We start from the raw sequence: 72,089 nt of genomic DNA, 5'->3' as shown, positions 1-72,089 counted from the left end.
CAGAGAAAACATGGTGGGACAGGTTGGGTTGTAGCCAGAGGAAACATAGTGGGACAGGTTAGGTTGTAGCCAGAGAAAACATAGTGGGACAGGTTAGGTTGTGAGGGACAGGTTAGGTTGTAGCCAGAGAACACATGGTGGGACAGGTTAGGTTGTGAGGGACATGTTAGGTTGTGAGGGACAGGTTAGGTTGTGAGGGACAGGTTAGGTTGTTGCCAGAGAAAACATGGTGGGACAGGTTAGGTTGTAGCCAGAGGAAACATGGTGGGACAGGTTAGGGTTGTGAGGGACAGGTTAGGTTGTGAGGGACAGGTTAGGTTGTTGCCAGAGAAAACATGGTGGGACAGGTTGGGTTGTAGCCAGAGAAAACATGGTGGGAAAGGTTAGGTTGTAGCCAATGGGAGATGGCAGGAGATTTAGTTCAATATCAACCATACTGGTGGGAATACCTTCTCATATAGTACTGTCATTATATTATTATATCATTATTATATATTATTATATTATTATTATATATTATATTATTATATTATTATTATATTATCTACCCTTTTATAGCCACAAGAAGAAAGGAACAAGAAAATAGGCAGGACATTTTTAGACTAGAATAGAAGAATGATTGTGGTTCTGATTAAGCCAAAACCACAGTTGAATAAAGTCCACTTATACAGAAACCAGAACTACTTACTATAAAAACTCACATTCAACACGTACGGACTCGGCCAACATTTGAACATCTTGGCCATGTTCTGTTATAATCTCCACCCGGCACAGCCAGAAGAGGACTGGCCACCCCACATAGCCTGGTTCCTCTCTAGGTTTCTTCCTAGGTTTTGGCCTTTCTAGGGAGTTTTTCCTAGTCACCGTGCTTCTACACCTGCATTGCTTGCTGTTTGGGGTTTTAGGCTGGGTTTCTGTACAGCACTTTGAGATATCAGCTGATGTACGAAGGGCTATATAAATACATTTGATTTGATTTAAAGATTTAAAAAAATAAAAAATAAAAATCAATACGCACACAGCAGATCTGCCAGAGCTGCTAGCTTCTAGATCCCAGTTCCCTAGCTGTCTTCCAAGGCCCGATCCACACTTCACGGCCAAACATAAATCGTACTGTGGCTGGCTCTGATATTTTATTTTCACATTGTCTTTCCAGTCTTGTTCCAGCCACTATGGTACAGTAGATGTGTAACCAGGCCGGCCCAGTACAGTTTGGCTTGGCTTGGCTTGGCTTGGCTCTATAATATGAATCAGACTCAATACTACACACTTATGTGGTTAGAGCAGAAGTAACAGAGTTGTTGTAAGGCTGCTGTTGACTGCAGTGGGGTTTATTCCAATACACTAGTCCTTGATTGGAATGTTCTAGAATCTGTCTGTGACACGTGTACAGTAATAGAAGACGTGTGTACGGCATCCATATTAGGAAGTCATTAGGAAGGCAAATCTGTCCACTCACCAATATGGATGATGGATGCCGTTTGTTGTCCTCAGTGCATTAAAAAAAAAAGCATTCAGACCCCATTCACTTTTTCCACATTTTGTTATGTTACAGCCTTATTCTAAAATGGATTAAATTGTTCAATCTACACACAGTACCCCATAATGACAAAGCAAAAACACGTTTTTAGATTTTCTTATATATATATATATATATATATATATATATATATATATATATATATATATATATATATATATATATATATACACTTACTGAAATATATATATTTTTTTACAGGGACAGTGCACAATAATATCACATTTACATAAGTATTCAGGCCCTTTACTCAGTACTTTGTTGAAGCACATTTGTCAGTGATTACAGCCTTGAGCCTCGTGGCGTGAGTATGACACTACAACATTGGTAAATCTGTATTTGGTGAGTTTCTTCCAAGCAGATCCTCTCAAGCTCTGTCAGGTTGGATGGGGAGCGTAGCTGCACAGGTGAACCTTCGCCCCAGTCTGAGGTCCTGAGCACTCTGGTGCAGGTTGTCATCAAGGATCTCTCTGTACTTTGCTCCATTCACCTTTCACCTCGGTCCTGACTAGTCTCCCAGTCCCTGCCGCTGGAAAAACGTCCCCACAGCATGATGCTGCCACCACCATGCTTCACCGTAGGGATGGTGCCAGGTTTCCTCCAGATGTGACGCTTGGTATTCAGGCCAAAGAGTTCAATCTTGGTTTCATCAGACCAGAGAATCTTGTTTCTTATGGCCCGAGAGTCCTTTAGGCTCCTTTTGGCAAACTCCAAGCAGGCTGTCATGTGTCTTTTACTGAGGAGTGGCTGTAGTCTGGCCACTAGTCTACCATCAAGGCCTGATTGGTGGAGTGCTGCAGAGATGCTTGTCCTTCTGGAAGGTTCTCCCATCTCCACAGAGGAACTCTGGAGCTCTGTCAGAGTGACCATCAGGTTCCTGGTCACCTCCCTGATCAAGGCCCTACTTCCCCGATTGCTCAGTTCGGCCGGGCGCCCAACTCTAGGAAGAGACTTGGCGGTTCCAAACTTCTTCCATTTAAGAATTATGGAGGCCACTGTGTTCTTACCACAGTGGACTCCAATCAAGTTGTAGAAACATCTTAAGGATGATCAATGGAGAAAGGATGCACCTGAGCTCAATTTCGAGTCTCATAGCGAAGAGTCTGTATACTTACATAAAACATGTTTTAATATATTTGCACAAAAAAAATCTAAAAACCTATTTTTGCTTTGGTCATTCATGACTCTCTTTCCCCATGTGCTGTAGGTGAACCACGTGCGTACCAGAGACTTTGATTGCTGCCTGGCTGTGCCTCTGATCACTGAGGCTGGGGACAAGCTGGAGCTGGTGATCAGCAGGAACCCTCTGGCCCAGCAACTGCACCATGAACCGGACTGTCTGGACCAGGACCAAGGACTTCTCATCTCTGCACTGCAGTCCAACAGTAGGGAACACCACCACTATACCACTACAACCCGAGCCATGGACCTGTAGTTACAGACAGACAGCACAGATACGCCAAGCCGCAGACTGTTACCATGGAGCAGTCTGTGAATCTACAGACACACACAGAACAATGGACCTTCTTTGGACATGTGAACTACAGACGCAGCCACAGTCCAGTACCATGGACACACCAAGTCACAGACTGAACTTCTGAATGAACTACAGACAGGAGCCTCAAACCAGTACTACAGACATGTGACTAAAGACACAGACCAGTACTATAGACCTGTGACTAAAGACACAGACCAGTACTATAGACCTGTGACTAAAGACACAGACCAGTACTATAGACTATAGACCTGTGACTAAAGACACAGACCAGTACTATAGACGATAGACATGTGACTAAAGACACAGACCAGTACTATAGACTACAGACCTGTGACTAAAGACACAGACCAGTACTATAGACTATAGACCTGTGACTAAAGACACAGACCAGTACTATAGACTATAGACCTGTGACTAAAGACACAGACCAGTACTATAGACTATAGACCTGTGACTAAAGACACAGACCAGTACTACAGACCTGTGACTAAAGACACAGACCAGTACTACAGACCTGTGACTAAAGACACAGACCAGTACTATAGACTATAGACCTGTGACTAAAGACACAGACCAGTACTACAGACCTGTGACTAAAGACACAGACCAGTACTATAGACTATAGACCTGTGACTAAAGACACAGACCAGTACTATAGACTATAGACCTGTGACTAAAGACACAGACCAGTACTACAGACCTGTGACTAAAGACACAGACCAGTACTACAGACCTGTGACTAAAGACACAGACCAGTACTACAGACCTGTGACTAAAGACACAGACCAGTACTATAGACTATAGACCTGTGACTAAAGACACAGACCAGTACTATAGACTATAGACTATAGACCTGTGACTAAAGACACAGACCAGTACTATAGACTATAGACCTGTGACTAAAGACACAGACCAGTACTATAGACTATAGACCTGTGACTAAAGACACAGACCAGTACTATAGACCTGTAACTAAAGACACAGACCAGTACTATAGACTATAGACTATAGACCTGTAACTAAAGACACAGACCAGTACTATAGACTATAGACCTGTGACTAAAGACCCAACCAGTACTATAGACTATAGACCTATGACTAAAGACACAGAACAGTACTATAGACTATAGACCTGTGACTAAAGACACAGACCAGTACTATAGACTATAGACCTGTGACTAAAGACACAGACCAGTACTATAGACCTGTAACTAAAGACACAGACCAGTACTATAGACTATAGACCTGTAACTAAAGACACAGACTGGTACTATAGACTATAGACCTGTGACTAAAGACACAAACCAGTACTATAGACCTGTGACTAAAGACACAGACCAGTACTATAGACTATAGACCTGTGACTAAAGACACAGACCAGTACTATAGACTATAGACCCATGACTAAAGACACAGACCAGTACTATAGACTATAGACCTGTGACTAAAGACACAGACCAGTACTATAGACTATAGACCTGTGACTAAAGACACAGACCAGTACTATAGACCTGTGACTAAAGACACAAACCAGTACTATAGACCTGTGACTAAAGACACAGACCAGTACTATAGACTATAGACCTGTGACTAAAGACACAGACCAGTACTATAGACTATAGACCTGTGACTAAAGACACAGACCAGTACTATAGACCTGTAACTAAAGACACAGACCAGTACTATAGACTATAGACCTGTGACGAAAGACACAGACCAGTACTATAGACTATAGACCCGTGACTAAAGACACAGACCAGTACTATAGACCTGTAACTAAAGACACAGACCAGTACTATAGACTATAGACCTGTGACTAAAGACACAGACCAGTACTATAGACTATAGACCTGTGACTATAGACACAGACCAGTACTACAGACCTGTGACTAAAGACACAGACCAGTACTATAGACTATAGACCTGTGACGAAAGACACAGACCAGTACTATAGACTATAGACCTGTGACTAAAGACACAGACCAGTACTATAGACCTGTAACTAAAGACACAGACCAGTACTATAGACTATAGACCTGTGACTAAAGACACAAACCAGTACTATAGACCTGTGACTAAAGACACAGACCAGTACTATAGACTATAGACCTGTGACTAAAGACACAGACCAGTACTATAGACTATAGACCTGTGACTAAAGACACAGACCAGTACTATAGACTATAGACCTGTGACTATAGACACAGACCAGTACTACAGACCTGTGACTAAAGACACAGACCAGTACTATAGACCTGTGACTAAAGACACAGACCAGTACTACAGACCTGTGACTAAAGACACAGACCAGTACTATAGACTATAGACCTGTGACTAAAGACACAGACCAGTACTATAGACTATAGACCTGTGACTAAAGACACAGACCAGTACTATAGACTATAGACCTGTGACTAAAGACACAGACCAGTACTATAGACTATAGACCTGTGACTTTACTATAAAAAATAAATTTAAAAGTTGACGTGTTCACTAGATCCCTTTACTAGAACCAACTGGCTCAGAGCAACAGGCTCAGAGCCAAAGACACAGAGAAACAGGCTCAGAGCAACAGGCTCAGAGCAACAGGCTCAGAGCAACAGGCTCAGAGCAACAGGCTCAGAGAAACAGGCTCAGCGCAACAGGCTCAGAGCAACAGGCTCAGAGCCAAAGACAGAGAGCAACAGGCTCAGAGCAACAGGCTCAGAGCAACAGGCTCAGAGCAACAGGCTCAGAGCCAAAGACACAGAGAAACAGGCTCAGAGCAACAGGCTCAGAGCAACAGGCTCAGAGCAACAGGCTCAGGGCAACAGGCTCAGAGCAACAGGCTCAGAGCAACAGGCTCAGAGAAACAGGCTCAGAGCAACAGGCTCAGAGCCAAAGACACAGAGAAACAGGCTTAGAGCCAAAGACACAGCGAAACAGGCTCAGAGAAACAGGCTCAGAGCCAAAGACACAGAGAAACAGGCTCAGAGAAACAGGCTCAGAGCTAAAGACACAGTGAAACAGGCTCAGAGAAACAGGCTCAGAGAAACAGGCTCAGAGCAACAGGCTCAGAGCCAAAGACACAGAGAAACAGGCTCAGAGAAACAGGCTCAGAGAAACAGGCTCAGAGCTAAAGACACTGTTCGTGGCCACTGGACTCAATAACAAAATCCTTAGAGACTCCCAGATCTCTCAAACACTGAGAAGTGTCTTCAGCTCCACCAACCCTGGTGCAAAAAGAAATGAAAACTTGTTTTACAGATGCATTTTCCCCACAAGTCTTGTGTTTCACGTGTTGCCATTCTGCCAACCTCTTACAAAAACATAGAAGAAGAAACAATGTACCTATGTCATACAGTGAGTGGACAAAAAATTAAGAACACCTTCCTAATATCGAGTTTCACTCCCCCCATTTTTGCCCTCAGAACAGCCTCAATTCGTCGGGGCATGGACTGTAACGAGGTGTCGAAAGCGTTCCGCAGGGATGCTGGCCCATATTGACTCCAATTGTTTATTTTATTTTATTTAACCTTTATTTAACTAGGCAAGTCATTTTAAGAACACATTTTTATTTACAATGACAGCCTACGCCGGCCGACGCTGGGCCACTTGCGCGCAGCCCTATGGGACTCCCAATCACGGCCGGATGTGATACAGCCTGGAATCGAACCAAGGACTGTAGTGACGCCTCTTGCACTCTGTGCGACTCGGGAGCTTACAACCTGTTGTGTCAGGTTTTCGCTGAATGTTCTTTGGGTGGTGGACCATTCTTGATACACACAATAAACTGTTGAGCGTGAAAAACCCAGCAGCATTGCAGTTCTTGACACAAACCGGTGTGCCTGGTGCCTACTACCATACCCCGTTCAAATGAACTTAAATCCTTTGTCTTGCCCCATTCACCCTCTGAATGGCACAAATACACAATCCATGTCTCAATTGTCTCAAGGGTTAAAAGTCCTTCTTTAACTTGTCTCCTCCCCTTCATCTACATGGATTGCAGTGGATTTAACAAGTGACATCACTAAGGGATCATAGCTTTCACCTGGATTCACCTGGTCAGCCGATGTCATGGAAAGACAAGGTGTTCCTAATGTTTTGTACACTCAGTGTAGCCTGAAAATGTTTTCATTTTGTTTGAGTTTTGTTTGTTTGAATCATCGAAAAAAGCCAGAAAAGCAGACACACACACACACACACACACACACACACACACACACACACACACACACACACACACACACACACACACACACACACACACACACACACACACACACACACACACACACACACACACACACACACACACAGCCTCACACAGACACACACACACACAAACACACAGACACACACACACACACAGCCTCACACAGACACACACACACACAAACACACAGACACACACAGACACACACAGCCACACACAGCCACACACACACACACACACACACACACACACACACACACACACACACACACACACACACACACACACACACACACACACACACACACACACACACACACACACACACACAAATACACAGACACACACAGACACACACACACACAGACACAAACACATAGACACACGCACACACACACACACAGACACACACACATACAAACACACAGACACACACACCCACCCACTCACACACACTCACAGACACACTTTGGACAAAGGGTGAAGGATGACAATGCACAAGAAGAAAGCCTGCTGCTATTGGTGATGGGGATTTTTTTTTAAACTAAAGTGTTTGGTCCTTCAGCAAATACTTTAATGTGGACATACTGTGATTTGTCTGTGGATGGATGAGTATGTGTATAGTGGTATTTGTTTTTATTTGTGTGTATAGATTGATGTTCCATTCAAATGGATTTACAGCTTCCCTCAAGCAACACTCAGAGACATAATATTAGAGTAATACCACTTCCAGGTTGTCTTTGTTTATCCTACTGATGTTTTCATAGGTTTGTCCTCCTTTCTGTCTACCACCCCCATACCTCTATTCCTCTATCCCTCCATGCTTCTATCCCTCCATACCTCTATTCCTCTATCCCTCCATACCTCTATCCCTCTATCCCTCCATCCTTCTATCCTTCCATCCGTCTATCCTTCCATCCCTCCATCCTTCTATCCCTCCACACCTCTACCCCTCCACCCCTATATCCCTTTATCCCTCTACCACTCCATCTACCCCTCCATCCCTCCACCCCTCTATCCCTCCATACCTCCATCCCTCTACCCTACTATCTACCCCTCCATCCCTCCACCCCTCTCTCTCCATCCCTCCACCCCTCTACCCTACTATCTACCCCTCCATCCCTCCACCCCTCTATCCCTCCATCCTTCCAACTGCCCCTCCATCCCTCTATCCCACTACCCTGCTACCCCTCCATCCCTCTACCCCTCCATCCCTCTACCCCTCCATCCCTCCAACCCTCTATCCCTCCATCCTTCCAACTGCCCCTCCATCCCTCTACCCCGCTACCCATCCATCCCTCTACCACTCCATCCATCTACCCCTCCATCCCTCTATTCCTCTATCCTCTGTCCTTCTGGATCTGAAGCCTAATTTAGACACACTTTCCCAGTTAAACAAAGATAACCCTGAAGGAGCTGCAAAGCTTCACAGCGGAGATTGGAGTATCTGTCCCTACGACCACTTTAAGCTGTACACTCCACAGAGCTGTTCTTTACGGAAGAGTGGCCAGAAAAAGACATTGCTTAAAGAATATAATAAGCAAACACGTTTGGTGTTCGCCAAAAGGCATGTGGGAGACTCCCCAAACATATGAAAGAAGGTACTTGGGTTAGATGAGACTAAAATTGAGCTTTTTGGCCATCAAGGAAAACGCTGTCTGGCGCAAACCCAACAACTCTCATCACCCCGAGAACAGCATCCCCACAGTGAAGCATGGTGGTAGCAGCATCATGCTGTGGGGATGTTTTTCATCGGCAGGGACTGGGAAACTGGTCAGAATTTAAGGAATGATGGATGGTGCTGAATACAGGGCACATCTTGAGGAAAACCTGTTTCAGTCTTCAAAAGATTTGAGACTGGGATGGAGGTTCCCCTTCCAGCAGCAACAATGACCCGAAGAATACTGCTATACACAGAGTTCCGTCTATACCCAGTGTTGGAAAGCACCAGTTGGGTCTATAAAGTACAGAGCACTCATTGTTCTTGGAGATTTAGGAGAATTCTCATAAGAACAATCAGCTTCTCTGTTCAAGCTTGTATTATTGCCCAGGGAACTGGCCAGGTCCTGCTGTTCACAGAACTCTTCACTTTCTCTCTCTCTCTCTCTCTCTCTCTCTCTCTCTCTCTCTCTCTCTCTCTCTCTCTCTCTCTCTCTCTCTCTCTCTCTCTCTCTCTCTCTCTCTCCACACACTCTCTATGTTCTGTGACTCTCTATGTTCTGTGTGTCTCTCTCTCTCTCTCTCTCTCTCTCTCTCTCTCTCTCTCTCTCTCTCACACACACACTCTCTATGTTCTGTGTGTGTCTCTCTCTCTCTCTCTCTATGTTCTGTGTGTCTCTCTCTCTCTCTATGTTATGTGTCTCTCTCTCTCTCTCTCTCTCTCTCTCTCTCTCTCTCTCTCTCTCTCTCTCTCTCTCTCTCTCTCTCTCTCTATCTGCCCCTGGTAATGGAAGGCCATTGTTAATAATGTGTTTTGCTTGAGGTGGTTGGATGAGCTCAGATGACCAGGTCCTTAACCCAGATATCCACAGAGCAGTTTCATAATTCTGCGTCTAATAAAACATCTCAGAGAAGTGTTGCTGATCCAGGATCAGTTTTTGGCTTTCATAATGGGTAAGATTATATGGACTGGGAATACTTTGGAAAACAGATCCTGTTTTTCTCAAAGGGGACACTAAACTTTTAAATTGGTCATTCACAAAGCACTTCGATAGAATATAGTGTTACATGTACTGTAAGTATCTTAATGTACAAATGATGAAACTTTGAGATGGAAGACAAGTGTTTTTCTTCGCAATATGAAGCGGCCCCCCCAAAAAAATGACCTCTTCTTAAGGTTTGAGTTTAACAAACTTTTTAGGCGTTTTACATGTGATCATCCCCAGTGCTTGACTTGGACTGAAATAGGGACTCATTTCGGGTTCCTGTACTGTTTATATTTAGGTGCAGCAGCTCCACAATACTTTTGAGCTAATATTCTATTAACAGGAACAGGAACTCAAGCAGTAGAACGTTCAGTTCCTGGACCAAGTCAAGCACTAACCGTCCCCTATGCATTTAAAAGGTGGAGTTGATGCATGCATTGATATGTTGTGTATTTTTTAAATGTGTTTATTGAAGTTCTATTTCTCTGTATAGTATTTTTCTACATGATGCTTTTCTCCCTCGATGGATCGAAGCACAAGAAAGGAAAGAAACGTATCGATTTAGGTCATTGAGATTGAGATCGGGCTGATGATGTAACCGTTTAACTTCATTTTTTTTTTATGAAGGAAAAAAAATGGGGGACAAAAAGATACAAAAATAAACATATTTTTTTCTGCAACGTGTTTTGTGTCATAAGTGAAAATGAAAGGTTGTTATTTAAATATGTTTATTGCAACCTAGAGTTACAGATTGAACTACTGTACATCATTTAAAGGTAATTTCCGATCAGTTAAAATCACGCTGAACTGGGTTCTTAATGTAGTGTAGAGGTAAACTGGGTTAATGTAGTGTAGAGGTAAACTGGGTTCTTAATGTAGTGTAGAGGTAAACTGGGTTCTTAATTTAGTGCAGAGGTAAACTGGGTTCTGAATGTAGAGGTAAATTGGGTTCTTAATGTAGTGTAGAGGTAAACTGGGTTCTTAATGTAGTGTAGAGGTAAACTGGGTTCTTAATGTAGTGTAGAGGTAAACTGGGTTCTTAATTTAGTGTAGATGTAAACTGGGTTCTTAATGTAGTGTAGAGGTAAACTGGGTTCTTAATTTAGTGCAGAGGTAAACTGGGTTCTTAATGTAGTGTAGAGGTAAACTGGGTTCTTAATTTAGTGCAGAGGTAAACTGGGTTCTTAATGTAGTGTAGAGGTAAACTGGGTTCTTAATGTAGTGTAGAGGTAAACTGGGTTCTTAATGTAGTGTAGAGGTAAACTGGGTTCTTAATGTGGAGGTAATCTGGGTTCTTAATGCAGTGCAGAGGTAATCTGGGATCTTACTGTAGAGGTAAACTGTGTTCTTAACGTAGTGTAGAGGTAATCTGGGTTCTTACTGTAGAGGTAAACTGTGTTCTTACTGGAGAGGTAATCTGGGTTCTTAATGTAGTGTAGAGGTAATCTGGGTTCTTAATGTAGAGGTAATTTGGGTTCTTAATGTAGAGGTAAACTGTGTTCTTAATGTAGTGTAGAGGTAATCTGGGTTCTTAATGTAGTGTAGAGGTAATCTGGGTTCTTAATGTAGAGGTAATCTGGGTTCTTAATGTAGAGGTAATCTGGGTTCTTACTGTAGAGGTAAACTGTGTTCTTACTGGAGAGGTAATCTGGGTTCTTAATGTGGAGGTAATCTGGGTTCTTACTGTAGAGGTAAACTGGGTTCTTAATGTAGTGTAGAGGTAAACTGGGTTCTTACTGTAGAGGTAATCTGGGTTCTTAATTTAGTATAGAGGTAAACTGGGTTCTTAATGTAGTGTAGAGGTAAACTGGGTTCTTAATTTAGTGCAGAGGTAAACTGGGTTCTTAATGTAGTGTAGAGGTAAACTGAGTTCTTAATGTGGAGGTAATCTGGGTTCTTACTGTAAAGGTAAACTGGGTTCTTAATGTAGAGGTAATCTGGGTTCTTACTGTAGAGGTAAACTGTGTTCTTAATGCAGTGTAGAGGTAATCTGGGTTCTTACTGTAGAGGTAAACTGTGTTCTTAACGTAGTGTAGAGGTAATCTGGGTTCTTACTGTAGAGGTAAACTGTGTTCTTACTGGAGAGGTAATCTGGGTTCTTAATGTAGAGGTAAACTGTGTTCTTAATGTAGTGTAGAGATAATCTGGGTTCTTAATGTAGTTTAGAGGTAATCTGGGTTCTTAATGTAGAGATAATCTGGGTTCTTAATTTAGAGGTAAACTGTGTTCTTAATGTAGTGTAGAGGTAATCTGGGTTCTTAATGTAGAGGTAATCTGGGTTCTTACTGTAGAGGTAAACTGTGTTCTTACTGGAGAGGTAATCTGGGTTCTTACTGTAGAGGTAATCTGAGTTCTTACTGTAGAGGTAAACTGGGTTCTTACTGGAGAGGTAATCTGGGTTCTTAATGTAGAGGTAATCTGGGTTCTTACTGTAGAGGTAAACTGGGTTCTTTATGTGGAGGTAATCTGGGTTTTTTATGTGGAGGTAATCTGGGTTCTTAATGTAGAGGTAAACTGGGTTCTTACTGTAGAGGTAATCTGGGTTCTTAATGTAGAGGTAAACTGGGTTCTTACTGTAGAGGTAAACTGGGTTCTTAATGTGGAGGTAATCTGGGTTCTTAATGTTGAGGTAAACTGTGTTCTTACTGGAGAGGTAATCTGGGTTCTTACTTTAGAGGTAAACTGGGTTCTTAATGTAGAGGTAATCTGGGTTCTTAATGTAGTGTAGAGGTAAACTGGATTCTTACTGTAGAGGTAAACTGGGTTAATGTAGTGTAGAGGTAAACTGAGTTAATGTAGTGCAGAGGTAAACTGGGTTAATGTAGTATAGAGGTAAACTGGGTTAATGTAGTGTAGAGGTAAACTGGGTTAATGTAGTGTAGAGGTAAACTGGGTTAATGTAGTGTAGAGGTAAACTGGGTTCTTAATGTAGTGCCGGAGGTAAACTGGGTTCTGAATGTAGAGGTAAACTGGGTTCTGAATGTAGTGTAGAGGTAAACTGGGTTCTTAATGTAGTGTAGAGGTAAACTGGGTTCTTAATGTAGTGTAGAGGTAAACTGGGTTCTTAATGTAGTGTAGAGGTAAACTGGGTTCTTAATGTAGTGTAGAGGTAAACTGGGTTCTTAATGTAGTGTAGAGGTAAACTGGGTTCTTAATGTAGTGTAGAGGTAAACTGGGTTCTTAATGTAGTGCCGGAGGTAAACTGGGTTCTGAATGTGCAGAGGTAAACTGGGTTCTTAATGTAGTGCCGGAGGTAAACTGGGTTCTGAATGTAGTGCCGGAGGTAAACTGGGTTCTTAATGTAGTGTAGAGGTAAACTGGGTTCTGAATGTAGTGCCGGAGGTAAACTGGGTTCTTAATGTAGTGCCGGAGGTAAGTGCCGGAGGTAAACTGGGTTCTTAATGTAGTGCGGAGGTAAACTGGGTTCTTAATGTAGTGTAGAGGTAAACTGGGTTCTTAATGTAATGCAGAGGTAAACTGGGTTCTGAATGTAGTGCCGGAGGTAAACTGGGTTCTTAATGTAGTGTAGAGGTAAACTGGGTTCTTAATGTAGTGTAGAGGTAAACTGGGTTCTGAATGTAGTGCCGGAGGTAAGTGCCGGAGGTAAACTGGGTTCTGAATGTAGTGCCGGAGGTAATCTGGGTTCTTAATGTAGTGTAGAGGTAAGTGCCGGAGGTAAACTGGGTTCTGAATGTAGTGCCGGAGGTAAACTGGGTTCTGAATGTAGTGCCGGAGGTAAGTGCCGGAGGTAAACTGGATTCTTAATGATGTATGCCTTTTGGGCCTTTCTTTATGTAATGCTGAGAGTACATACAGTATGTATACAAACACACACTCTGTTTTGTTGTGTGGCTTAGCCGACAGAGTGTGAGTTTTATTTTTCCAGCACCTTCTGAGAATAACTAAATCTATTTCTAAGGTTAGAGGCTTGGGTAACATTACAGTATTTTTCTAAGATTAGAGGCTAGGGTAACATTACAGTATTTTTCTCTCGCTGCTTGTTCTCGATCTGTCATTGTCACTGCAGGACGCAAACAGCAGGGATTCATCAGTCCCCAAAATGGAAGAAAAAGCACTGAGACAAAGAGGGACTGCCTGAACTTGCCGAAAAGGAAACACTGTTGCTACGGTGTGCCCTAATGAATACAACCCTCACCATGGCCTGCAACACGGTGCACACAGCCGTTGTCTATCTCCAGGACAAATCAGAGCAGAAACAGAGGCTTCCTGCTACTGCAGGCAGATGTCAACTGTCACTCACTTCCTGTTTTTCACCCAGCCGGAGGAGCGCAAAGCAACACAGGATCTCACACACACACACACACACACACACACACAGAGAGAGAGAGAGAGAGAGAGAGAGAGAGAGAGAGAGAGAGAGAGAGAGAGAGAGAGAGAGAGAGAGAGAGAGAGAGAGAGAGAGAGAGAGAGAGAGAGAGAGAGAGAGAGAGAGAGAGAGAGAGAGAGAGAGAGACAGAGAGGGAGACAGAGACAGAGAGGGAGACAGAGACAGAGACAGAGAGGGAGAGAGAGAGAGAGAGAGAGAGAGAGAGAGAGAGAGAGAGAGAGAGAGAGCAGCAAGCAATATTTGTGACCTGTTGCCACGAGAAAAGGGCAACCAGTGAAGAACAAACACCATTGTAAATACAACCCATATTTATGCTTATTTATTTTATCTTGTGTCCTTTAACCATTTGTACATTGTTAAAACACTGTATATATATAATATGACATTTATAATGTCTTTATTGTTTTGAAACTTCTGTATGTGTAATGTTTACTGTTAATTTGTATTGTTTATTTAACTTTATATATTCACTTTATATATTATCTACCTCACTTGCTTTGGCAATGTTAACACATGTTTCCCATGCCAATAAAGCCCTTGAATTGTAATTGAATTGAAGAGAGAGAGAGAGAGAGAGAGAGAGAGAGAGAGAGAGAGAGAGAGAGAGAGAGAGAGAGAGAGAGAGAGAGAGAGAGAGAGAGGGAGAGAGAGAGAGAGAGAGAGAGAGAGAGAGAGAGAGAGACAGAGACAGAGACAGAGAGAGAGAGAGTCCTTTACCATTTGTACATTGTTAAAACACTGTATATATATAATATGACATTTGTAATGTCTTTATTGTTTTGAAACTTCTGTATCTGTAATGTTTACTGTTAATTTTTATTGTTTATTTCACTTTATATATTCACTTCATATATTATCTACCTCACTAGCTTTGGCAATGTTAACACGTTTCCCATGCCAATAAAGCCCTTGAATGTAATTGAATTGAGAGTCTCTCCACACAGAGAGACAGAGAGAGAGAGTCTCTCCACACAGAGAGACAGAGAGAGAGAGTCTCTCCACACAGAGACACAGAGAGAGAGAGAGTCTCTCCACACAGAGAGACAGAGAGAGAGAGAGTCTCTCCACACAGAGAGACAGAGAGAGAGAGAGAGTCTCCACACAGAGAGACAGAGAGAGAGAGAGTCTCTCCACACAGAGAGACAGAGAGAATTGAAACTCTTAAAAGGTTAAAACACATTAAACTAAAATTAAAGTTTAGAGACCTTTTTGAAACCTTTATTTCTGGTCCTGATGAAGTCAGATTGAAGTATGTTTAAATGACTTATAACTTTTTGAACATCTGAGTTGCATAAAAGGCCAGAACAAGTAGGAACACAAGAGGAAATAGGTTATGTTATTGTTATTACAGAGCGCAAATGCCAAATCTTTCCACAAATATATCCTCTGCCATAATAAGCTATTCCTGGAGAAATCTGGCAGACACAGAATGGAAAACAAAACTAAATTCTTACTTGAAGAAATAACTGTTGTGTTTATTTTAAGAATAGACTTATCTTCCCCAGGGCTAACATAACTCTTCAGCCAGGGATCAGGGCCTGTGGACACAAAGTAGAAGTACTGATATAGGATTAGCTTAGCTTTTAATAATGAAAAAATAATATATTGGACAGAGAGTTCCTTCTCCGAGACACTGTGAATACAGGCCCAGATCAGTGTGTGTAATCTTTTATCGTGATGCTTCATCTTCAGATACTGGGTCAAGAAAAACATATAATGGCAAAGGTTAAAGGTTATAATGTTTTGGACTTGCGTTTACTTTCAAATCATTGCTGTTAAATTGCTGGTTTGAAAGGGTATAGAAGTGAGTTTGATCAACTTTTGTCACACATTATGTGACAGTGGAAGACATTATAATTTCATCAGGCTTCTCCCACACAATAGACGATTGTAAACCAGGTAGTTTGGGTGATGGATGCTGAAATGACTAAAAACCTACATAATGATACCTGGTAACTGATGTTATATTTATATCAAATTATTAAGAAATTGACCATATTATGTCCAACAAAAAGTTAACAAAAAGTTAACAAACCCACAATATATATATATTGTTTTAAAGATGTTTATTTTTCACTTTTCCCTCACAAAGTTGTCAAATTACAAATGTCACCTATCAAAGCAAAGGATACTTACTAAAAATATGCTTTTTTATCATCACTATAAATGTAAAAACCAGTAAATAACAGCACAAAGCAATGGTATGAAGAACAGTAGTACAATAGAGGTCATATATTGCCACATCAATCAGTTTGGTCTTTATAAGTTACTTGGGAAATAAATAGGAGAGGAGCTGTTAGACGATCTAAGAAACACATCCAAGTCCATCCAATGTTCACCACAGCACAGGCAGCAGGATCACAGTTACAGTAGGAGAGGTGGAGCTGCGTTGCTAATCTGATTGATGAAGCATGGATTCTCTAGCCTGGTCCCAGATCTGTTCTGTTTTTACTAACTCCTATGGTGAGTCAGGACCATAGGGGTCGACCAGACAGCATAAACTGATCTGGGACCAGGCTATGTCTCCATAGGTCAAGCTCATTCCAAGACAGATACAGTCAAAATAAAAAATAAAAAACATGATCTATATCTGCTATTTTCTACTATACTCAATGTCGTGTTCAATTTCAACATAATGTGTCCCTTGCATACCTGCTGTGTTAAGGAATTATAATAATGGACTATCGTTGCATTGAATTAATGGGAACAGATTTCATCTTCTCCGTCATTTTGAAATGACATTTTGTCTTTCTGCAGATACATATTTATGTAACATGTAAACATGTAAATATGTAAACATGTAAACATGTAAATATGTAAATATGTAAACATGTAAATATGTAAACATGTAAATATGTAAACATGTAAACATGTAAATATGTAAACATGTAAACATGTAAACATGTAAATATGTAAACATGTAAACATGTAAACATGTAAATATGTAAACATGTAATCATGTAAACATGTAAATATGTATCTGTAAAATTGATCCCAAATGAAGATTTATTTGGTAAACCGCGATCGTGTTTAATGTTCGGCCAATAACTCGCCGCGTCTTCAGTCATCGTTATGTATGCTGAGATCGCCATGTGGCTCAATACATTCAAGTACATATTACCTCAATTAGCCCGACTAGTCGGTGGCCCTCCGCACATTGGCTACCTGAATTATTTGCATTGTGTCCCGCCAAGCCCTCTTTCACGCTGCTGTCACTCTCTGTTTATCATCTATGTCACTTTAACTATACATACATGTACATATTACCGCAATTAGCCCGACTAACCCCCGCACATTGACTCTGTACCGGTACCACCTGCATATAGCCTCCACATTGACTCTGTACCGGTACCACCTGTATATAGCCTCCACATTGACTCTGTACCGGTACCACCTGTATATAGTCTCCACATTGACTCTGTACCGGTACCCCCTGTATATAGTCTCCACATTGACTCTGTACCGGTACCACCTGTATATAGCCTCCACATTGACTCTGTACCGGTACCACCTGCATATAGCCTCCACATTGACTCTGTACCGGTACCACCTGCATATAGCCTCCACATTGACTCTGTACCGGTACCACCTGCATATAGCCTCCACATTGACTCTATACCAGTACCCCCTGTATATAGCCTCCACATTGACTCTGTACTGGTACCCCCTGTATATAGACTCCACATTGACTCTGTACCGGTACCCCCTGTATATAGCCTCCACATTGACTCTGTACCGGTACCACCTGTATATAGCCTCCACATTGACTCTGTACCGGTACCACCTGCATATAGCCTCCACATTGACTCTGTACCGGTACCACCTGCATATAGCCTCCACATTGACTCTGTACCGGTACCACCTGCATATAGCCTCCACATTGACTCTATACCAGTACCCCCTGTATATAGCCTCCACATTGACTCTGTACCGGTACCCCCTGTATATAGACTCCACATTGACTCTGTACCGGTACCCCCTGTATATAGCCTCCACATTGACTCTGTACCGGTACCACCTGTATATAGCCTCCACATTGACTCTGTACCGGTGCCCCCTGTATATAGCCTCCACATTGACCCTGTACCGGTACCACCTGTATATAGCCTCCACATTGACTCTGTACCGGTACCCCCTGTATATAGCCTCCACATTGACTCTGTACCGGTACCCCCTGTATATAGCCTCCACATTGACTCTGTACCGGTACCACCTGTATATAGCCTCCACATTGACTCTGTACCGGTGCCCCCTGTATATAGCCTCCACATTGACTCTGTACCGGTACCACCTGTATATAGCCTCCACATTGACTCTGTACCGGTACCCCCTGTATATAGCCTCCACATTGACTCTGTACCGGTACCCCCTGTATATAGCCTCCACATTGACTCTGTACTGGTACCCACTGTATATAGCCTCCACATTGACTCTGTACTGGTACCCACTGTATATAGCCTCCACATTGACTCTGTACCAGTACCCCCTGTATATAGCCTCCACATTGACTCTGTACCGGTACCCCCTGTATATAGACTCCACATTGACTCTGTACCGGTACCCCCTGTATATAGCCTCCACATTGACTCTGTACCGGTACCACCTGTATATAGCCTCCACATTGACTCTGTACCGGTGCCCCCTGTATATAGCCTCCACATTGACTCTGTACCGGTGCCCCCTGTATATAGCCTCCACATTGACTCTGTACCGGTACCACCTGTATATAGCCTCCACATTGACTCTGTACCGGTGCCCCCTGTATATAGCCTCCACATTGACTCTGTACCGGTGCCCCCTGTATATAGCCTCCACATTGACTCTGTACCGTAATACCCTGTATATAGCCTCCACATTGACTCTGTACTGGTACCCCCTGTATATAGCCTCCACATTGACTCTATACCAGTACCCCCTGTATATAGCCTCCACATTGACTCTGTACCGGTACCACCTGTATATAGCCTCCACATTGACTCTGTACCGGTGCCCCCTGTATATAGCCTCCACATTGACCCTGTACCGGTACCACCTGTATATAGCCTCCACATTGACTCTGTACCGGTACCCCCTGTATATAGCCTCCACATTGACTCTGTACCGGTACCCCCTGTATATAGACTCCATATTGACTCTGTACCGGTACCACCTGTATATAGACTCCATATTGACCCTGTACCGGTACCACCTGTATATAGACTCCATATTGACTCTGTACCGGTACCCCCTGTATATAGACTCCATATTGACTCTGTACCGGTATATAGCCTCGCTACTGTTATTTTCACTTTCATTGTACTCTTTTTTAAATTGATTTACTTATCTATTGTTTACAAAATACCTATTTTTTACTTAGAAATTGCACTGTTGGTTAAGGGCTTGTAAGTAAGGATTTCACTGTAAGGTCTAGCTAGCTAGATACCTAGCTAACTACTAGTGATTTGTTACAGGTATCTAGCTAGCTAACTATTTGTGATTTGTTACAGGTAACTAGATAGCTAACTACATGTTGTATTCGGCGCACGTGACAAATACACTTTTGATTTGGTAGAGTGTGGTGCTTGCAATGCATGTGGGTTCGATTCCTACGGTGGATCAGTACAAAGAACCATTTAGTTTATATAACAGCCCAGTTCTGTTTCTATAGCAGTCTACATCAGTTTAAAGAACCATTTAGTTAATATAACAGTCCATATAATATAACAATATTCACTTCTGTAAGTTGCTCTGGATAAGATCGTCTGCTAAATTACTTTAATGTAAGACCGTTCCCTGTAGCATCTCCGTTATAGGCCTGAAGAAATGGTGCCTCTTTATATGAAATGTGTGAGCGCTATTTTATTTTAGCAACATTCTTTACGACAATAGTATGTCTCAACCCAAGTGTGACACTAAGACACAATGTTTAATGTGTAGTACTAACTACATAAGCCTCTTAAGTCATTTGTCTTGGAAGCAGCATTGTTGTGGGGTGATAGGGGACAAGAGGCTAAACTGCCCTGGATAAGCCTGTGGTGTAGCGGCCTTAGCCCCCTAGTGTGGGAGTTTGGGAGGGAGCACTGGGTCCATGCACCCAGCAATAGGTCCTCCTCACCTCTCCGTCATGATAGGGGATATGTGGTAGTTGATTTTCCAAAATGGCCACCATGCTACACAATGGCAGTGGATGAGGTGACTTCCCCCCCTTTTTGCTATGTAATGCATCTGGAAAAGCTCAATATAAATCTATTATTATGATTTATTATATGGATAATTATTATGTTGAATGACTAAAGTGCAAGCTCGCTGCTTTATAATGTGCCCTATAGACTCACCATGGGACACTCTCACTGCACATGAGCAAAGGCTTTTTTAACAAATTTTTATTTTTTTATTTAGAAATAAAAAGATTTTACGTTTTTCCTCGGTAAAACCCTCGTTTTAAATACACATTTTTGCTTTACAGGTTATTTAGCGCCATAGAAATAAAAAATAAAATCTTTCAAATTGTATTTTTAAAAAGGTTTCTCCTTTATGGATTAAAAACATTTCCCCTTGTACATTCTTATAAAGGTATGTAATGTAATGTGTACGAGGCAGGAGAGTTAAAGAAGTTTAACATTAAGTTTTCTTCTATCTGTGATAAGACTTCTCCAATCTCCAGCGATGGACTGGGTGCCATTATCTTCACCATAATAATGCTTTTTTCATTTGGTTTTCAGTGAGCTTCTTTGATACGGCACCTGTAAGGCACCTAGCTAGCGAACTACTAGTGATTTGTTACAGGTACCTAGCTAGCTAACTACTAGTGATTTGTTACAGGTATCTAGCTAGCTAACTACTAGTGATTTGTTACAGGTACCTAGCTAGCTAACTACTAGTGATTTGTTACAGGTACCTAGCTAGCTAACTACTAGTGATTTGTTACAGGTACCTAGCTAGCTAACTACTAGTGATTTGTTACAGGTACCTAGCTAGCTAACTACTAGTGATTTGTTACAGGTACCTAGCTAGCTAACTACTAGTGATTTGTTACAGGTACCTAGCTAGCTAACTACTAGTGATTTGTTACAGGTACCTAGCTAGCTAACTACTAGTGATTTGTTACAGGTATCTAGCTAGCTAACTACTAGTGATTTGTTACAGGTACCTAGCTAGCTAACTACTAGTGATTTGTTACAGGTACCTAGCTAGCTAACTACTAGTGATTTGTTACAGGTACCTAGCTAGCTAACTACTAGTGATTTGTTACAGGTACCTAGCTAGCTAACTACTAGTGATTTGTTACAGGTATCTAGCTAGCTAACTACTCGCGTTTAATTTCTGCGGGTCATAATCTCCTATACAAACTAACAACACTATGGTAAAATTAAAAGGGGATACCTAGTCAGTTAAACAACTGAATGCATTCAACTGAAATGTCTTCCACATTTAAACCCCTTTGAATCACAGGTAGGCCTAAGTTTGGTGGCAGCATCATTTTTAGAATGTCACCTGTACGTCACAGGTCAATTCACACTATTGAGTCAATAGTTATAGAATGGCAGGATTACTTTCATTGCGACAATATTTGTGTATATCTTGGTCCTTCTGTAGCTCAGTTGGTAGAGCATGGCGCTTGTAACGCCAGGGTAGTGGGTTCGATTCCCTGGACCACCCATATGTAGAATGTATGCACACATGACTGTAAGTCGCTTTGGATAAAAGCGTCTGCTAAATGGCATATATTATTATTATTCTAAAGATGAATCAAAGTGTGTGTGTCTGTGTGTCGTGACAGAGAATGATACTACTGCAATGAACATTGTTTCTTTGTTGATAACATGGCATAACATTTTGTGGTTTTCATTGGCCCCTGAAATTGTAGTTTTTTTTGTCTCTCGCATTGTTTTAAAATGGTTTTTCCTCTTTTCTCCATACTTCCAAAATAAAAAAAAACAGAGTGAAAAACAGACTTATCTTTCTACAAAGTATTGCACATTACAAATTGCAGTTTTGTTGATTAACAGCAAGTTGTTAAACGACGTTACATCCTCAGAAAGTGTGGAGACGGGCTGGTCATTTTTACATTTTACATTTTCGAATACAAAAAGGCAAAAAAATGTGAAAAACAATCAAAGTCAAATCAAAAATAAACGTTTTCTAATTGTATACAACAAAATTTTAAATAAAAATATTCAACGTAATAGAATCAACCAAAGTTTCCATTCACTACGTGGGATTTCACATTTCAACATTTCATTCTAAGAAGAATATCTCTGCATGGTGAAGAATATCTCTGCATGGTGAAGAATATCTCTGCATGGTGAAGAATATCTCTGCATGGTGAAGAATATCTCTGCATGGTGAAGAATATCTCTGCATGATGAAGAATATCTCTGCATTGTGAAGAATATCTCTGCATTGTGAAGAATATCTTTGCATTGTGAAGAATATCTTTGCATGGTGAAGAATATCTTTGCATTGTGAAGAATATCTTTGCATGGTGAAGAATATCTCTGCATGGTGAATCATATCTTTGCATGGTGAAGAATATCTTTGCATGGTGAATCATATCTTTGCATGGTGAAGAATATCTCTGCATGGTGAATCATATCTCTGCATTGTGAATCATAAAAGCTTCAAATCTCAACAGGCTTTTGTGTGAATTGTTTCTGCCTCCTTGAAAAGCTGTACTGATATAATATTTGAAACTAAGCTTAGTGTGAGAAGGCTGCAGGGAGTGGATATTATTAGTTAGTATATTAGTCAATTACTATATTAATCAATTACATCAGAATTACACTGACCTAGCCTACAGCAATTCAATGGAAAGATCTGATTGATAAGAGTTTTGCTTTCATTTGGATGGTTCCTTAATGAGCAATAGTTACTGTATGGGGAGTATACATTAAGTTGTACTTCAATAGTTACTGTATGGGGAGTATACATTAAGTTGTACTTCAATAGTTACTGTATGGTGAGTATACAGTAAGTTGTACTTCAATAGTTACTGTATGGGGAGTATACATTAAGTTGTACTTCAATAGTTACTGTATGGGGAGTATACATTAAGTTGTACTTCAATAGTTACTGTATGGGGAGTATACATTAAGTTGTACTTCAATAGTTACTGTATGGGGAGTATACATTAAGTTGTACTTCAATAGTTACTGTATGGGGAGTATACAGTAAGTTGTACTTCAATAGTTACTGTATGGGGAGTATACATTAAGTTGTACTTCAATAGTTACTGTATGGGGAGTATACATTAAGTTGTACTTCAATAGTTACTGTATGGGAGTATACATTAAGTTGTACTTCAATAGTTACTGTATGGGGAGTATACATTAAGTTGTACTTCAATAGTTACTGTATGGGAGTATACATTAAGTTGTACTTCAATAGTTACTGTATGGGAGTATACATTAAGTTGTACTTCAATAGTTACTGTATGGGGAGTATACATTAAGTTGTACTTCAATAGTTACTGTATGGGGAGTATACATTAAGTTGTACTTCAATAGTTACTGTATGGGGAGTATACATTAAGTTGTACTTCAATAGTTACTGTATGGGGAGTATACAGTAAGTTGTACTTCAATAGTTACTGTATGGTGAGTATACATTAAGTTGTACTTCAATAGTTACTGTATGGTGAGTATACATTAAGTTGTACTTCAATAGTTACTGTATGGGGAGTATACATTAAGTTGTACTTCAATAGTTACTGTATGGGGAGTATACATTAAGTTGTACTTCAATAGTTACTGTATGGGAGTATACATTAAGTTGTACTTCAATAGTTACTGTATGGGGAGTATACATTAAGTTGTACTTCAATAGTTACTGTATGGGGAGTATACATTAAGTTGTACTTCAATAGTTACTGTATGGGGAGTATACATTAAGTTGTACTTCAATAGTTACTGTATGGGGAGTATACATTAAGTTGTACTTCAATAGTTACTGTATGGGGAGTATACATTAAGTTGTACTTCAATAGTTACTGTATGGGGAGTATACATTAAGTTGTACTTCAATAGTTACTGTATGGTGAGTATACAGTAATGTATCATGTCATTATGGCAGGTCCTTTAGACTCCTATCAATCATGGAGCAGACAGACATAAGAGATGGTAAATGCGTTATATAGTGATGCTGTTGTGCTTCTTATTGACTTGCCACGATGTCACGTCCTCTATCTATAGCCAGAAATACGACAAGAGACTAAAACACTGAGAATAAAAGGAAAACCCACTGCATTATTTAAGTGAAAATAATAAAACAGAGACTTTAAACATGTGTTTATGTAGCTACTGTATGCACAGGGATGGATGGATGGTACGTAGCAGTAGTGTCCACACCGATTGTAGTCTAGTCTAAAATGGAGTTGGGCTGACTGTATGTACACAGTACACCGTACAGGGAGGACAGGTCTGTACCTCCACAACCAAGTACAGTTGCTGGCACTAAAATGTTAGGTTGCACTGCAGTATTATATATATATATATACTGGCAAAACAATTGGGTCAAGATGCTCAAGTGCCTTCTAGCAATTGTTTGTCACAAAACCCGGTACAGCAGAAAAGGTACAGGGTTTCATTTTTTGTTTTGTTTTAGTGGCCCGCAACTGTAGATGAGATGTTCTTGGATCCTGAACCCAGCTCAGTAGTGGAGGTACGTTCAGGGTTCAGCTGTAAATTTTACAACAAACATCAACGACAAAACACACTCGACTAATCTCACTGTATACAAGAGGCACCACCTCCACAATATTATCATAACTATAGACATTAGTTAAAGCTGAGAGCAACTAGGTTGATCAAATGTTACAGCTGAAACCACGACACACATTACGTTCTTCCGGGTTTTATACAGCCTTCTTTTTTTTTTCTTTTTTCAAAGTATCCACGCCAAAATAGAGACAGACCACTGATAATTCAACAGGGGGAAATAAGAAGGTATGTCTGATTCTGTTCTTATACGATACTGCTGCTCCATGTGACATGGAGATAAAAATTTTAAAAATGACTTTTAACTTCATCCAATCATAATAACAGTAATATTCTTAACAATAGTTTAATAAAAAAATATTTAAAACATAGACAGGAAACCCAATAATGTAACTTCCTCTGTAGAAAACAAAACAAAAAAAGAACCGTCCTAGTGCAGATACATGTAAACCTGGTCCTACAACTAGTTTAGCGATAATATAGTATAATAACATAGAAAGCGGGTATTTAAAAAAAAAATCTTTCCTCTCACAGAGAGCGCTCACATCATGGTTTCTACAATAGTGTGGGTGGGCTTGATCAGGCCGTTGTTCCCGTTGGGGTCCAGCGGGAAGGCCAGCTCGCAAGCCTTGCCCTTAGAACGGTGGTCGGCTGGACGGGAGCTAGCACCTCCTAGCGGAGCCGCCACAGCCTTGATCCTCTGGAGGGAGAAAAAAAGAAAAGCTCTGTTTAACTTCACAGTAAATACCAATATACAAGTATGATTTTACGACTGTAAGTGTATCTGTCATAGATGGATGGACATGAGACCTCCACAGGGTTCTAGGGGTAGGGGCCAGAGTCTAGGAGTAGGGGTCTAGGAGTAGGGGCCAGTGTCTAGGGGTAGGGGCCAGAGTCTAGGAGTAGGGGTCTAGGAGTAGGGGCCAGAGTCTAGGAGTAGGAGTCTAGGAGTAGGGGCCAGGGTCTAGGGGTAGGGGCCAGGGTTAGGGGTCTAGGAGTAGGGGCCAGGGTCTAGGGGTCTAGGAGTAGGGGCCAGGGTCTAGGGGTAGGGGCCAGAGTCTAGGAGTAGGGGTCTAGGAGTCGGGGCCAGGGTCTAGGAATAGGGGTCTAGGAGTAGGGGCCAGGGTTCTAGGGTTAGGGGTCTAGGAGTAGGGGCCAGGGTCTAGGAGTAGGGGTCTAGTGTTAGGGGTCTAGGAGTAGGGGCCAGGGTCTAGGGGTAGGGGCCAGAGTCTAGTGTTAGGGGTCAGCAGCAAATCACTGCCTTCCTGAAGACAAACAATGTATACGAAATGCTTCAGTCTGGTTTTAGACCCCATCATAGCACTGAGACGGCACTTGTGAAGGTGGTAAATTACATTTTAATGGAATCGGACCGAGGCTCTGCATCTGTCCTCGTGCTCCTAGACCTTAGTGCTGCTTTTGATATCATCAATCACCACATTCTTTTGGAGAGATTGGAAACCCAAATTGGTCTACACGGTCAAGTTCTGTCCTGGTTTAGATCTTATCCGTCGGAAAGATATCAGTTTGTCTCTGTGAATGGTTTGTCCTCTGACAAATCAACTCTAAATTTCGGTGTTCCTCAAGGTTCCGTTTTAGGACCACTATTGTTTTCACTATATATTTTACCTCTTGGGGATGTTATTCGAAAACATAATGTTAACTTTCACTGCTATGCGGATGACACACAGTTCTACATTTAAATGAAACATGGTGAAGCCCCAAAATTGCCCTTGCTAGAAGAATGTGTTTCAGACATAAGGAAGTGGATGGCTGCAAACGTTCTACTTTTACAGAGATGCTTTTACTTTTACAGAGATGCTTGTTCTAGGTCCCAAGAAACAAAGAGATCTTCTGTTGAATCTGACAATTAATCTTAATGGTTGTACAGTCGTCTCAAATAAAACTGTGAAGGACATCGGCGTTACTCTGGACCCTGATCTCTCTCTTGAAGACCATTTCAAGACCATTTCATGGACAGCTTTTTTCCATCTACGTAACATTGCAAAAATCATAAACCTTTTGTCCAAAAATGATGCAGAAAAATTAATCCATGCTTTTGTCACTTCTTGGTTAGACTACTGCAATGCTCTACTTTCCGGCTACCCGGATAAAGCACTAAATAAACTTCAGTTCGTGCTAAATACGGCTGCTAGAATCCTGACTAGAACCCAAAAAATTGATCATATTACTCCGGTGCTAGCCACTCTACACTGGCTTCCTGTCAAAGCAAGGGCTGATTTCAAGGTTTTACTGCTAACCTACAAAGCATTACATGGGCTTGCTCCTACCTATCTCTCTGATTTGGTCCTGCCGTACATACCTACACGTACGCTACGATCACAAGACGCAGCTCTCCTAATTGTCCCTAGAATTTCTAAGCAAACAGCTGGAGGCAGGGCTTTCTCCTATAGAGCTCAATTTTTATGGAACGGTCTGCCTACCCATGTCAGAGACGCAAACTCGGTCTCAACCTTTAAGTCTTTGCTGAAGACTCATCTCTTCAGTGGGTCATATGATTGAGTGTAGTCTGGCCCAGGAGTGGGAAGGTGAACGGAAAGGCTCTGGAGCAACGAACCGCCCTTGCTGTCTCTGCCTGGCCGGTTCCCCTCTTTCCACTGTGATTCTCTGCCTCTAACCCTATTAGTCACTGGCTTACTGGGGCTCTCTCATGCCGTCCCTGGAAGAGGTGAGTCACCTGAGTGGGTTGATTCACTGATGTGGTCATCCTGTCTGGGTTGGCGCACCCCCTTGGGTTGTGCCATGGTGGAGATCTTTGTGGGCTATACTCAGCCTTGTCTCAGGATGGTAAATTGATGGTTAGAGATATCCCTCTAGTGGTGTTGGGGCTGTGCTTTGGCAAAGTGGGTGGAGTTATATCCTTCCTGTTTGGCCCTGTCCAGGGGTGTCCTTGGATGGGGCCACAGTGTCTCCTGACCCCTCCTGTCTCAGCCTCCAGTAATTATGCTGCAGTAGTTTATGTGTCGGGGGGCTAGGGTCAGTTTGTTATATCTGGAGTACTTCTCCTGTCCTATTCGGTGTCCTGTGTGAATCTATGTGTGCGTTCTCTAATTCTCTCCTTCTCTCTTTCTCTCTTTCTCTCTCTCTCGGAGGACCTGAGCCCTAGGACCATGCCCCAGGACTACCTGACATGATGACTCCTTGTTGTCCCCAGTCCACCTGGCCGTGCTGCTGCTCCAGTTTCAACTGTTCTGCCTTATTATTATTCGACCATGCTGGTAATTTATGAACATTTGAACATCTTGGCCATGTTCTGTTATAATCTCCACCTGGCACAGCCAGAAGAGGACTGGCCACCCCACATAGCCTGGTTCCTCTTTAGGTTTCTTCCTAGGTTTTGGCCTTTCTAGGGAGTTTTTCCTAGCCACCGTGCTTCTACACCTGCATTGCTTGCTGTTTGGGGTTTTAGGCTGGGTTTCTGTACAGCACTTTGAGATATCAGCTGATGTACGAAGGGCTATATAAATACATTTGATTTGATTTAGGAGTAGGGGCCAGATTCTAGGGTGAGGGGTCTAGGAGTAGGGGCCAGGGTTCTAGGGTTAGGGGTCTAGGCGTAGGGGCCAGAGTCTAGGGTTAGTGGTCTAGGAGAAGGAGCCAGAGTCTAGGGTTAGGGGTCTAGGAGAAGGAGCCAGAGTCTAGGGTTAGGGGTCTAGGAGAAGGAGCCAGATTCTAGGGTTAGGGGTCTAGGAGTAGGGGCCAGAGTCTAGGGTTAGGGGTCTAGGAGTAGGGTCCAGTGTCTAGCGTTAGGGGTCTAGGAGTAGGGGTCTAGGGGTAGGGGTCTAGGAGTAGGGGCCAGGGTCTAGGGTTAGGGGCCAGAGTCTAGGGTGAGGGGTCTAAGGAGAAGGGGCCGGAGTCTAGGGTTAGGGGTCTAGGAGTAGGGGCCAGGGTTCTAGGGTTAGGGGCCAGCGTTTAAGGTTAGTGGTCTAGGAGTAGGGGCCAGTGTCTAGGGTTAGGTGTCTAGGAGTAGGGGTCTATGGGTAGGGGTCTAGGAGTAGGGGCCAGAGTCTAGGGTTAGGGGTCTAGGAGTAGGGGCCAGTGTCTAGGGTTAGGGGTCTAGGAGTAGGGGTCTATGGGTAGGGGTCTAGGAGTAGGGGCCAGAGTCTACGGGTAGGGGTCTAGGAGTAGGGACCAGAGTCTAGGGGTAGGAGCCTATGGATAGGGACCAGGGCCTAAGGGTATGGGAATAGGGGTAGGGCCAAGGGGGTAGGAGCTCGGGGCCAGGGTCTATATATTAGATGCACTATTGTAAAGTGGCTGTTCCACTGGATGTCATAAGGTGAATGCACCAATTTGTAAGTCGCTCTGGATAAGAGCGTCTGCTAAATGACTTAAATGTAATGTAAATGTATATGGATTAAATACTGACCTCTATGAGTGGTCCATCGGACTGGATGATCTTGATGACCACCACCATAGGAATACAGATCATAGAAGCCAGGGCCAGAGTCCAGCCCACACCGATGGACCAGTCGGGGTACTCGTAGACCTTGTTGTACGTCAAAGGTTTATATTTGACCAAGGAGAAAATGAAGCAACCCTGGAGACAAACAGCAATGGAAATCAGAATCACCTTTATTCTCAAAATACATTATCATCTGTCTGTATATCATGTTTATCGTCTGTCTGTACATCCTGTTGATCATCTGTCTGTACATCCTGTTGATCATCTGTCTGTACATCCTGTTGATCATCTGTCTATATATCCTGTTGATCATCTGTCTATATATCCTGTTTATCATCTGTCTATATATCCTGTTTATCATCTGTCTATATATCCTATTTATCATCTGTCTATATATCCTATTTATCATCTGTCTGTACATCCTGTTGATCATCTGTCTATATATCCTGTTTATCATCTGTCTATATATCCTGTTTATCATCTGTCTATATATCCTGTTTATCATCTGTCTATATATCCTATTTATCATCTGTCTGTACATCCTGTTGATCATCTGTCTGTACATCCTGTTGATCATCTGTCTGTATATCCTGTTTATCATCTGTATATCCTGTTTATCATCTGTGGTGTGGCAGCACCATTTCACCAAGTCAAATTCCTGTACATGCAAAACAGTATATACAGACAGATGATAAACAGGATATACAGACAGAAGTTAAACAGGATATACAGATGATAAACAGGATATATAGATGATAAACAGGATATACAGATGATAAACAGGATATACAGATGATAAACAGGATATATAGATGATAAACAGGATATACAGATGATAAACAGGATATATAGATGATAAACAGGATATATAGATGATAAACAGGATATACAGATGATAAACAGGATATATAGATGATAAACAGGATATACAGATGATAAACAGGATATACAGATGATATACAGATGATAAACAGGATATATAGATGATAAACAGGATATACAGATGATAAACAGGATATATAGATGATATACAGGATATACAGATGATAAACAGGATATATAGATGATAAACAGGATATACAGATGATAAACAGGATATACAGATGATATACAGATGATAAACAGGATATATAGATGATAAACAGGATATACAGATGATAAACAGGATATATAGATGATAAACAGGATATACAGATGATAAACAGGATATACAGATGATATACAGATGATAAACAGGATATATAGATGATAAACAGGATATACAGATGATATACAGATGATAAACAGGATATATAGATGATAAACAGGATATACAGATGATAAACAGGATATATAGATGATAAACAGGATATACAGATGATAAACAGGATATACAGATGATATACAGATGATAAACAGGATATACAGATGATAAACAGGATATATAGATGATAAACAGGATATATAGATGATAAACAGGATATACAGATGATAAACAGGATATATAGATGATAAACAGGATATATAGATGATAAACAGGATATATAGATGATAAACAGGATATACAGATGATATACAGATGATAAACAGGATATACAGATGATAAACAGGATATATAGATGATAAACAGGATATATAGATGATAAACAGGATATACAGATGATAAACAGGATATACAGATGATAAACAGGATATACAGATGATAAACAGGATATATAGATGATAAACAGGATATATAGATGATAAACAGGATATATAGATGATAAACAGGATATACAGATGATATACAGATGATAAACAGGATATATAGATGATAAACAGGATATATAGATGATAAACAGGATATATAGATGATAAACAGGATATACAGATGATAAACAGGATATACAGATGATATACAGATGATAAACAGGATATATAGATGATAAACAGGATATACAGATGATATACAGATGATAAACAGGATATATAGATGATAAACAGGATATATAGATGATAAACAGGATATACAGATGATATACAGATGATAAACAGGATATATAGATGATAAACAGGATATACAGATGATATACAGATGATAAACAGGATATATAGATGATAAACAGGATATATAGATGATATACAGATGATATATAGATGATAAACAGGATATACAGATGATAAACAGGATATACAGATGATATACAGATGATAAACAGGATATATAGATGATAAACAGGATATACAGATGATATACAGATGATAAACAGGATATATAGATGATAAACAGGATATATAGATGATAAACAGGATATACAGATGATATACAGATGATAAACAGGATATATAGATGATAAACAGGATATACAGATGATATACAGATGATAAACAGGATATATAGATGATAAACAGGATATATAGATGATATACAGATGATATATAGATGATAAACAGGATATATAGATGATATACAGATGATAAACAGGATATATAGATGATAAACAGGATATACAGATGATAAACAGGATATACAGATGATAAACAGGATATGCAGATGATAAACAGGATATACAGACAGATGATCAACAGGATATACAGACAGATGATCAACAGGATATACAGACAGATGATAAACAGGATATGCATGTAGAACTTTACACAAATAACATGTGGCATGTACACTGTGTACACTGTAAGCTAAGAATAACAAGCTATAGCTTGTAAAGCGACATAAGGGAGGATTGATGAATTTCTGATAACTCATATTATCCATTGTCTGACAATCAGGAAACGGTTGGGTCTTGGTTTATGTATATATGCCATTTAGCAGACGCTTTTATCCAAAGCGACTTACAGTCATGTGTGCATACATTCTACGTATGGGTGGTCCCAGGGATCGAACCCACTACCCTGGCGTTACAAGCGCCATGCTCTACCAACTGAGCTACAGAAGGACCACGTAATGGACAGTTTGTTCTGAATAGGGCTGTGGTGGTCAGGGGATTCTTCCTTATGGGCGTGTTGTCGGGTTAACAGTTGTGAAACTCGTCTGGCTGTTCTTCAGTGGGCTCCTTCACTCAGGAGCGTGACACTGCCGTTTCTGCTTGTTCGGACTGAAGTTAGTCAGCTGGTGATTGTCAAGCAAATAACTGTCGGTCTCACGGTAATTGACTGTTAATTAACATAAACACAGAATTAACATAAACGGTGAATTAACATAAACACCTAATAAACATAAACACGTAATTAACATAAACTCATAATTAACATAAACACATAATTAACATAAACACATCTCCTGGCTTCCACATGTAACCTACAAGACACTGATGCAGACCTTTGGAACATCTACATGTTAAAACATCTAATAAATCCATGTCATATATCCTACACCTTCACAATAAATCCATGTAATATAGACTACACCTTCACAATAAATCCATGTAATATAGACTACACCTTCACAATAAATCCATGTAATATAGTCTACACCTTCACAATAAATCCATGTAATATAGTCTACACCTTCACAATAAATCCATGTAATATAGACTACACCTTCACAATAAATCCATGTAATATAGTCTACACCTTCACAATAAATCCATGTAATATAGTCTACACCTTCACAATAAATCCATGTAATATAGTCTACACCTTCACAATAAATCCATGTAATATAGTCTACCTACACCATCACAATAAATCCATGTAATATAGTCTACCTACACCATCACAATAAATCCATGTAATATAGTCTACACCTTCACAATAAATCCATGTAATATATCCTACAACATCACAATAAATCCATTATTTATTTTAGACCGGTCTAAAGAAACATGATGTGAAGAGCGTGTAGTCTATTTCAGAAGAACAGAATAGCATATTCTGAGTTGTCCTTATTTTAAGGCCCTGATGTGGTTAAACTAAAATCGCTTAACTTATTTGATTTTTTAGTAGGTGATAAGAATAACAGAAACAGAGTTTATTCAAGTCCAAACAGGGAAAACAGAAATCTCTAGTCAATCGCCACAGAATCAAATCAGAGAGCTCACACGCAGCATCTGATGAAGGCAAAAAACACGACAGGACAGGGCGAAACACAATCACAGCATGGTGAATCGGGACAGGAACGGAACACAAAGGAATAAAAGGGCCAGGGAAAGGATCGGGAACAGGTGTGGGAAGACTTCACTCACGATAGAGAGAGGAGAGAGATAGAGAGAGGGAAAGAACCTAATAAGACCAGCAGGGGGAAACGAATAGAAGGAAAAGCAAAATGACAAGATGATATAAGACAAAACATGACCTAGTAAAACTGACTATTATCCTACGCTGAGCTTCCTAGTAAAACTGACTACGATCCTCGGCGATGTCATCTACAAAATGGCTTCCAACACTCTACTCAGCAAACTGGATGCAGTCTATCACAGTGCCATCCGTTTTGTCACTAAAGCACCTTATACCACCCACCACTGCGACTTGTATGCTCTAGTCGGCTGGCCCTCACTACATATTCGTCGCCAGACCCACTGGCTCCAGGTCATCTACAAGTCCATGCTAGGTAAAGCTCCGCCTTATCTCAGTTCACTGGTCACGATGGCAACACCCATCCGTAGCACGCGCTCCAGCAGGTGTATCTCACTGATCATCCCTAAAGCCAACACATCATTTGGCCGCCTTTCGTTCCAGTACTCTGCTGCCTGTGACTGGAACGAATTGCAAAAATCGCTGAAGTTGGAGACTTTTATCTCCCTCACCAACTTCAAACATCAGCTATCCGAGCAGCTAACCGATCGCTGCAGCTGTACATAGTCTATAGGAAAATAGCCCACCCATTTTCACCTACCTCATTCCCATACTGTTTTTATACTGTTTTTATTTATTTATTTTTCTGCTCTTTTGCACACTAATATCTCCACCTGTACATGACCATCTGATCATTTATCACTCCAGTGTTAATCTGCAAAATTGTATTATTCGCCTACCTCCTCATGCCTTTTGCACACATTGTATATAGACTGCCCATGTTTTCTACTGTGTTATTGACTTGTTAATTGTTTATTCCATGTGTAACTCTGTGTTGTCTGTTCACACTGCTATGCTTTATCTTGGCCAGGTCGCAGTTGCAAATGAGAACTTGTTCTCAACTAGCCTACCTGGTTAAATAAAGGTGAAATAAAAAAATAAATAAAAATGAAAGAAACAGTAACCATACAAATTGCACTGTTGGTTAGAGGGTTAGGGTAAGTCAGCATTTCACTGTAAGGTCTACTACACCTGTTGTATTCAGCATTTCACTGTAAGGTCTACTACACCTGTTGTATTCAGCATTTAACTGTAAGGTCTACTACACCTGTTGTATTCAGCATTTCACTGTAAGGTCTACTACACCTGTTGTATTCAGCATTTCACTGTAAGGTCTACTACACCTGTTGTATTCAGCATTTCACTGTAAGGTCTACTACACCTGTTGTATTCAGCATTTCACTGTAAGGTCTACTACACCTGTTGTATTCAGCATTTCACTGTAAGGTCTACTACACCTGTTGTATTCAGTATTTCACGTAAGGTCTACTACACCTGTTCTATTCAGCATTTCACTGTAAGGTCTACTACACCTGTTGTATTCAGCATTTCACTGTAAGGTCTACTACACCTGTTGTATTCAGCATTTCACTGTAAGGTCTACTACACCTGTTGTATTCAGCATTTCACTGTATTTCAGGTCTACTACACCTGTTGTATTCAGCATTTCACTGTAAGGTCTACTACACCTGTTGTATTCAGCATTTCACTGTAAGGTCTACTACACCTGTTGTATTCAGCATTTCACTGTAAGGTCTACTACACCTGTTGTATTCAGCATTTCACTGTAAGGTCTACTACACCTGTTGTATTCAGCATTTCAGTGTGAGGTCTACTACACCTGTTGTATTCAGTATTTCACGTAAGGTCTACTACACCTGTTGTATTCAGCATTTCACTGTGAGGTCTACCACACCTGTTGTATTCAGCATTTCACTGTAAGGTCTACTACACCTGTTGTATTCAGCATTTCACTGTAAGGTCTACTACACCTGTTGTATTCAGCATTTCACTGTAAGGTCTACTACACCTGTTGTATTCAGCATTTCACTGAGGTCTACTACACCTGTTGTATTCAGTATTTCACTGTAAGTTCTACTACACCTGTTGTATTCAGCATTTCACTGTAAGGTCTACTACACCTGTTGTATTCAGCATTTCACTGTGAGGTCTACTACACCTGTTGTATTCAGCATTTCACTGTAAGGTCTACTACACCTGTTGTATTCAGCATTTCACTGTAAGGTCTACTACACCTGTTGTATTCAGCATTTAACTGTAAGGTCTACTACACCTGTTGTATTCAGCATTTCACTGTAAGGTCTACTACACCTGTTGTATTCAGCATTTCACTGTAAGGTCTACTACACCTGTTGTATTCAGCATTTCACTGTAAGGTCTACTACACCTGTTGTATTCAGCATTTCACTGTAAGGTCTACTACACCTGTTGTATTCAGCATTTCATTGTAAGGTCTACTACACATGTTGTATTCAGCATTTCACTGTGAGGTCTACTACACCTGTTGTATTCAGCATTTCACTGTAATGTCTACTACACCTGTTGTATTCAGCATTTCACTGTAAGGTCTACTACACCTGTTGTATTCAGCATTTCACTGTAAGGTCTACTACACCTGTTGTATTCAGCATTTCACTGTAAGGTCTACTACACCTGTTGTATTCGGCGCACGTGACAAATACACTTTTGATTTGATTTGATCTGCCATTCCCTTCAAACAAACACCTATTGTTTCATGAATGTTGGGGAACATTTAAAAAAAAAATGTAAACAATTATTTGCCGAAATTGATAATAAGGCTACTGCCATATCAAATGATCGTGTCAACCACCACCACAATAACATCAGGGCCGTCAGTAATATACATTCATAAACATATACTCTCTTCAAATTCTCTCTCATTCCCTCTCATTCTCCTCAAATGATCCTCAGTCTCCCCTTTTAGTTCGTCTCATGAGAACAATTAGCAATGTGTTTTCTGGTCGTTAAGGGGATTAATTGAGATTAGTCTAAAGACGGAGCCAAGCACCACATTTACCAAATGCCTCAACCGTTTTAATCCAGCGCCGAACACACAGTTTTACCCCCAGCCATCTGTTAGTTTCCCTTTAATCTCCAAGGACACAGGGCAACACGGGAGTGAAATGTGACCTTACAGAGAAACGATAGGGTTTTAGAGAGGGAGACCTGGCAACTGTTGTTATGCAAATTATCCTAAAACCCCTCATCCCACCACCCAATTTAAGACCCTAGTCCTAAAGCTCTGATAGGAACTGGTCTACTGTTTAACTCTCCTCACACACTCCCCCCGCTCCTCTCGTTCCTCTCCCCTCCTCTCATCCAGTCTTCTCCCTGTCTTCTCTCCCCCCCCTCTCATCCAGCCTTCTCCTCTCTTTTCTCCCCTCCTCTCATCCAGTCTTCTCTCTTCTCTCCCCTCCTCTCATCGTCTTCTCCTCTCTTCTCCCCCCCTCTCATCCAGTCTTCTCCTCTCTTCTCTCCCCTCCTCTCATCCAGTCTTCTCTTTTCTCTCCCCCCTCTCATCCAGCCTTCTCCTCTCTTCTCTCCCGTCCTCTCATCCAGTCTTCTCCTCTCTTCTCTCCCCTCCTCCAGTCTTCTCCTCTCTTCTCTCCCGTCCTCTCATCCACTCTTCTCTTCTCTCCCCTCCTCTCATTCAGTCTTCTCCTCTGTTATCTCCCCTCCTCTCATCCAGTCCTCTCCTCACTTCTCTTCTCTCCTCTCATCCAATCTTCTCGTCTCTTCTCTCCCCCTCTCATCCAGTCTTCTCCTCTCTTCTCTTCTCTCCTCTCATCCAATATTCTCCTCTCTTCTCTCCCCCCCTCTCATCCAGCCTTCTCCTCTCTTCTCTCCCGTCCTCACATCCAGTCTTCTCCTCTCTTCTCTCCCCTCCTCTCATCCAGTCTTCTCCTCTGTTATCTCCCCTCCTCTCATCCAATCGTCTCCTCTCTTCTCTCCCCCCTCTCATCCAGTCTTCTCCTCTCTTCTCTCCCCTCCTCTCATCCAGTCTTCTCCTCTCTTCTCTCCCGTCCTCTCATCCAGTCTTCTCCTCTCGTTCCTCTAACCTCCTCTCATCCAGTCTTCTCCTCTCTTCTCTCCCATCCTCTCATCCAGTCTTCTCTTCTCTCCGCTCCTCTCATCCAGTCTTCTCCTCTCTTCTCTCCCGTCCTCTCATCCACTCTTCTCTTCTCTCCCCTCCTCTCATTCAGTCTTCTCCTCTGTTCTCTCCCCTCCTCTCATCCAGTCTTCTTCTCTCTTCTCTCCCCTCCTCTCATCCAGTCTTCTCCTCTCTTCTCTCCTCTCATCCAGTCTTCTCCTCTCTTCTCTCCTCTCATCCAGTCTTCTCCTCTCTTCTCTCCTCTCATCCAGTCTTCTTCTCTCTTCTCTCCCCTCCTCTCATCCAGTCTTCTCCTCTCTTCTCTCCTCTCATCCAGTCTTCTCCTCTCTTCTCTCCTCTCATCCAGTCTTCTCCTCTCTTCTCTCCTCTCATCCAGTCTTCTCTTCTGTTCTCTCCCCTCCTCTCATCCAGTCTTTGCCTCTCTTCTCTCTCTCTTCTCCTCCTCTTCTCCCTCTCCCTCTTCCTCTCAGCAGGCAAGTTTCAAGTGTTTATTGTCACGTGCACTAGTACAGTGAAAGGCCTTTCTTGCTTTTTCCCAACAATGCTGTATTAATATCAGTTGTATTATAATATTTATTTTTAATAAAAGTCAAGTAGAACAAAAACACACGAAAAATTGAAATAAGAAGAACAGGAGAAAGTAAGTAAGCTACATAAAGGGTCAGTTACAGGGACAGTTCCAGGGTCAGTAGCTATATAAAGGGTCAGTAGCTATATAAAGGGTCAGTAGCTATATAAAGGGTCAGTTACAGGGACAGTTCCAGGGTCAGTAGCTATATAAAGGGTCAGTAGCTATATAAAGGGTCAGTAGCTATATACAGGGTCAGTTACAGGGACAGTTCCAGGGTCAGTAGCTATATAAAGGGTCAGTTACAGGGACAGTTCCAGGGTCAGTAGCTATATACAGGGTCAGTTACAGGGACAGTTCCAGGGTCAGTAGCTATATAAAGGGTCAGTAGCTATATAAAGGGTCAGTTACAGGGACAGTTACAGGGTCAGTAGCTATATAAAGGGTCAGTAGCTATATAAAGGGTCAGTAGCTATATACAGGGTCAGTTACAGGGACAGTTCCAGGGTCAGTAGCTATATAAAGGGTCAGTAGCTATATACAGGGTCAGTTACAGGGACAGTTCCAGGGTCAGTAGCTATATAAAGGGTCAGTAGCTATATAAAGGGTCAGTAGCTATATAAAGGGTCAGTAGCTATATAAAGGGTCAGTAGCTATATAAAGGGTCAGTAGCTATATAAAGGGTCAGTAGCTATATAAAGGGTCAGTAGCTATATAAAGGGTCAGTTACAGGGACAGTTACAGGGTCAGTAGCTATATAAAGGGTCAGTAGCTATATACAGGGTCAGTAGCTATATACAGGGTCAGTTACAGGGTCAGTTCCAGGGTCAGTAGTTATATACAGGGTCAGTTCCAGGGTCAGTAGCTACATAAAGGGTCAGTTACAGGGACAGTTCCAGGGTCAGTAGCTATATACAGGGTCAGTAGCTATATACAGGGTCAGTTACAGGGACAGTTCCAGGGTCATTAGCTATATACAGGGTCAGTTACAGGGACAGTTCCAGGGTCAGTAGCTATATACAGGGTCAGTAGCTATATACAGGGTCAGTTACAGGGACAGTTCCAGGGTCAGTAGCTATATACAGGGTCAGTAACTATATACAGGGTCAGTTACAGGGACAGTTCCAGGGTCAGTAGCTATATACAGGGTCAGTAACTATATACAGGGTCAGTTCCAGGGTCAGTAGCTATATACAGGGACAGTTCCAGGGTCAGTAACTATATAAAGGGTCAGTAGCTATATACAGGGTCAGTAGCTATATACAGGGTCAGTAGCTATATACAGGGTCAGTTCCAGGGTCAGTAGCTATATACAGGGTCAGTAGCTATATACAGGGTCAGTTACAGGGTCAGTTCCAGGGTCAGTAGCTATATACAGGGTCAGTTACAGGGTCAGTTCCAGGGTCAGTAGCTATATACAGGGTCAGTAGCTATATACAGGGTCAGTTCCAGGGTCAGTAGCTATATACAGGGTCAGTTCCAGGGTCAGTAGCTATATACAGGGTCAGTAGCTATATACAGGGTCAGTAGCTATATACAGGGTCAGTTACAGGGTCAGTTCCAGGGTCAGTAGTTATATACAGGGACAGTTACAGGGTCAGTTCCAGGGTCAGTAGTTATATACAGGGTCAGTTACAGGGACAGTTCCAGGGTCAGTAGTTATATACAGGGTCAGTAGTTATATACAGGGTCAGTTCCAGGGTCAGTAGTTATATACAGGGTCAGTTACAGGGACAGTTCCAGGGTCAGTAGCTATATACAGGGTCAGTAGCTATATACAGGGTCAGTTACAGGGACAGTTCCAGGGTCAGTAGCTATATACAGGGTCAGTAGCTATATACAGGGTCAGTTACAGGGACAGTTCCAGGGTCAGTAGCTATATACAGGGTCAGTAGCTATATACAGGGTCAGTTACAGGGACAGTTCCAGGGTCAGTAGCTATATACAGGGTCAGTAACTATATACAGGGTCAGTTCCAGGGTCAGTAGCTATATACAGGGACAGTTCCAGGGTCAGTAACTATATAAAGGGTCAGTAGCTATATACAGGGTCAGTAGCTATATACAGGGTCAGTTCCAGGGTCAGTAGCTATATACAGGGTCAGTAGCTATATACAGGGTCAGTTACAGGATCAGTTCCAGAGTCAGTAGCTATATACAGGGTCAGTAGCTATATACAGGGTCAGTTACAGGGTCAGTTCCAGGGTCAGTAGCTATATACAGGGTCAGTAGCTATATACAGGGTCAGTTCCAGGGTCAGTAGCTATATACAGGGTCAGTTCCAGGGTCAGTAGCTATATACAGGGTCAGTAGCTATATACAGGGTCAGTAGCTATATAAATCAAATCAAATCAAATTTTATTTGTCACATACACATGGTTAGCAGATGTTAATGTGAGTGTAGCGAAATGCTTGTGCTTCTAGTTCCGACAATGCAGTGATAACCAACAAGTAATCTAACTAACAATTCCAAAACTACTGTCTTATACACAGTGTAAGGGGATAAGGAACATGTACATAAGGATATATGAATGAGTGATGGTACAGAGCAGCATACAGTAGATGGTATCGAGTACAGTATATACATATGAGATGAGTGTGTAGACAAAGTAAACAAAGTGGCATAGTTAAAGTGGCTAGTGATACATGTGTTACATAAGGATGCAGTCGATGATGTAGAGTACAGTATATACATATGCATATGAGATGAATAATGTAGGGTAAGTAACATTATATAAGGTAGCATTGTTTAAAGTGGCTAGTGATATATTTACATCATTTCCCATCAATTCCCATTATTAAAATGGCTGGAGTTGGGTCAGTGTCAATGACAGTGTGTTGGCAGCAGCCACTCAGTGTTAGTGGTGGCTGTATAAACAGTCTGATGGCCTTGAGATAGAAGCTGTTTTTCACCTTCGCCTTCTGGATGATAGCGGGGTGAACAGGCAGTGGTTCGGGTGGTTGATGTCCTTGATGATCTTTATGGCCTTCCTGTAACAACGGGTGGTGTAGGTGTCCTGGAGGGCAGGTAGTTTGCCCCGGGTGATGCGTTGTGCAGTCCTCACTACCCTCTGGAGAGCCTTACGGTTGAGGGCGGAGCAGTTGCCGTACCAGGCGGTGATACAGCCCGCCAGGATGCTCTCGATTGTGCATCTGTAGAGGTTTGTGAGTGCTTTTGGTGACAAGCCGAATTTCTTCAGCCTCCTGAGGTTGAATAGGCGCTGCTGCGCCTTCTTCACGACGCTGTCAGTGTGAGTGGACCAATTCAGTTTGTCTGTGATGTGTATGCCGAGGAACTTAAAACTAGCTACCCTCTCCACTACTGTTCCATCGATGTGGATAGGGGGTGTTCCCTCTGCTGTTTCCTGAAGTCCACAATCATCTCCTTAGTTTTGTTGACGTTGAGTGTGAGGTTATTTTCCTGACACCACACTCCGAGGGCCCTCACCTCCTCCCTGTAGGCCGTCTCGTCGTTGTTGGTAATCAAGCCTACCACTGTTGTGTCGTCCGCAAACTTGATGATTGAGTTGGAGGCGTGCGTGGCCACGCAGTCGTGGGTGAACAGGGAGTACAGGAGAGGGCTCAGAACGCACCCTTGTGGTGCCCCCGTGTTGAGGATCAGCGGGGAGGAGATGTTGTTGCCTACCCTCAACACCTGGGGGCGGCCCGTCAGGAAGTCCAGTACCCAGTTGCACAGGGCGGGGTCGAGACCCAGGGTCTCGAGCTTGATGACGAGCTTGGAGGGTACTATGGTGTTGAATGCCGAGCTGTAGTCGATGAACAGCATTCTCACATAGGTATTCCTCTTGTCCAGGTGGGTTAGGGCAGTGTGCAGTGTGGTTGAGATTGCATCGTCTGTGGACCTATTTGGGCGGTAAGCAAATTGGAGTGGGTCTAGGGTGTCAGGTAGGGTGGAGGTGATATGGTCCTTGACTAGTCTCTCAAAGCACTTCATGATGACGGAAGTGAGTGCTACGGGGCGGTAGTCGTTTAGCTCAGTTACCTTAGCTTTCTTGGGAACAGGAACAATGGTGGCCCTCTTGAAGCATGTGGGAACAGCAGACTGGTATAGGGATTGATTGAATATGTCCGTAAACACACCGGCCAGCTGGTCTGCGCATGCTCTGAGGGCGCGGCTGGGGATGCCGTCTGGGCCTGCAGCCTTGCGAGGGTTAACACGTTTAAATGTCTTACTCACCTCGGCTGCAGTGAAGGAGAGACCGCATGTTTCCGTTGCAGGCCGTGTCAGTGGCACTGTATTGTCCTCAAAGCGGGCAAAAAGTTATTTAGTCTGCCTGGGAGCAAGACATCCTGGTCCGTAACTGGGCTGGATTTCATCTTGTAGTCCGTGATTGACTGTAGACCCTGCCACATGCCTCTTATGTCTGAGCCATTGAATTGAGATTCCACTTTGTCTCTGTACTGACGCTTAGCTTGTTTAATAGCCTTACGGAGGGAATAGCTGCACTGTTTGTATTCAGTCATGTTGCCAGACACCTTGCCCTGATTAAAAGCAGTGGTTCGCGCTTTCAGTTTCACGCGAATGCTGCCATCAATCCACGGTTTCTGGTTAGGGAATGTTTTTATCGTTGCTATGGGAACGACATCTTCGACGCACGTTCTAATGAACTCGCACACCGAATCAGCGTATTCGTCAATATTCCCATCTGACGCAATACGAAACATGTCCCAGTCCACGTGATGGAAGCAGTCTTGGAGTGTAGAGTCAGCTTGGTCTGACCAGCGTTGGACAGACCTCAGCGTGGGAGCCTCTTGTTTTAATTTCTGCCTGTAGGCAGGGATCAGCAAAATGGAGTCGTGGTCAGCTTTTCCGAAAGGGGGCGGGGCAGGGCCTTATATGCGTCGCGGAAGTTAGAGTAACAATGATCCAAGGTTTTACCACCCCTGGTTGCGCAATCGATATGCTGATAAAATTTAGGGAGTCTTGTTTTCAGATTGGCTTTGTTAAAATCCCCAGCTACAATGAATGCAGCCTCCGGATAAATGTTTTCCAGTTTGCAAAGAGTTAAATAAAGTTCGTTCAGAGCCATCGATGTGTCTGCTTGGGGGGGGGATATATACGGCTGTGATTATAATCGAAGAGAATTCTCTTGGAAGATAATGCGGTCTACATTTGATTGTGAGGAATTCTAAATCAGGTGAACAGAAGGATTTGAGTTCCTGTATGTTTCCTTCATCACACCATGTCCCGTTAGTCATGAGGCATACGCCCCCGCCACTCTTCTTACCAGAGAGATGTTTGTTTCTGTCGGCGCGATGCGTGGAGAAACCCGTTGGCTGCACCGCCCTGGATAGCGTTTTCCCAGTGAGCCATGTCTCCGTAAAGCAAAGAACGTTGCAGTCTCTAATGTCCCTCTGGAATGCCACCCTTGCTCGGATTTCATCAACCTTGTTGTCGAGAGACTGGACATTGGCAAGAAGAATACTGGGAAGTGGTGCGCGATGTGCCCTTTTTCGGAGTCTGACCAGAACACCGCCGCGTTTCCCTCTTTTTCGGAGTCGTTTCCTTGGGTCGCTGCATGCGATCCATTCCGTTGTCCTGTTTGTAAGGCAGAACTCAGGATCCGCGTCGCGGAAAACATATTCTTGGTCGTACTGATGGTGAGTTGACGCTGATCTTATATTCAGTAGTTCTTCTCGACTGTATGTAATGAAACCTAAGATGACCTGGGGTACTAATGTAAGAAATAACACGTAAAAAAAACAAAAACTGCATAGTTTCCTAGGAACGCGAAGCGAGGCGGCCATCTCAGTCGGCGCCGGAAGTAAACAGCGTCAGTTACAGGGTCAGTTCCAGGGTCAGTAGTTATATACAGGGACAGTTACAGGGTCAGTTCCAGGGTCAGTAGTTATATACAGGGTCAGTAGTTATATACAGGGACAGTTACAGGGTCAGTTCCAAGGTCATTAGCTATATACAGGGTCAGTAGCTATATACAGGTTCAGTTACAGGGTCAGTTCCAGGGTCAGTAGCTATATACAGGGTCAGTTCCAGGGTCAGTAGCTATATACAGGGTCAGTTACAGGGTCAGTTCCAGGGTCAGTAGTTATATACAGGGACAGTTCCAGGGTCAGTAACTATATACAGGGTCAGTTCCAGGGTCAGTAGCTATATACAGGGACAGTTCCAGGGTCAGTAGCTATATACAGGGTCAGTAGCTATATATAGGGTCAGTAGCTATATACAGGGTCAGTTCCAGGGTCAGTAGCTATATACAGGGTCAGTAGCTATATACAGGGTCAGTTACAGGGTCAGTTCCAGGGTCAGTAGCTATATACAGGGTCAGTAGCTATATACAGGGTCAGTTCCAGGGTCAGTAGCTATATACAGGGTCAGTAGCTATATACAGGGTCAGTAGCTATATACAGGGTCAGTTACAGGGTCAGTTCCAGGGTCAGTAGTTATATACAGGGTCAGTAGTTATATACAGGGACAGTTACAGGGTCAGTTCCAAGGTCATTAGCTATATACAGGGTCAGTAGCTATATACAGGTTCAGTTACAGGGTCAGTTCCAGGGTCAGTAGCTATATACAGGGTCAGTTCCAGGGTCAGTAGCTATATACAGGGTCATTTACAGGGTCAGTTCCAGGGTCAGTAGTTATATACAGGGACAGTTCCAGGGTCAGTAACTATATACAGGGTCAGTTCCAGGGTCAGTAGCCATATACAGGGACAGTTCCAGGGTCAGTAGCTATATACAGGGTCAGTAGCTATATACAGGGTCAGTAGCTATATACAGGGTCAGTTACAGGGTCAGTAGCTATATACAGGGTCAGTAGCTATATACAGGGTCAGTAGCTATATACAGGGTCAGTTACAGGGTCAGTTCCAGGGTCAGTAGTTATATACAGGGACAGTTCCAGGGTCAGTAACTATATACAGGGTCAGTTCCAGGGTCAGTAGCTATATACAGGGACAGTTCCAGGGTCAGTAGCTATATACAGGGACAGTTCCAGGGTCAGTAGCTATATACAGGGTCAGTAGCTATATACAGGGTCAGTATCTATATACAGGGTCAGTATCTATATACAGGGTCAGTATCTATATACAGGGTCAGTAGCTATATACAGGGTCAGTTCCAGGGTCAGTAGCCATGGAGCGGCAGGTAGCCTAGAGCGTTGGATCGAAAGGTTGCTGGATCGAATCCCCGAGCTGACAAGGTACAAATCTGTCGTTCTACCCCTGAACAAGGCAGTTAACCCACTGTTCCTAGGCCGTCATTGAAAATAAGAATTTGTTCTTAACTGACTTGCCAAGTTAAATAAAGGTTAAATATAAAGGGGCAGTTCATGTTTTGACCAGTGCACATCATGTACAGTCGGGTACAGGAAGTCAGTATCAATTAACATAAGACTCACCACACAAAGAAGAGGCGTGATCACAGACCAGCTCCATTTCATCCAGGGATTTGGTCGGTAGCCAATCATGTCTTCAATCGCATCATAGAAATTATCAACGCCTGACGGGAGGAGAACATGGTTAAATAGGGGTCATTTTGGTCATTTTAGCATTTTAAATATTCCTGAACAAACACTTGCACCCCCCCCCTTCTAGTTCTGACTTTGCTGATAGCTACTTCACTGAGGGGAAAGTGTAGTTACTATGACTGAGATATGTGGCTGTTTTCACCAAGCTATCTTAAGATCCATGAACTAACTGTAAGTCTCTCTGGATAAGAGCGTCCGCCAAATGACCAAAATATCAAAAAATGTCAATTATGACACGACATAAATGACACATTAGACAGATTTCCCCAATATAGTATGTCTCATTCTCGTCTATGTGATGGGACACAGCCACATATTATGGGTCTACGTCTCGGTCTATTTTGGCACTGTCAGTTGAACAATATTATATTATATATTTATATATAATATTTATTGCAACAATAAAGTGTAACAAAGGGGAAAATATATTTGTTGCATTCGAGACAGAACTGTAAAACCTCTAGATAGCATGACTATTTGTGATTGTAAAGTATTATAAAAGGTAGCCTAGCGCTTAAGACAATGGGCCAGTAAAGGGAAACATTGAACCCTGGCCGAGGTGGATGAAAAACAATAATCTGTCAATGTGCCCATGAGGAAGACGCTTGACCTGAATTGCTCCTGTATGTTGCTCTGGTTAAGGAACATCTGTTAACTGACTAACATGTCAAATGATATGTTTAACTGACATAGAGCCTGAGGATGTTGAATGTTCACAGTTTCTATACAGACACACGGAGCATTGTGTTTCAGAGCAGACGTACCATAAACCCAGGCTACAGCAATACATTCAAAGAATGCAACCCACAAAAGGCACACACCGCTGGCTGCATAGTAGTCAAAGAGCTGAAAGACATACATGCCACCCTGTGGGAGAGAGACACAGGCAGGATTTAGTGCTTGGGTCATGTTGGAATGTAGCATGCTAAGATAGATGTACAGTCAGAGACACAGTAGAAGTTGATATACTGTAGTGTATGTAGGGCTGGAGAGGGTGTTGGCCCCTAAGACCAGTGGTGGGAGAATACACAGGTTTCCATTCCAACTGACACTCTGTTTCCTACGTCAATTGTTTCCAACCGCTGTGCCGTGAAACTTTTCCTAATCTTGATTATGTTTTTGATGACTCACTTATAAACGTGACCTGTGGAATGCACGGAATAGCCCAACGGAACCTTGAGCGGTTCAGTGTTCCAATGGGATATCCCAACGGAACCTTGAGCCGTCCAGTGTTCCAACGGAATATCCCAACGGAATCTTGAGCGGTTCAGTGTTCCAACGGAATATCCCAACGGAATCTTGAGCGGTTCAGTGTTCCAATGGAATATCCCAACGGAACCTTGAGACCGTCCAGTGTTCCAACGGAATATCCCAACGGAATCTTGAGCGGTTCAGTGTTCCAACGGAATATCCCAACGGAACCTTGAGCCGTTCAGTGTTCCAATGGAATATCCCAACGGAATCTTGAGCGGTTCAGTGTTCCAACGGAATATCCCAACGGAACCTTGAGCCGTTCAGTGTTCCAATGGAATATCCCAACGGAACCTTGAGCCGTTCAGTGTTCCAACGGAATAGCCCAACGGAATCTTGAGCGGTTCAGTGTTCCAACGGAACCTTGAGCCGTCCAGTGTTCCAACGGAATAGCCCAACAGAGCACTCCGTGAGAGGCAGCATGAGATTGTGATGTCATGGAAAAAACTTGGATAAAGCAGTAAGTCCCTGACTCCCTGGCTGTCTAGGGGGCCTGCCTGAGGGGAATCACATGCTTGTTTCTACATTGCGAGGCCGAGAGGCAGGGAGGTTTTCAGAAAGAGTGGAGATAAAAGACAGCGATGTAAGTGTGTGAGCCAGAAGCTTCTCTAAATAGATCATACCGTAGGCTACAGGGAAGCTCTTAATAGTACAGCAGCATATTTAGTGGTGCTATTATAAGGGACTGGCTGGCATGAGAAGAGAGGAAAAGAGGAAGTGGAACTGTTGTTTTGGGACTCTTGTTGCTGGGGGAATTCTGAGGTTTATTAACAATCCCCCTTAATACTTTGTTCTATTCATTAGGGCAGTAGTGGTTCCCAAACGTGTACTCACTGGTTCTGACCTGAGTACCCCTGGGGACCCTTGTACCCCTGTTTGGGAACCACTGCCTGCGGGTGTAGCTATTTACTGCACTACACATGTGGTGCTGCATATTGTCTTGAAAGTTATGTCCTAATATGTCTATAGCCCGCATTGTTATGGAAGCTGATAATGGAGACAGCAGTAATAGCAGAGGCCACAGTACCATATTAGGGCAAATTATAATATTAGACATAAATAACTTTAGTCAGATTGTTTTGTATTCATTAAGGGGGTGTAGGAAAGTACATTCACTAGACCTTACTTCAGTAACACTACTACAATAATATGATATCAGTGTAAAAAGTGAAAGTACACTACTAGTAACCATGGTAAGTCCCAGAAGATAGTACTTACCCTAGTAACCATGGTAAGTCCCAGAAGATAGTATTTACCCTAGTAACCATGGTAAGTCCCAGAAGATAGTATTTACCCTAGTAACCATGGTAAGTCCCAGAAGATAGTACTTACCCTAGTAACCATGGTAAGTCCCAGAAGATAGTACTTACCCTAGTAACCATGGTAAGTCCCAGAAGATAGTATTTACCCTAGTAACCATGGTAAGTCCCAGAAGATAGTACTTACCCTAGTAACCATGGTAAGTCCCAGAAGATAGCTTACCCTAGTAACCATGGTAAGTCCCAGAAGATAGTATTTACCCTAGTAACCATGGTAAGTCCCAGAAGATAGCTTACCCTAGTAACCATGGTAAGTCCCAGAAGATAGTACTTACCCTAGTAACCATGGTAAGTCCCAGAAGATAACCTACCCTAGTAACCATGGTAAGTCCCAGAAGATAGTACTTACCCTAGTAACCATGGTAAGTCCCAGAAGATAGTACTTACCCTAGTAACCATGGTAAGTCCCAGAAGATAGTACTTACCCTAGTAACCATGGTAAGTCCCAGAAGATAGTACTTACCCTAGTAACCATGGTAAGTCCCAGAAGATAGTACTTACCCTAGTAACCATGGTAAGTCCCAGAAGATAGCTTACCCTAGTAACCATGGTAAGTCCCAGAAGATAGCTTACCCTAGTAACCATGGTAAGTCCCAGAAGATAGCTTACCCTAGTAACCATGGTAAGTCCCAGAAGATAGTACTTACCCTAGTAACCATGGTAAGTCCCAGAAGATAGCTTATGGAGCACACAATAGCTATAAAAATTTCCCGACGGTAACCCTTCCTTAGGAAGGAGGGATACAGATCCACCAAGGAAGTGATCTGTCCTTCCACTTCCACAAACTGGGGACAGAAAGACAGAGACAAGAGATCTCATTAACACTCAGTTGACATACTATACTGGTCGATGTCTGATAGGCTAACAGTGTTGTGATTAACAGGGTTGGGGCGGGGTCAAATATATTTGAATTAGGCTGTTTGAGAAAGCTTGAATCGTACAGATATGTAGGATTTTAAATATGAGCCAGTTTGCTACAACAGGAAAATAATCCTGCAGCAACAGGAAATGTGAATTGTTACGTGGATTATAACTAAAGGACATTTTTGTAGGGGTTAGATACATTTTTTGTGTGATCGAAAATCAAGTCCGAAATGTTTAAATGGAAATTACAAACTTGAGAAGACTTTTTAATCCTCAAATACACTACAGGTTTCACATGTCCTGCATGCTAGGAAAGTTATCCTGCAACAACTGTAGCAGATCAAAGCTGTGTGCTGGAAAACCCTGGTTGTGCATAGGTGAAGTTAGGCCTTGTGGTGCTCATAGGTGAAGTCAGGCCTTGTGGTGCTCATAGGTGAAGTTAGGCCTTGTGGTTTTCATAGTTGAAGTTAGGCCTTGTGGTGCTCATAGTTGAAGTTAGGCCTTGTAGTGTTCATAGGTGAAGTTAGGCCTTGTGGTGCTCATAGGTGAAGTCAGGCCTTGTGGTGCTCATAGGTGAAGTTAGGCTTTGTGGTGCTCATAGGTGAAGTTAGGCCTTGTGGTGCTCGTGAATTTCCATCATTTTTTCAGCTTCAGGCGAGCCCAAACATCTCACTTAAAACATCGCTTTGTGTTTAATGTGTTATGTATCTGGATAGTGTAAATAATTGTATGTAATACAATTGCCTTCTTGTATCAAAATAGTGGACCTGTGTGGCTCAGTTGGAGGAGCATTTAAACAGCAAAGGATGTGCATTCATTTCCTGTTGTTGTCACCCCATATATAAAATGTATGCAAGAATGACTGTAATTGGTTTTGGATGAAAGCATATATATTACTGAGGATTAATGACTTAGCAGGGGGTTGCATTTCACCAGCACAGAGAAATCTGATATTGTTGAGGGTGACAAACTCAATTGTCAGTGACACAACCCTCAGCAGTTGCCAGTAAACAGTGTTGGTTTTTTGTACCTATCACTTCTTGCATCAAGTCATCCAGCGATTCTGAGAAAGTGTCTTCAAGGACTAGATTCAATCAGATCAGGTGTTAACCGGCGATAGCAGACACCCAGATTGTGGCTGTTTAGGCGGTGTCCAAGAGGGTGTTTAGGCGGTGTCGGAGCGGGTGTTTAGGCGGTGTCCAAGAGGGTGTTTAGGCGGTGTCCAAGTGGGTGTTTAGGCGGTGTCCAAGAGGGTGTTTAGGCGGTGTCCAAGTGGGTGTTTAGGCGGTGTCCAAGTGGGTGTTTAGGCGGTGTCCAAGTGGGTGTTTAGGCGGTGTCCAAGTGGGTGTTTAGGCGGTGTCCAAGAGGGTGTTTAGGCGGTGTCCAAGTGGGTGTTTAGGCGGTGTCCAAGTGGGTGTTTAGGCGGTGTCCAAGTGGGTGTTTAGGCGGTGTCCAAGAGGGTGTTTAGGCGGTGTTGGGGCAGGTGTTTTGGCGGTGTCCAAGAGGGTGTTTAGGCGGTGTCGGAGCCTTCAAATCGTGTGAGTAGCTTGCTCTTGCGATCATTGCATCGAAGCCACACCCACCCGACTTGAGTTAGAAATTCAGAACGAGATAGTGTAGGCTACTATCGAAATAATTGCACTCAAATTGGAAAATGTATTAACAAAAAATAATGATTTCTTTCAGTCTAATCGAGGTAGATAACATCTCACATTCCAGTGTTCCAACTTGTAAACTAGGCTCAGGGTTTCTGTTCATTCGAAGCCGTTGAGCCGATGGCGATGTCCGCTTTAGGTATAATGCCGGGAGCCACTTGTGAATTTGACAGCTCTAATGAAGATCCAACTCCGACACAAGCGCCGTGCGGGGGGGGGTTGTTGGCTAAATATGATCTGACTGAGTAGAGACACTCTGTTTTTATCTACAACTGCTGCAGCAATGTGAATTCTTCTTAGTCGTTCTCTCCTGCTTCATAGTGTCCTCCACTACCCCCTACCTAGTGTACACTAGAGTCTCTAGACCAAAGCTTGTACTATAGTAGCACATTCTACTTGTGTATTGTGTTGTACAGTCCTAAAAAACATTCAAACCTGTCAATGTTAGTCTATGGAATCCCAGACACCTATGTATAGACATGGAACATTATCTTATGATACTTAGGTACAGTGTTCTACAGTAGTCAGTACTTGTGTATTCATGATAATATATGTAGCTCAGACACCACCCATGTTTTAGCTTCACCATCTCAGCAATCATGTGACTCATATAAAACCAAAACGGACTTACTGAAACGTACAACTTCCCTTTATGAGTCCATCAAATATGTTTCATTCTCTCAGTGTTCATATGACTGGTATAAATAAACCTGCTTACTACTTTGTCATAGCAACCTGACCTGACCTATAATCATTCTGTTCCTTGATTCATATTGAGTATAGAACCGACCTGTCTGATTCAGACTCAGATTCTGATTCTTGATTCATAATGAGTATAGTACTGACCAGACTGATTCACTCAGATTCTGATTCTTGATTCATAATGAGTATAGTACTGACCAGACTGATTCACTCAGATTCTGATTCTTGATTCATATTGAGTATAGTACTGACCTGACTGATTCACTCAGATTCTGATTCTTGATTCATAATGAGTATAGTACTGACCAGACTGATTCACTCAGATTCTGATTCTTGATTCATATTGAGTATAGTACTGACCTGACTGATTCACTCAGATTCTGATTCTTGATTCATATTGAGTATAGTACTGACCAGACTGATTCACTCAGATTCTGATTCTTGATTCATATTGAGTATAGTACTGACCAGACTGATTCACTCAGATTCTGATTCTTGATTCAGAGTTAGACTGACGATTCTCAGAATCAGATTCTGATCCTTGATTCATAATGAGTATAGTACTGAGCTGTCTGTCTCAGACAGACTGATTCAGAATCAGATTCAGATCCTTGATTCATAATGAGTATAGTACCGACCTGAGTGATTCAGACTCAGATTCAGATCCTTGATTCATAATGAGTATAGTACTGACCAGATTCAGACTTAGAGTCAGAATCAGATTCAGATCCTTGATTCATAATGAGTATAGCAGATTCAGCATGATGATTCAGAAGAGTATAGTATGAGCTGTCTGTCCAGAAGGTTGGATTCAGATCCTTGATTCATCATAGACTGACAGACTGATTTCAGGATGATTCATAATGATAGTACTGACCAGACTGCCAGATTCTGATTCTTGATTCATATTGAGTATAGTACTGAACTGATTCAGAGATTCTGATTCTTGATTCATATTGAGTATAGTACTGACCAGACTGAAAACATTCAATTAGAAACCAGACTGGTTCACTCAGATTCTGATTCTGGTCTGATGCTGACCACTGATTCACTCAGATTCTGAAATAATAGCACAGACCAAACTGATTCCGATTCATGATTCTGAAATTCAAATACAATAAAAATTCATTCAGATCCTTGATTCATAAAATAGTTTTCTGTCTCAGATTCAGACTTAGATTCAGAATCAGATTCAATCATTCAGACTTAAGGCCGACCTGAGTGATTCAGACTCAGATTCTGATCCTTGATTCATAATGAGTATAGCATCTTAACTCAGTAGCAGAAGCATGATAACTCAGAAGGTTCCTGGCATATAGACACAGCTTTAGGTAGGCAATGAATTCATGTTAGGAAGAGAGGAACAGAGAGGGGGGGGAGTGGAGAAAACACAATTAGAAACCAGGGTTCTATCGTTTGATCTGGTCTGATGTTCAAGTTGTAAAAATATTTTCTCTCGTCTCGTCTTATCCTTACAATCACAGACTTAAGGCCGTGTAAGTGTAATGCATCCAATATCAACAGCTTTAATCAATAACAATTACACTCAAGTGGGATATCACAGATAGGCGTGTAAGTGTAATGCATTGTATATAACTCATGTCTTAACTCATGGTTCCTGGTAAGACTAGTTATTCATGTTATGAAGAAGGTCAACGGAGTCTTACAATAGCAGTACGATGTTCATCCAATATCAACAGCTTTAACAATAACAATTACACTAGTGGGATATATAGGCTAGTATATAACATGACTAGTATAGTATATAGTAGAATATATAGGCTAGTATATAACATGACTAGTATAGTATATAGTAGAATATATAGGCTAGTATATAACATGACTAGTATAATATATAGTAGAATATATAGGCTAGTATATAACATGACTAGTATAGTATATAGCAGAATATATAGTCTAGTATATAACATGACTAGTATAGTATATAGTATATAGTAGAATATATAGGCTAGTACATAACATGACTAGTATAGTATATAGCAGAATGTATAGGCTAGTACATAACATGACTAGTATAGTATATAGTAGAATATATAGTATATAATAACATAACTAGTATAGTATATAGTAGAATATATAGTATATAATAACATAACTAGTATAGTATATAGCAGAATGTATAGGCTAGTACATAACATGACTAGTATAGTATATAGTAGAATATATAGGCTAGTATATAACATGACTAGTATAGTATATAGTAGAATATATAGTATATAATAACATAACTAGTATAGTATATAGTAGAATATATAGTATATAATAACAATGACAGGGTCAGAGACAACATACGTCGCCTCTTCTCCATTGTAACTATAGCAACGTCTCGATAACGTGCCGTTATAACGTTGGGATAACCTGTTACAACAGAAGTTTAAAAAAAAAAAAACAGGAAAAACAGCAAAACACATAGAATAAAGTTGGTTTAACTGTTAAAATAGGCATCCAACCAAACACGACATGATTGGCTGGCAGACTGCCGAAGCTGGCATTGTTACTTCCCTAATAATAATGACTAAATAAAAGCCTCTCTGGTGTTTGAGGCTGGTCTAGCGGGTAACAGCGTCGCCCCTGCAGACGTTGGTACCAATCAGCGTTGGTACCAATCTGAATCTACTCTGCATCTCCCTAAAATTAAAACCTCTTCAGGATCAAATTGCAACAGTTTAAGACAAACTTGCCTCTTCCCCAGTCAGTGGAAAGTCAGCACGAGGTGTAAGCTTCAATATGGTGTCACAAACCACCTACAGTACTGTGTACTCAAATTCCTGCTGATCGAAACACCTTGGATTACCGCTATTAAACTACTTACAGTAGCATTACTCTCGTACAGTCAACTAATCAACTAGATTAGTTTCATCCATATTGTCCTACATCCATTCACTGAATCTTTGTATTCAGACAGGAACTTCCTGTACAGTTTCCTGGACCGGGATAGAGTGTGTTCAAGGTCAGAGCAGACTGTCCAGGCTGACTAAACACTGTCAGAGGGGGTCAACAATACTGGAAATGCAGTGTATTAAAAACAAAGACCCATATGTCATATTATAATGTATTTCTGCTATACCAGAGGAGAAATGAGGCGTGTTTTTTTTTCCTAATTACAGAAGAAATAAACTAAAAACATCAACACGGATGCATGTCTCTTGTAAATCCACAGTAGAAGAAGAACGAAGTTTTCAAAGTAATTAGTTAAATTGGTACTTCATTATTATTGCCCCAACACAATACTTTTACAATGAGAAAAAAGAACGCATATAGAATCCACAATGGGCATCAACCACTGAACTGAAAATAACATTGGGAAAAAAATGGTAATAAGTATGCTAGACCTTTAAAATACAGAATCAAGTACCCATGAGTCAGACTTAAAGTACCCATGAGTCAGACTTAAAGTACCCATGAGTCAGACTTAAAGTACCCATGAGTCAGACTTAAAGTACCCATGAGTCAGACTTAAAGTACCCATGAGTCAGACTTAAAGTACCCATGAGTCAGACTTAAAGTACATGAGTCAGACTTAAAGTACCCATGAGTCAGACTTAAAGTACCCATGAGTCAGACTTAAAGTACCCATGAGTCAGACTTAAAGTACCCATGAGTCAGACTTAAAGTACCCATGAGTCAGACTTAAAGTACCCATGAGTCAGACTTAAAGTACCCATGAGTCAGACTTAAAGTACCCATGAGTCAGACTTAAAGTACCCATGAGTCAGACTTAAAGTACCCATGAGTCAGACTTAAAGTACCCATGAGTCAGACTTAAAGTACCCATGAGTCAGACTTAAAGTACCCATGAGTCAGACTTAAAGTACCCATGAGTCAGACTTAAAGTACCCATGAGTCAGACTTAAAGTACCCATGAGTCAGAGTACCTCTCATACAGTAGATATCTGTACCCATGAGTCAGGCTACCCATGAGTCAGACTTAAAGTACCCATGAGTCAGACTTCTTTGGTTTTGTTTTGACTTGGCACAAGTCCTTTGATTACTGCCTCTCATACAGTAGATATCTGCTGGAGCAGGCTGGAACTGGACACTTAAATCTACTGGTAATGGTGAGAAGAAAATGTTCTGATGGATCTCTCAAGCATGGCATGACTCTTCGCTCCCTAGCGTTCTGGATAAGATCCAATTTAACAGTAAAACTATTTGTCCCCCCCCCCCACACCAGCATTTCACTTGATTTGCTTGAAGAAACGAACCAGATCAAACTCTGTGAAGTCCACGTCATACAGAATCACTGCACATTTTTTATCACAGTAAGCTAATTTTTTTTTTATACTGTAACTTGCTATTTTATTTCTGTCAACGAGTGTTCAATTGCCGAAACTTCCATATTTCGATGCCGTCTTTAACAAGAAATAAATTAATTAATCCACTTCTTTTATTACATTTAACTTTATCTAGTGTCTTTTTAAGATGTATTATTTCTGTTGGATAGAACCGGCAACTGTTGTTTGTTTATCTGTTGTTTGTTTATTTGCTGTTTGTTTATTTGTTGTTTGTTTATTTGTTGTTTGTTTATTTGTTGTTTGTTTATTTGTTGTTTGTTTATTTGTTGTTTGTTTATTTGTTGTTTGTTTATTTGTTGTTTGTTTATTTGTTGTTTGTTTATTTGTTGTTTGTTTATTTGTTGTTTGTTTATTTGTTGTTTGTTTATTTGTTGTTTGTTTATTTGCTGTTTGTTTATTTGCTGTTTGTTTATTTTTAAGTAGCAGCGCCCACCATCACTGCCACTTTGACCACGTCGTACCTGACTCTGCCACATCGGCAATGTCCACCCCTTGCTCTTGTGCCATGAAGCCCAGGACGGAAAATATTGCGAAGCCAGACACAAAACTGGTACCGCTGTTCAGGCCTCCCAGCAGCAAACAGTCCCTATATCACACATATGTCATGGAGGTTGTTAATGAACACAAAAGGAACCTAGATCCCCCCCCCCCCACCACCACCCCACTTTATTTTGTCTTGTTTTGTTACCCATTTTTCTTTTACCCACTGGATTAGGACCCACAACCAATCACCTCCCCCCCCCCCCACCCCCGGCGTGGGCGCTCACCTATAGCAGTTGTATTTGTACTTGTTGTAGCTCCCCAGTGACGTCATAGCTCCCAGACAGATGGCGTAGGAGAAGAAGATCTGAGTGCCAGCGTCGATCCAAACCTGGAGGTAGAAGGAGGGGAGAAGTAAGACACGAAGGCTGAGGCGCAACTATTTGGGCTATTATTATTATGGTAGTATTTTTGGGGGGGGTGGTATTTTGACATATTTTCTCCACACATGTTTGCTTATCCCAGGAGAATCACCTTTGCCAATGAACTAAAAATGAACATTTGCTTTACAGCCAACTACACCACAATTACATTATCTTACTGTAATGTCAATAATGTCCTTTATCTCCTTTTCTATTCATTATGGGCATTATTATTTTTTAAAGCTAACGTCCAATATTAAACTCAAAGTATTTGAAAATTCTAGATTTAGGCCAGGATTTAGTGTGGTTTGTTTGAATCCCAGCCAGGGCAGGACAGGACAGGGCAGGGCAGGGCAGGGCAGGGCAGGGCAGGGCAGGGCAGGGCAGGGCAGGACAGGGAGGGGCAAGGCAGGGCAGGGCAGGGCAGGGAGGGGAGGGGCAAGGCAGGGCAGGGCAGGGAGGGGCAAGGCAGGACAGGGAGGGGCAAGGCAGGGCAGGGAGGGGCAGGGCAGGGCAGGGCAGGGAAGGGCAGGACAGTGCAGGGAGGTGCAGGGAGGGGCAGGGAGGGGCAGGGAGGGGCAGGGAGGGGCAGGGCAGGACAGGGAGGGGCAGGGCAGGACAGGACAGGGAGGGGCAGGGCAGGGAAGGGCAGGACAGGGCAGGACAGTGCAGGGAGGGGCAGGGAGGGGCAGGGCAGGACAGTGCAGGGAGGGGCAGGGCAGGGCAGGGAAGGGGCAGGACAGTGCAGTGCAGGGAGGGGCAGGGAGGGGCAGGGCAGGACAGTGCAGGGAGGGGCAGGGAGGGGCAGGACAGTGCAGGGAGGGGCAGGGAGTGGCAGGGCAGGACAGTGCAGGGAGGGGCAGGGAGGGGCAGGGAGGGGCAGGGAGGGGAAAGGGCAGGACAGGGAGGGGCAGGGCAGGACAGTGCAGGGAGGGGCAGGGCAGGGCAGGGAAGGGCAGGACAGTGCAGGGAGGTGCAGGGAGGGGCAGGGAGGGGCAGGGAGGAGCAGGGCAGGACAGGGAGGGGCAGGGCAGGACAGGACAGTGAGGGGCAGGGGAGGACAGGGAGGGGCAGGGCAGGGAAGGGCAGGACAGGGCAGGACAGTGCAGGGAGGGGCAGGGAGGGGCAGGGCAGGACAGTGCAGGGAGGGGCAAGGCAGGGCAGGGAAGGGCAGGACAGTGCAGGGAGGGGCAGGGCAGGGAAGGGCAGGACAGTGCAGGGAGGGGCAGGGCAGGGCAGGGAAGGGCAGGACAGTGCAGGGAGGGGCAGGGCAGGGAAGGGCAGGACAGTGCAGGGAGGGACAGGGCAGGACAGGGAGGGGCAGGGCAGGGCAGTGCAGGGAGGGGCAGGGCAGGGAAGGGCAGGACAGTGCAGGGAGGGACAGGGCAGGACAGGGAGGGGCAGGGCAGGACAGTGCAGGGAGGGGCAGGGCAGGGAAGGGCAGGACAGTGCAGGGAGGGGCAGGGAGGGGCAGGGAGGGGCAGGGCAGGACAGGGAGGGGCAGGGCAGGGCAGGGCAGGGCAGGGCAGGGCAGGGCAGGGCAGGGCAGGGCAGGGCAGGGCAGGGCAGGGCAGGGCAGGGCAAGGCTAGGTGGTTCTACCTCGGGGTCTTTGAGACGTTGCAGGTCTGGGTACAGGTAGAACTTGATTCCTTCAGATGCTCCTGGCAAAGTGACGCCGCGGATCAACAGAATGATCAGCATGACGAAGGGGAAGGTAGCGGTGACGTAAACTACCTGCAGGAAAACAAGAGGACAAAACACGAGACGATGTATCAGTAGATTTACACATCGATAGTGTAGATCTCACAAACAATGTCATTATTTTGTTAAAAACACTTCAAATCTTATGTGCTATGACATTGAGACAGTCTAAGTTGACTGTCAGAATCAGGCTGTCACAGGCCCATCTTCTATCACGATCCAATCCTTTCTGTTATACTCTCGCCTCTTGTTTTGTGAAGGCTGACTACGCTTCCCTTTTCATGAACCAAAGACAGCAGATACCGGATAACTTACAGCTTAGAGGGACAAGGAAACATAAATCAGCCTAAACCAATGAATAAATGAGAGTGGGGCAATAAGACAAGGTGTCTGGGATCGATCCAGCTTCCTAGAAGTCCCCGCGGGTGTTGCTGTGACTGGTCTGGCTCTTGTCTACACTCATTATACTGAGATGTAAATGCACTGTGGGAAACTGCTCTTGGTTTATAGTGACAGCCTGTACTATAGTAGTAGACTGTACGATGTGATGTATGTCCTTAAGATGTATGATAAACCAGGAAGCGTCAGAGCCCAGAGATAGAGAGACAAACAAGAGGAATAACAGAGTAACTATCACCACCAAACCCTGACGCTTAAACTTAGCCTAATCCTAAACTTAACCCAAGCAAGAAAGTTAGTTCTTGATAGTTTGAGCATCTATAGACCCTATATAGAGGAGTAAAGATAGCCTCTGTGCTATCACTTCTGCTTAGTTTGCTCATTGTGGTCTATGCCGGGTATCTGTAAAGCACTTTAGTGACAACTGCTGACGTGTAAAGGGCTTTATAAAACCGGAAATGGACAGAAACGGCATCCCAGCTCACCTTTCCGGTGGATTTGACTCCCTTCCAGATGCAGAAGAAGCAGATAACCCAGACCCCCAACAGACAGAGGGCCAGGTCCCACTTGACCTCCCCGATCTCATCAATGCCACTGGAGATGCTGAGGACATTACGTCTGTGGAGAGACGAGAGGACACACAGAGTCAGACTTGTTCGATGTTAGATTAGTAGGACACGCACAGTCAGACTTGTTCGATGTTAGATTAGTAGGACACACACAGAGTCAGACTTGTTCGGTGTTATATTAGTAGGACACACAGAGTCAGACTTGTTCGGTGTTATATTAGTAGGACACACAGAGCTATAACTACGTCCCAATTGATTTTCGTGGCCAGTTATAACACAAGGGCCCAGAATTTTACCAAGTCAGCTATAACAAGAGACAATAATTTTACCAAGTCAGCAAAAACAAGGGCCCAGAATTTTACCAAGTCAGCTATAACAAGGGCCCAGAATTTTACCAAATCAGCAAAAACAAGGGCCCAGAATTTTACCAAGTCAGCTATAACAAGGGCCCAGAATTTTACCACGTCAGCTATAACAAGGGCCCAGAATTTTACCAAGTCAGCTATAACAAGGGCCCAGAATTTAAAACAAGTCAGCTATGAGAAGGGCCCAGAATTTTACCAAGTCAACTATAACAAGGGCCCAGAATTTTACCAAGCCAGCTATAACAAGGGCCCAGAATTTTAACAAGTCAGCTATAACAAGGGCACAGAATTTTACCAAGTCAGCTATGAGAAGAACCTGCTTTTTATAAAGCCTGTACTACACAGCAGTCCTCAGATAAAGGTCACTTCCCTAGAATCCTTCACAAAAGATACAACGTGTGTGGATGTTTCAGAGAAGCCGAATGAAAACACCACAGAGACATGACAGAGTAGACGGCTGGCTGGCGTCTATCTAAATATCAGTTTACAGCTTGTCCTTCAGCTCCAGCCAGCCAGTCTCATCTCTACTCTTCTCAGTTAAGAGTGGTTTACCTGTTCCTGGCCCTGTGTTTGTGTTTGTCTAAGCGCTACCAGATAAACATGACTGTTGGGAAAGGAAAGGAGAAGCAGGGGAAAGGAAGGGAGAAACAGCAGAAAGAGGAGAGGTGGGGAAGCAGAGGAGAGGTGGGGAAGCAGAGGAGAGGTGGGGAAGCAGAGGAGAGCTGGGGAAGCAGAGGAGAGGTGGGGAAGCAGAGGAGAGGTGGGGAAGCAGAGGAGAGGTGGGGAAGCAGAGGAGAGGTGGGGAAGCAGAGGAGAGGTGGGGAAGCAGAGGAGAGGTGGGGAAGTAGAGGAGAGGTAGGGAAGCAGAGGAGAGGTGGGGAAGTAGAGGAGAGGTGGGGAAGTAGAGGAGAGGTGTAGAAGTAGAGGAGAGGTGGGGAAGTAGAGGAGAGGTGTAGAAGTAGAGGAGAGGTGGGGAAGCAGAGGAGAGGTGGGGAAGTAGAGGAGAGGTGGGGAAGGGGGAAGCAGAGGAGAGGTGGGGAAGTAGAGGAGAGGTGGGGAAGTAGAGGAGAGGTGTAGAAGTAGAGGAGAGGTGGGGAAGTAAAGGAGAGGTGGGGAAGCAGAGGAGAGGTGGGGAAGTAGAGGAGAGGTGGGGAAGCAGAGGAGAGGTGGGGAAGCAGAGAAGAGGTGGGGAAGTAGAGGAGAGGTGGGGAAGCAGAGGAGAGGTGGGGAAGCAGAGGAGAGGTGGGGAAGCAGAGGAGAGGTGGGGAAGCAGAGAAGAGGTGGGGAAGCAGAGGAGAGGTGGGGAAGCAGAGGAGAGGTGGGGAAGTAGAGGAGAGGTGGGGAAGTAGAGGAGAGGTGTAGAAGTAGAGGAGAAGTGGGGAAGCAGAGGAGAGGTGGGGAAGTAGAGGAGAGGTGGGGAAGTAGAGGAGAGGTGTAGAAGTACATTTACATTTTACATTTAAGTCATTTAGCAGACGCTCTTATCCAGAGCGACTTACAAATTGGTGCATTCACCTTATGACATCCAGTGGAACAGCCACTTTACAATAGTGCATCTACATATTTTAAGGGGGGTGAGAAGGATTACTTTATCCTATCCTAGGTATTCCTTAAAGAGGTGGGGTTTCAGGTGTCTCCGGAAGGTGGTGATTGACTCCGCTGTCCTGGCGTCGTGAGGGAGTTTGTTCCACCATTGGGGAGCCAGAGCAGCGAACAGTTTTGACTGGGCTGAGCGGGAACTGTACTTCCTCAGTGGTAGGGAGGCGAGCAGGCCAGAGGTGGATGAACGCAGTGCCCTTATTTGGGTGTAGGGCCTGATCAGAGCCTGGAGGTACTGAGGTGCCGTTCCCCTCACAGCTCCGTAGGCAAGCACCATGGTCTTGTAGCGGATGCGAGCTTCAACTGGAAGCCAGTGGAGAGAGCGGAGGAGCGGGGTGACGTGAGAGAACTTGGGAAGGTTGAACACCAGACGGGCTGCGGCGTTCTGGATGAGTTGTAGGGGTTTAATGGCACAGGCAGGGAGCCCAGCCAACAGCGAGTTGCAGTAATCCAGACGGGAGATGACAAGTGCCTGGATTAGGACCTGTGCCGCTTCCTGTGTGAGGCAGGGTCGTACTCTGCGGATGTTGTAGAGCATGAACCTACAGGAACGGGCCACCGCCTTGATGTTAGTTGAGAACGACAGGGTGTTGTCCAGGATCACGCCAAGGTTCTTAGCGCTCTGGGAGGAGGACACAATGGAGTTGTCAACCGTGATGGCGAGATCATGGAACGGGCAATCCTTCCCCGGGAGGAAGAGCAGCTCCGTCTTGCCGAAGTTCAGCTTGAGGTGGTGATCCGTCATCCACACTGATATGCCTGCCAGACATGCAGAGATGCGATTCGCCACCTGGTCATCAGAAGGGGGAAAGTAGAGGAGAGGTGGGGAAGCAGAGGAGAGGTGGGGAAGTAGAGGAGAGGTGGGGAAGCAGAGGAGAGGTGGGGAAGTAGAGGAGAGGTGGGGAAGCAGAGGAGAGGTGGGGAAGTAGAGGAGAGGTGTAGAAGTAGAGGAGAGGTGGGGAAGCAGAGGAGAGGTGGGGAAGCAGAGGAGAGTTGGGGAAGCAGAGGAGAGATGTAGAAGTAGAGGAGAGGTGTAGAAGTAGAGGAGAGGTGTAGAAGGTGGAAGCAGGGGAGAGGTGTAGAAGTAGAGGAGAGGAGAGGTGGGGAAGCAGAGGAGAGGTGGGGAAGCAGAGGAGAGGTGTAGAAGTAGAGGAGAGGTGTAGAAGTAGAGGAGAGGTGTAGAAGGTGGAAGCAGGGGAGAGGTGTAGAAGTAGAGGAGAGGTGGGGAAGCAAAGGAGAGGTGGGGAAGCAGAGGAGAGGTGGGGAAGGGGGAAGCAGAGGAGAGGTGGGGAAGGGGGAAGCAGAGGAGTGGTGGGGAAGCAGAGGAGTGATGTCGAAGGGGGAAGCAGAGGAGTGGTGGGGAAGCAGAGGAGTGGTGGGGAAGGGGGAAGCAGAGGAGTGGTGGGGAAGCAGAGGAGTGGTGGGGAAGGGGGAAGCAGAGGAGTGGTGGGGAAGGGGAAGCAGAGGAGAGGTGGGGAAGGGGGAAGCAGAGGAGAGGTGGGGAAGGGGGAAGCAGAGGAGAGGTGGGGAAGGGGGAAGCAGAGGAGAGGTGGGGAAGGGGGAAGCAGAGGAGTGGTGGGGAAGTAGAGGAGTGGTGGGGAAGGGGGAAGCAGAGGAGTGGTGGGGAAGGGGGAAGCAGAGGAGAGGTGGGGAAGGGGGAAGCAGAGGAGAGGTGGGGAAGGGGGAAGCAGAGGAGAGGTGGGGAAGGGGGAAGCAGAGGAGAGGTGGGGAAGGGGGAAGCAGAGGAGTGGTGGGGAAGGGGGAAGCAGAGGAGAGGTGGGGAAGGGGGAAGCAGAGGAGAGGTGGGGAAGGGGGAAGCAGAGGAGTGGTGGGGAAGCAGAGGAGTGGTGGGGAAGCAGAGGAGTGGTGGGGAAGGGGGAAGCAGAGGAGTGGTGGGGAAGCAGAGGAGTGGTGGGGAAGCAGAGGAGTGGTGGGGAAGGGGGAATCATAGGAGAGGTGGGGAAGGGGGAAGCAGAGGAGTGGTGGCGAAGGGGGAAGCAGAGGAGAGGTGGGGAAGGGGGAAGCAGAGGAGTGGTGGGGAAGTAGAGGAGTGGTGGGGAAGGGGGAAGCAGAGGAGAGGTGGGGAAGGGGGAAGCAGAGGAGAGGTGGGGAAGGGGGAAGCAGAGGAGTGGTGGGGAAGGGGGAAGCAGAGGAGTGGTGGGGAAGCAGAGGAGTGATGAGGAAGGGGGAAGCAGAGGAGTGGTGGGGAAGTAGAGGAGTGATGAGGAAGGGGAAGCAGAGGAGAGGTGGGGAAGTAGAGGAGTGATGAGGAAGGGGGAAGCAGAGGAGTGGTGGGGAAGTAGAGGAGTGGTGGGGAAGGGGGAAGCAGAGGAGTGGTGGGGAAGGGGGAAGCAGAGGAGTGGTGGGGAAGCAGGGGAGTGGTGGGGAAGGGGGAAGCAGAGGAGTGGTGGGGAAGCAGAGGAGTGGTGGGGAAGCAGAGGAGTGTGTGGGGAAGCAGAGGAGTGGTGGGGAAGGAGGAAGCAGAGGAGTGGTGGGGAAGCAGGGGAGTGGTGGGGAAGGGGGAAGCAGAGGAGTGGTGGGGAAGCAGAGGAGTGGTGGGGAAGGGGGAAGCAGAGGAGAGGTGGGGAAGGGGGAAGCAGAGGAGAGGTGGGGAAGGGGGAAGCAGAGGAGAGGTGGGGAAGGGGGAAGCAGAGGAGTGGTGGGGAAGGGGGAAGCAGAGGAGAGGTGGGGAAGGGGGAAGCAGGAAAGGAAAGGAACTAAAGGAAAGGAACTAAAGGAACTAAAAGGAAAGGAACTAAAGGAAAGGAACTAAAGGAAAGGAACTAAAGGAACTAAAAGGAAAGGAACTAAAGGAAAGGAACTAAAGGAACTAAAAGGAAAGGAACTAAAGGAAAGGAACTAAAGGAAAGGAACTATAAGGAAAGGAACTAAAGGAAAGGAACTAAAGGAACTAAAAGGAAAGGAACTAAAGGAAAGGAACTAAAGGAAAGGAACTAAAGGAACTAAAAGGAAAGGAACTAAAGGAAAGGAACTAAAGGAAAGGAAGTAAAGGAAAGGAACTAAAGGAAAGGAACTAAAGGAACTAAAAGGAAAGGAACTAAAGGAAAGGAACTAAAGGAAAGGAACTGAAAGGAAAGGAACTAAAGGAAAGGAACTAAAGGAAAGGAACTAAAGGAAAGGAACTAAAGGAAAGGAACTAAAGGAACTGAAGGAAATTAACTAAAGGAACTAAAGGAACTAAAAGGAAAGGAACTAAAGGAACTAAAAGGAACTAAAGGAAAGGAACTAAAGGAACTGAAGGAAATTAACTAAAGTAACTAAAGGAACTAAAAGGAATGATTCAATTAGCTAAATCAAGTATATTCCAGCACTGTACTCACTCCCAGAACTCAGTGAAACTATCCTGTATAGATAAAAATACCTTTAAATACCTTTAAATACATTTAAAAAGTTAACTGTACTCACTCCCAGAACTCGGTGACGGGCGAGGTGAAGTTGGTGATGTTAGCGGCCAGCATCAGGGTCTTGTTCTTACGGACGGTGTCCTCCACACAGCGGTCTGTGTTCCAGGAGTTCTTACACTTGGCCCAGGGCAGCTCCGGCTGGAAGCACTGGAACAGGTAGTACAAACCCCAGGCCAGGATCACTATGTAGTAGATGTTCAGGAGGGACACGATCACAATAGAAGCGTAGCCGATACCTAGGGGGGGGGGGGGGGGGGGGGTGGAAAGGTCATATGAATATTAATCTTGCTCGACATCAGAAAACATGACATATTCAGAGGCTTGCGTCTGGATCAGAGAGATTATAGTACACTGTACAAAAACACTTAGGAAGGGAGATTTGATATTAAGAAACCCAATGTAGCTAAATGTTGCAATGAACTCATGTGTGTGTTTTGAATGCTGTTGTAGTCATTTAGAATTAGGATGTGAAAATCTCCTCTTCTCCCTCCCCCCTCCACTCCTCATCCTCTCCTCTCATCCACCTCCTCCCTCGTTTCCGCCATTCTCTCCCTTCCTCTCACAGATCACATGTTAACACCCCTGTTGAAAACAAACAGCAATGATAACGTCCCCCCCCCCACCCACCCCCCCACAGTCACTCAACGTCACTACCCTGAATAAAAATCTCCCTCCATTCCTCCATCCTCTCCCCTCCCTCCACTCGTCCCACTGTCAACCTCTTGTCACTTCCCCTTAATGAAAATGAAACTGGGGCGCCCCCCACCAATCCATTCAGGCAGGCAGATGCCAGGGCTGAAAAGTGACAGCTTGTTTTGCTGACGTCTCAATGTATTATACAAGTAGAGAGGGTCAGAGTGAGGCTTGGCCTGGTTTTTGCTGGAGGTGAGTGCCTGTCTGTGTCCCAAACAGCACCCTATACAGTGCAATACTTTTGGCCCATACTGCACTATGTAGGGGACAGCTGGATGCCGTTTGAGATGGAGCCTATGTATACAGGTAGAGCTTGTCAGCCTGATACATACAGTGTACTAGCATTGTCTGTCTGTCTGTCTGTCTGTCTGTCTGTCTGTCTGTCTGTCTGTCTGTCTGTCTGTCTGTCTGTCTGTCTGTCTGTCTGTCTGTCTGTCTGTCTGTCTGTCTGTCTGTCTGTCTGTCTGTCTGTCTGCCTGCCTGCCTGCCTGCCTGCCTGCCTGCCTGCCTGCCTGCCTGCCTGCCTGCCTGCCTGCCTGCCTGCCTGCCTGCCTGCCTGCCTGTCTGTCTGTCTGTCTGTCCGCCTGCCTGCCTGTCTGCCTGTCTGTCTGTCTGTTTGTCTCCTTCTTGGGCCAGAACTCATTGCTAGGCATCCCTCTCATGTTTTCCTGTGCTGCTGCCATAGCAACCTATAATTCAGCACACTCTGTTCACAGCATGGCTGAGTCTCAAGGGCTTGTGTGTGTGTGTGTGTGTGTGTGTGTGTGTGTGTGTGTGTGTGTGTGTGTGTGTGTGTGTGTGTGTGTGTGTGTGTGTGTGTGTGTGTGTGTGTGTGTGTGTGTGTGTGTGTGTGTGTGTGTGTGTGTGTGTGTGTGTGTGTGTGTGTGTGTGTGGGGGGGTGTCTACTTTAAAGAATCTCAGATATAAAATAAATGTTGATTTGTTTAACACTTTTTTCCTCCCTACATGATTCCATGTGTGTTATTTCATAGTTTTGATGTCTTCACTATTATTCTACATGGTAGAAAATAGAAAAATAAAGAGAAACCCTTGAATGAGTAGGTGTGTCCAAACTGTTGACTGGTCCTGTACATTTAAAAACATTAACATGTAGTGTGTGTGTGTTTGCATCTATCAGTTCCACATACAGTACATGTCAGTACACACAACCAGTAGGTCACATGTCAGTACACACAACCAGTAGGTCACATGTCAGTACACACAACCAGTAGGTCACATGTCAGTACACACAACCAGTAGGTCACATGTCAGTACACACAACCAGTAGGTCACATGTCAGTACACACAACCAGTAGGACACACAACCAGTAGGTCACATGTCAGTACACACAACCAGTAGGTCACATGTCAGTACACACAACCAGTAGGTCACATGTCAGTACATACAACCAGTAGGTCACATGTCAGTCACCATAGGTCACATGTCAGATACACACAACCAGTAGGTCACATGTCAGTACACACAACCAGTAGGTCACATGTCAGTACACACAACCAGTAGGTCACATGTCAGTACACACAACCAGTAGGTCACATGTCAGTACATACAACCAGTAGGTCACATGTCAGTACACACAACCAGTAGGTCACATGTCAGTACACACAACCAGTAGGTCACATGTCAGTACACACAACCAGTAGGTCACATGTCAGTACACACAACCAGTAGGTCACATGTCAGTACACACAACCAGTAGGTCACATGTCAGTACACACAACCAGTAGGTCACATGTCAGTACACACAACCAGTAGGTCACATGTCAGATACACACAACCAGTAGGTCACATGTCAGTACACACAACCAGTAGGTCACATGTCAGTACACACAACCAGTAGGTCACATGTCAGTACACACAACCAGTAGGTCACATGTCAGTACATACAACCAGTAGGTCACATGTCAGTACACACAACCAGTAGGTCACATGTCAGTACACACAACCAGTAGGTCACATGTCAGTACCACACAACCAATTTTCCAAGCTGTTTAAAGGCACAGTCAACTTAGTGTATGTAAACCTCTGACCCACTGGAATTCTGATACAGTGAATTATAAGTGAAATAATCTAACTGTAAACAATTGTTGGGGAAATGACTTGTGTCATGCACGAAGTAGATGTCTAAACCGACTTGCCAAAACTATAGTTTGTTAACAAGAAATTTGTGGAGTGGTTGAAAAACAAGTTTTAATTAATGACTCCAACCTAAGTGTACGTAAACTTCCAACTTCAACGGTATCTAAAGCAGCCGGGGCAGATCAGTTGGCAGTGAGGAGAGGAGGAAGTCTACGGGGAACAGGATGCATCTGCAGTACAGGACACCTAGCAACCAGGCAGTATCAAAATAAGGCTAGTTGATTGGACTCCCCTGGAGTCAGTGTGGGCGAGGCAGAGCCAGTGTAATATAATGTGTGGTATCTTTCCTGGCCTGAGTATGGTTGCCCTTGTCCATCAATTATTTACTATTCCTTCGAAGGATACGCCATTTGTACATCACAACATTTGATTGCTGCTAAAGGTCATTGACCTGATTTGACCCGAGAATGTTCTGCTCTTCTACAGTAGCTTTGATTGCCAGGTCGTCATTGCAAATAAGATTCTATTTTTTTAATTGACTTACCTGTATGAATAAAAGTTGTATTCATTTGATATTTATTTAACCACGAAATACCCTTGAGTGTAGAAACCTATTTTAGGAGGGCAACCTGAAATAATAACTAAAAAATACATTTTAAAATGTACTGACCAGTAAAGATCTACTGACCTGTAAAGATGTACTCAGCAGTAAAGATGTACTCACCAGTAAAGATGTACTGACCAGTAAAGATGTACTCACCAGTAAAGATGTACTCACCAGTAAAGATCTACTGACCTGTAAAGATGTACTGACCAGTAAAGATGTACTCACCAGTAAAGATGTACTCACCAGTAAAGATCTACTGACCTGTAAAGATGTACTCACCAGTAAAGATGTACTCACCAGTAAAGATGTACTCACCAGTAAAGATCTACTGACCAGTAAAGATGTACTCACCAGTAAAGATGTACTCACCAGTAAAGATGTACTGACCAGTAAAGATGTACTCACCAGTAAAGAAGATGTACTCACCAGTAAAGATGTACTGACCAGTAAAGATGTACTAGATGTACTCACCAGTAAAGATGTACTCACCAGTAAAGATGTACTGACCAGTAAAGATGTACTCACCAGTAAAGATGTACTCACCAGTAAAGATGTACTCACCAGTAAAGATGTACTCACCAGTAAAGATGTACTGACCAGTAAAGATGTACTCACCAGTAAAGATGTACTCACCAGTAAATATGTACTCACCAGTAAAGATGGGGCAAAGTTTTTCCCAGCAGGTGATTCCACCCTCGGAGGTATATTGTCCCAGGGCCACCTCCAGGAAGAACACAGGGAGACCGCCGCCAAAGAGGAAGATAGTGTACGGGATGAGAAATGCACCTGGAGAAGGAGAAGACGAATAAAGATAACCACGGTAACCACAAATGTGTCAGATTCCAAAAGACAAAAAGTGGGACAAAACCAACGGAGAGTATGTGTGAATCGAGGGAGTAACTTTCTCAATCGGAGAATTACGGTAAGCAATTAAACGTCCGTCATGTTAGAAGGGAGTGAGATGGAGGACAGTCGTTAGTCGAGTACGTTAACCTTCGAATGGTTGTTCAATTGGAAAGGCTTTGAACTGGCAACGCCTTCAGGTTCTAGACCTAGACGGCAGCTGTAATGGGAACCATGGTTACATGCAGAGAGACTGCTACCTGATGACCTGTATCAACGCCATCTGCTGACTTTAATCCCCTCGTAGAACGCAACACTCTGCGTCTTCTGCTTGCACGGACATGTCACAGTGAAATAGGGTCATTGACCCCAAACCTCTTAGAATACAGAGTTGGAATTGGATTGGCTTCATTCCATCTCACCCTTCATGACCTAGTCAGTAGCTGTAAAGGAGACAGGAACTCACCTCCGCCATTCTTATAGCAGAGGTATGGGAAACGCCAGACGTTCCCTAAACCCACGAAGCCCCCAGCGACGGACAGGATAAAGTCCAGTTTGGAGTTCCACTTCTCCCTCTGGACGGGCTTCCCCTCTGCCTCGTCCTCGGGCCGGGTGCCAGGGCTCTTCCCCGGGGAAGGCTTCAGCGTGTCCTTGTGGAAGTCCTTCAGACACTGGAGCTTCTCTTTCTGTGCCATGCTGCAGGAAGGAGGGAGATGGAGAGGATTAGATAGAGTTCCACCCCCAACCCCACCCAGCCAACATGCCTCCACCCCAACATCCCATCCAATTCCCCCAACCCCACCCAGCCAACATGTCTCCACCCCCAACCCCACCCAGCCAACATGTCTCCACCCCCAACATCCCATCCAATTCCCCCAACCCCACCCAGCCAACATGTCTCCACCCCCAACATCCCATCCAATTCCCCCAACCCCACCCAGCCAACATGCCTCCACCCCAACATCCCATCCAATTCCCCCAACCCCACCCAGCCAACATGTCTCCACCCCCAACCCCACCCAGCCAACATGCCTCCACCCCAACATCCCATCCAATTCCCCCAACCCCACCCAGCCAACATGTCTCCACCCCCAACCCCACCCAGCCAACATGTCTCCACCCCCAACATCCAATCTCATTGCCTCAACCCCACCCAGCCAACATGCCTCCACCCCCAACATCCCATCCAATTCCACCAACCCCACCTAGCCAACATATCTCCATCCAACCACCCACACCCCCCTGCGACTAGGGTTTATTGCTTGTCATATATATATAGTGATATTTTTGTTTTGTTCATTTTTATTGTTGGACATAAAATAGAGTAAAAACACCAGCCAATCAGCTAAATGTGATTTTAATTTGTTTCATAGTGTTCCCACGCATATAATAGAGAGATATATGTGATCGTACACAAATTTAAGTACGGTTTGAAATGATTATGTTTTAGTTAAATGTTCTACCTGTTTGGGCATCTTGCGGATCAATTTTAAGTCTACAAATGATTTGTAATCATGTTCTGGACCCCTTACCATCGGACCAAGAAAATTTCAGCCCGCGGCTGAATACTAGTTGATGATCCTTGGTCTACATATTCATGATATTTAGTCCGAATTTGACTGGATTGCCATTTTGGCGTCATACTAAATAAGAATTTGTTCTTAATTGACCTGCCTGGTTAAATAAAAGTTAACATACAGTTGAAGTCGGAAGTTTACCTTAGCCAAATACATTTAAACTCAGTTTTTCACAATTCCTGGCATTTAATCCTCGTAAAAATTCCTTGTCTTGTGAAATGTCAGAATAATAGCAGAGATAATTATTTATTTATGTTTTTATTTCCTTCATCACATTCCCAGTAGGTAAGAAGTCTACATACACTCAATGCCTTTAAATTTTGTTGGTAGCCTTCCACAAGCTTCCTACAATAAGTTGGGGGAATTTTGGCCCATTCCTCCTGACAGAGCTGGTGTAACTGAGTCAGGTTTGTAGGCCCCCTTGCTCGTACACGCTTTTTCAGTTCTGACTCCAAATTTTATGGGATTGAGGTCAGGGATTTTTGATGGCCAATCCAATACCTTGACTTTGTTGTCATTAAGCCATTTTGCCACAACTTTGGAAGTATGCTTGGGGTCATTGTCCATTTGGAAGACCCATTTGTGAAAAAGCTTTAACTTCCTGACTGATATGTTGAGATGTTGCTTCAATATATCCACAGAATTTTCCGTCCTCATGATGCCATCTATTTTGTGAAGTACAACAGTCCCTCCTGCAGCAAAGATCACCCACAACATGATGCTGCCACCCCCGTGCTTCATGGTTGGGATGGTGTTCTTCGGTGTGCAAGCCTCCCTCTTTTCCTCCAAACATAACAATGGTCATTATGGCCAAACAGTTCTATTTTTGTTTCATCAGACCAGAGGACATTTCTCCAAAAAGTACAATCTTTGTCCCCATGTGCAGTTGCAAACCGTAGTCTGGCATTTTTATGGCAGTTTTGGAGCAGTGGCTTCTTCCTTGCTGAGCGACCTTTCAGGTTTGGTCGATAAAGGACTCGTGTTACTGTGGATATAGATACTAGTTTCCTCCAGCATCTTCACAAGGTCCTTTGCTGTTGTTCTGGGATGGATTTGCACTTTTCGCACCAAAGTACGTTCATCTCTAGGAGACAGAACGCGTCTCCTTCCTGAGCAGTATGGCAGCTGCGTGGTCCCATGGTGTTTATACTTGCGTACTATCGTCTGTACAGATGAACGTGGTACCTTCAGGCGTTTGGAAATTGCTTCCAAGGATGAACCAGACTTGTGGAGGTCTACAATTTTCCTGAGGTCTTGGCTGATTTCTTTTGATTTTCCCATGAGGTCAAGCAAAGAGGCACAGAGTTTGAAAGTAGGCCTTGAAATACATCCACAAGTACACATCCAATTGACTCAAATGATGTCAATTAGCCAATCAGAAGCTTCTAAAGCCATGACATAATTTTCTTTGAATTTTCCAAGCTGGAATTTTCCAAGCTGTTTAAAGGCAAAGTCAACTTAGTGTATGTAAACCTCTGACCCGCTGGAATTGTGATACAGTGAATTATAAGTGAAATAATCTGTAAACAATTGTTGGAAAAATGAGTTGTGTCATGCACAAAGTAGATGTCCTAACC

General features: G+C 43.6%; 4 protein-coding genes across 8 annotated transcripts in view; 2 read left to right on the top strand and 2 right to left on the bottom strand.

Annotated features, from left to right (window-relative positions):
- LOC124003805 (glutamate receptor-interacting protein 2-like) overlaps window positions 1-3,238 on the top strand; it is a 251,701-nt gene extending 248,463 nt beyond the window's left edge. For all 3 annotated transcript variants that reach the window (XM_046312392.1, XM_046312390.1, XM_046312389.1), the window contains one exon: window positions 2,748-3,238. In XM_046312392.1, coding sequence (XP_046168348.1) covers window positions 2,748-2,975 — 228 coding nt within the window. In that variant the 3' untranslated portion in view covers window positions 2,976-3,238. The remainder of the gene's footprint in view (window positions 1-2,747) is intronic.
- Window positions 3,239-4,438: 1,200 nt separating this feature from the next.
- On the top strand, window positions 4,439-6,188 carry LOC124004210 (octapeptide-repeat protein T2-like). Its single transcript, XM_046312974.1, has 2 exons — window positions 4,439-4,458; window positions 5,549-6,188. Exons 1-2 carry the CDS (start codon window positions 4,439-4,441, stop codon window positions 6,186-6,188), a joined length of 660 nt encoding a protein of 219 aa, XP_046168930.1.
- A 17,418-nt stretch (window positions 6,189-23,606) lies between these two features.
- Window positions 23,607-48,363, bottom strand: LOC124002544 (sodium- and chloride-dependent taurine transporter-like). Of its 2 annotated transcripts, none has more exons than XM_046310014.1 (5): window positions 48,324-48,363; window positions 46,391-46,493; window positions 45,498-45,598; window positions 29,311-29,481; window positions 23,607-25,620 (listed from the first exon to the last, which is right to left on the bottom strand). In XM_046310014.1, exons 1-5 carry the CDS (start codon window positions 48,333-48,335, stop codon window positions 25,462-25,464), a joined length of 546 nt encoding a protein of 181 aa, XP_046165970.1. In that variant the 5' UTR covers window positions 48,336-48,363; the 3' UTR covers window positions 23,607-25,461. The 2 variants fall into 2 exon arrangements, with proteins under 2 accessions (XP_046165970.1, XP_046165971.1); XM_046310015.1 differs by lacking the exon at window positions 48,324-48,363 and adding an exon at window positions 48,096-48,120.
- Window positions 48,364-56,022: 7,659 nt separating this feature from the next.
- Window positions 56,023-72,089, bottom strand: part of LOC124002543 (sodium- and chloride-dependent taurine transporter-like) — a 30,631-nt gene continuing 14,564 nt past the window's right edge. The window contains exons 2-8 of one of the 2 annotated variants that reach the window (XM_046310012.1): window positions 69,402-69,631; window positions 68,744-68,878; window positions 64,696-64,930; window positions 59,222-59,354; window positions 58,236-58,370; window positions 56,501-56,604; window positions 56,023-56,319 (exon numbers count right to left, since the gene is read on the bottom strand). In XM_046310012.1, coding sequence (XP_046165968.1) covers window positions 56,169-56,319; window positions 56,501-56,604; window positions 58,236-58,370; window positions 59,222-59,354; window positions 64,696-64,930; window positions 68,744-68,878; window positions 69,402-69,630 — 1,122 coding nt within the window. In that variant the 5' untranslated portion in view covers window position 69,631 and the 3' untranslated portion in view covers window positions 56,023-56,168. Of the gene's footprint in view, window positions 56,320-56,500; window positions 56,605-58,235; window positions 58,371-59,221; window positions 59,355-64,691; window positions 64,931-68,743; window positions 68,879-69,401; window positions 69,632-72,089 lie in introns of those variants that run through there. The other variant, XM_046310013.1, reaches the window with a different exon arrangement.

This window comes from Oncorhynchus gorbuscha, linkage group LG18 (assembly GCF_021184085.1).
Source record: "Oncorhynchus gorbuscha isolate QuinsamMale2020 ecotype Even-year linkage group LG18, OgorEven_v1.0, whole genome shotgun sequence".
Lineage (NCBI taxonomy): Eukaryota > Metazoa > Chordata > Actinopteri > Salmoniformes > Salmonidae > Oncorhynchus > Oncorhynchus gorbuscha.
Note: the sequence above shows the minus strand (reverse complement) of the source record. Positions and strands in the feature narration are given on the sequence as shown.

What these genes read in the sequence shown, in the direction of transcription:
- LOC124004210 (XM_046312974.1), top strand. Translation starts at nt 4,439, where the DNA reads ATGACTAAAGACACAGACCA. An exon ending in ATGACTAAAGACACAGACCA is followed by an intron (nt 4,459 to 5,548) that starts GTACTATAGACT and finishes TCCCTTTACTAG; the next exon opens with AACCAACTGGCTCAGAGCAA.
- LOC124002544 (XM_046310014.1), bottom strand. An exon ending in TGCTGTAGCCTGGGTTTATG is followed by an intron (nt 45,599 to 46,390) that starts GTACGTCTGCTC and finishes TCCTCCCGTCAG; the next exon opens with GCGTTGATAATTTCTATGAT. An exon ending in TCACGCCTCTTCTTTGTGTG is followed by an intron (nt 29,482 to 45,497) that starts GTGAGTCTTATG and finishes GTTTGTCTCCAG; the next exon opens with GGTTGCTTCATTTTCTCCTT.